The sequence below is a fragment of the Labrus bergylta genome, chromosome 4, assembly GCF_963930695.1.
Source record: "Labrus bergylta chromosome 4, fLabBer1.1, whole genome shotgun sequence".
NCBI lineage: Eukaryota > Metazoa > Chordata > Actinopteri > Labriformes > Labridae > Labrus > Labrus bergylta.
The window spans coordinates 32,628,757-32,691,256 of record NC_089198.1 but is presented as its reverse complement, the minus strand read 5'-3'; the positions used below and the strand labels follow the sequence as shown (position 1 = coordinate 32,691,256).

Below are 62,500 nucleotides of genomic sequence, written 5' to 3'. Positions count from 1 at the left end.
TTAGACTTACATCACTTTCCTCGAGTTATTTACAGTTAGGAGGAAACTCTCTGCCTCTGAGTCTTTCTTTCACATTTCTGCAGACACAAACAGCTGTTCAAGCTGACTGATAACCAGCTGTGATCAGCAAACAGGGTCATCAGTAACTAAATTATTTTTCTGTTAGGCTTCATAAGTAAAAAAGTCTCACAACATGATCGGTCTCACAACACTGATGCCCTCTTCAGGGAGGGACAGACCCAGATTGTTCAGCACAGCCTTCTGAAGAGCTTCAGGCGCTCAGTTCTTCTCCTTTATGTCATCTGACTGTGTTACATTACAGCTGTGGAAGCTACAGTCCGTCATTACACTCATCACACAGCTGTGTTTAATACTTGATTCTGATTGGCCAAATACACCTAGAAGCTGTCTGCTATGCCTCGATAGATCGCCATGGTTAAAAAGAACACTATCACAGACTGTGGAGGACTAAATGTAATCATATCAATCTGAGGAAATAAGTCTGGTTATTATGACATTGGCCTGTTTACTATGGGGAAAGAAGAAGATAAAAGTTTTGAATAGCAGATAAAAGATGCAAAAAACTTAAACGGATACAGCAGTGTTAAAAGATGCTGAACAGAAAAAAACAGACTCCGACATGACGAGGCAGAAAAAACAGCTGCTGCCGCTGATTCATGCAGATCTCTTCACCTCGTCTCAATTTACAAATCAATGTTTCAAATGATTGATGTCTTAGGAAGTGGGCGTGTCACAAGGGGGATGATGTTTAGTAAGCAGGTTGTTTTCATGGAGGAACCCCTCCTGTTCACCCTGTCGGGGGTCCTGGATAACGACCCCCTCACCGCTCCGACCTACATGTTTTTACAACAATGACTGCAGAGGGCTAGAGCATTGAAGAACACTTTTCTATCTCTGCTCTATAACTAATGTTTCTTTGTATTGTACATTCTTTACTGTTCGGGTTCAGCGCTCTGTTACTAGATGGGCAATTCTCATCTGTAAATGCATTTGTCAACCAGCCTTGCATTGTGAGGAGTTAGTACGGTGGTGATGCTTACCTCTCATAAATGAATTCCTCATCTGTGCTGAAATAATGTGTGTTGGCTGTCGTCTTTGGTTTGATGTGCAGCGTGGAAAAGTACAGCCTGTCTGTAGAGACACACACAAAGACACAAATACACAGAGGAGGAGAAGCAGACATATGAGACTGAATCATTCATAGTTTTCAGGTGGATCACAGACAGTTATCATGAATGGTAAATGGACTTCAGCTAGTACAGAGTTTTTCTAGGTTCTGACTACTCAAAGCTCTTTTACACCGCAGGTCACACCTACACATTCACACACTGATGGTAGAGGCTGCTGTGTAGAGTCCATCAGTATTAACTCATCCATTCATACACATTCACACACTGATGGTAGAGGCTGCTGAGTAAAGAGTCCATCAGTATTAACTCATCCATTCATACACATTCACACACTGATGGTAGAGGCTGCTGAGTAAAGAGTCCATCAGTATTAACTCATCCATTCATACACATTCACACACTGATGGCAGAGGCTGCTGAGTAAAGAGTCCATCAGTATTAACTCATCCATTCATACACATTCACACACTGATGGCAGAGGCTGCTGAGTAAAGAGTCCATCAGTATTAACTCATCCATTCATACACATTCACACACTGATGGCAGAGGCTGCTGAGTAAAGAGTCCATCAGTATTAACTCATCCATTCATACACATTCACACACTGATGGTAGAGGCTGCTGTGTAGAGTCCATCAGTATTAACTCATACATTCATACACATTCACACACTGATGGTAGAGGCTGCTGAGTAAAGAGCCCATCGGTATTAACTCATCCATTCATACACATTCACACACTGATGGTAGAGGCTGCTGAGTAAAGAGCCCATCGGTATTGAGCCTCTTAAACTTAAACAAGCACCGCCACGTCTCTGTGAACACAGAGCTGAGAACAAAAGACCAAGAGAGTTTGACTTCTTCACAAAACATTTTATATGCAAGATTTAAATATTGGTTCAGGCTGAGTTATTCCCATCCCAGGCAGAGAGTAAACATCCTTTGCTGTTACAAACCTGTCAAAATAAATTATAATATTAAAACTTTAACATGACGTCTATAAACTGTTTTACAGTTATGGGGAAGTCAGCTAAAAATGACCTTTTTCAAATCCAATGTAACAGTTGGATGAAATTGCTTTCTTTTTCTTCTTCTCTCTTGTATTGGCATAACAATTATTCAAAGTAAAAATTGTTGTAAAGCCATTATTGTTTTATGGTCAAATTAGACACTGTGGTCTTAGCAGGCAGCAACCTCCAGTGTTGAAGCAAAAAACTGCAGTTCCTTGAGCGTCCATACAATGTCAACTTGAGGCTGGCTGCAAAAGCTCCGGGAGTCACATTCCCACCCATATAAAAAATAGATGAAATGACCACCTGGGTTGAAAAACCAATTTGGTCTGTATAGCTAATTTCTTTCTGTGTGGGAGTAAATTGTTTCGTAACTGTTTTTCATAACGAGGGGCGTAGCTGAGCTAACTGACAAGCTGCGCTTTATAGCTGTCAGGAGACTTCAGCTCTTTTTCTGTTTCTACATTAACATAAAGTTACTTTGAGACAGCATTTACAATATGGCGACCTCCGCCAATGGGCTTCAAAAGTCCTCTTGAGAAACCAATGGATGACGTCACTGAGACTATATATTTATATACAGTCTATGGATCTTAAGAATTTAAAATTCCGTCATAAATTCAAAATGAAGATAATGAAAAACCATGTTTATAAAAAAGAATTTCACATTCTCCCTTTTTTAGTTTCTTTGTATTTTGGTGCTGACACAATGGCCTATATGTTCATTTATGATTAAAATTAATTTGAATTGAAGTCTGAATTGTCAAAGCGAATTCTTTCCCAAGTCACACATCACAGCCATGTTAACTCCAGGATAAAAATAAAATGGCCTTTATCTTTAGAAGGACCATGACAATGAGGTTAACAAAGTGAGACTACTACTTGATGATAAATCGTCAAAAAAAATGAATGATCTGATTTGTGAGTGTTTGCCAAGCTTACCTTTAATTATCTCCGACGCACCCCACAGTTCACATTCCTCTGCCATTTGAGTCACAAACAGGGGGTCCCTGTAATAAATCTTCCGTTATAGAGTTCAGTAGTCCTCCAGTGGAGTTCCAGTCTTCTACAAATTAGAAAAAAAGCAGAGTTTTCTGCAAGAGTAAAACACTTTTCACGTCCATGCTGGCGTCTTCACACGGAGTTTAAAGTGCTAATCTCTAAATATAAAGTGACAACAGACACTGTGTGGAGCTTCAGAGACATGGTCACACCGTCAAAAGTCGTAACAGTCAAATAAAAACTCTTACATCATCGAGTGGACTCGTCACGTCTCAGATTCAAACCGAAGCACATTGAATTGAGTTAGTTTTCTGAAAATGATTCAGTCTCTCCATCTCTAAATGAAAACGTTTCCCGGAAGGACGCGCACCAGACTGGAGGAGCGCAGTAATCCTCTGCTGCATGCACTGTCATCGGCACACACACACACACACACACACACACACACACACACACACACACACACACACACACACACGCACGCACACACGCACGCACACACACACACGCACACACACACGCACACACACACAGAGATACGTAAGAAGTTAAACCTAACAGAGGCGGGCCGTTGATGGATGAGCAGCATCCTGATATCTCTGTAATGTTAAATTGAAAAACACATTGTTACGCTTCTAGAGAGTAAATTACTTTCATATTTATAATTACATTTAGGCTACATGATCTCTCATAGAAATACATTCAAAAAACAATACTTAACTCTTAAAAAAAGTAGTACAGAAGAGCATCACAATGTCACCTTTTGTAAAGTCATGACTTATCCGTCACCAAGTAGACAAAGCTCAGTTGCCAAATGTCTGAGCTCTCTGATTGCCCAGCTGAGCTGTCCTCAGGGAGAAACTAAACCTGCACTTACATCTTATCTTATTTAACCAAAACCACTTATTTGTAGAAACGCTAAACCTGCTACAATATTCCTATAGGAGTGTGTTGTATTTGGTCTCCTGATATATGGATTTTTAGAAGCTGTGCTGACTTAAGACTAATGCATACTGCTCTCCAATAATATAGAGACAAGTGATGGATGGATGGATGGATGATGGATAATGGATGGATGATGGACAGATGGATGGATGATGGATAATGGATGGATGATGGACAGATGGATGGATGGATGATGGATGGATGGATGATGGATTAATGGATGGATAATGGATGGATGATGGATGGATGATGGATTAGTGGATGATTGACGAGATGGATGATGTTTGGATGGTTGATATAGGTGGATGGTTGGATAGTTGGTTGGATGATGGATGGATGGATGATGGACGGATGGATGGATTAATGGATTGATGATTGATTGATTGATTGATTGATTGATTGATTGATTGATTGATTGATTGATTAATGGATGGATGGATGGATGAATGGATGGATGGATTATGGATGGATGGATGGTTGTTTTTTAGGATTGTTGGATGGAGATTAGATTGTTTTAACAACATGGTATCAAAAAGTATCAAAGAAACAAACGTTTTAACAACCTTATCGTATTAGGATCTCCTCAAATGGATCTCTAAAAAGACATTATTTATTATCGATATAGAGGGATGCAGATTAGCAGCAGTAATCCTGATAAACTAGCCAGGTCAGAGCATATAGTTTTGGTTCTAGGGAAAATACAGGTGTAGCAAGAGGTCTTGGAAACAATCACAATGTCAATAATAAAATGTATACAGGATCTGTAAGTGTCTTTCAACTAATACATGAGGACCAAGGCCAGAGCTTGTGTTTTTCTCTTCTCACAGATTGTTTACAACATTTTAATAGCAGTCCTGTCATCACTGATTTGTTTGAAAGAAACACCTAAATTGTTCCCTGAGGGAAATTTGTCTTGCACAAAGATCATAAAAACATGAACAATAAACACAACAACAGCCACAGAGGACAACACATAATAAAGATGAAACAGAAATAATGAATGTCAAGTTCATACTGTATAATCAGATCTAATGAAGCAGCTGAACCCCCCTGGTAGAGATGAAGTGAAGAATATTTTAGTCCTCATTCTGGCCAATGATCCATGGCAGAGTTAAGAGAGACACATTTTGAAGGATTCTCATTAGAAACATAAAAACAACTTCATTTATTCAAATAACTAAAAATCGATGTATTTTAATTTATTTCACCACTGATTGTTCAATACGTTTTCATTTGAACTGAAACTTTTCTGTTTATTGGAGCAAAGTGTAAACATTCTTGGACTGTGTCTTCACCTTCATGCTGTCCTGATCTCACATAATGTCTCATTTCGACCTTGGACATTCCCACACAGATCTGTGTTTGTGACGTAATCCTATTCCCGGCCTTCGCTTCATCTGCTCTAGTTATCCAATTAGCGGGCAGATTAGTTGAGGGCAGGAAGTGTGTCGGGTCAAAGCTGAGCACACCTGAATCTGAACATGACCTGAAATACATGAGAAAACAGAATACCTGCTGATGACCCTTACGTCTGTTTATTTTATCAACACATGAACAACAACTTTTCTCCATAATGAAAAAAATATCCAGACGATGTTATTATAATGAGTTTATTAAAATTCATTTTTCTCAATCTTATGATATTTATAGAGATGGAATATAACACTTCTTCTGAAGACATGTTTTAAGACTATGAAGGAAGAGGTTTGTCATTGTTCATTCACAGAATAACATCTGCTCCAGCTGCTGGATGCTGTTTGCAAATCAAATACAAAGTCCAGCACTCTTTACATTGTATACATATACATACAAGTGGTATGGAAGTCCTATGCACCCAATTTTGATGAATTTCTTTGATTCTGTCTCTGTATGTCAGTGCTGTGATTGACTGTACCCCGCCTCTCGTCCAATGACAGCTGGGTTTGGCTCCAGCCCACTGTGACCCAGAACTAATAAGCGTTATCTAATGGGAGGATGGTGTTACAAAGTATTGAAAAAGGACAATTTAGACAACTTTAATTTAAAGTCTTTCTATGTGATTTTTCACACTTAAATGTAATAGAAATCAAGTATATCCTCTGAAAATAACTCTGTGAGTCATGACTGTCTACAATGGGTGTAACACCCGAGTCCCACTGTCTGTGATGTTTTCAGAGTTTTCAGAGTCCTATCTTCACTTTGTTTACATCGCCAGGACGGCCGGCTGACTCCTCCCCTCGTGTATAAAAGTTGTTTAATTGAGGGACTAGAGAAAAGAAGAATAACATACTGTACTCACTGCTTAACTGTGTTTCTAGATCACGCTCATTTCAGGTAAATTTACATGCAGTGTGAAGATACGAGCATAATAAAGATCACTAGCATTAGCATGCTAACACAACAATGCAGCGCAAGTTGTTTTGGTTTCATGCTGGTGTTCAAGGAGCGACATCTGCTGGATCAAAAAATCACATATAAAGCCTTTAAAGCTTTTTAACGGTCATTTGTGAAATGGAGGTGTGGTTATAGTAATAGCTCAGGTTTGGCTGAGGCTTTGGTGGAGGGGCCCAATGTGATCTTTTTTTTATGGGGCCCAGAAACCCTGGCGACACCCATGCTGACTTCAGCCCCGATTAGAATGTCATTTTTGAGTCATTTGACTTGAAAGTCATCATTGATAGTTATTATCATCTAGTAAAAGAAAAAAAACACCTTCTGACAACAATCAATGATGATGATAAAGATCTTTTTTTTAACTCTCTTTGTAGCCTATAGTAGCCTCATTCTTAAATGAAACGGGATGATTCGACGCTGCTGTGTTTGACTCCTGAATGATCAGCTGCTGAGACAGCAAAGTGACAGACCCAAACGGCAGAATCAGCTCTAAAGGAGGCCTATCCCGGTCTCAAGGGCAAAGAGGGGGAGGGGTGGCGGTGGGTGGGGGGTGCGGTGGGTTAGAGCATCTGTCTGCATGGTGACGTCACCGCGCCATAGTCGCTCAGAGCCTTTTCCTGTACGTTATCCCCCGCCCCGCTTGTCCGCACCGTCCGGGAGGTTGAATCCAAACACTGTGATTTTAATTTTTATAAATCCGTCCTGAATATTGAAGCCGTCACGATTTTGGGAGAAGACCCTGGAAAGAGACCTCATCTCGTCAAGCAGAAATATGCATTTTTCTCATTTGAAAGCCTTTTTTTAGTCCCGCATGAAAGGACCGGCAGAGAGGAGAGGAGAGGAGAGGCTTCGGGATGGATCCTGGAGGAGATGATGCGACAAGGAGGAGAGGGGCTCCGTGCTGCAGATATCGATGCTTTTCTGAATTAGGCAATCCGTTTCTTTTATTTCAACGACGTCTTACAATCAGATGCTGCCTTTGTGCGAAACATTGACTGATGCTGATGTAAGCCGAATACGTTGTTATTTTGAACTGAAATGATGAATCCATGTCCTCGCTCCTTTCTCTTTAAATGCATGGTTTGTATGTTTTTTTGTTTGCTTTGCCAGAGCATATATTTAGGCTAGTGCTGCATGGTAATATTACAATGCATACTGTAATAATCTGCTCCTCTTCATGTCGGGAGCTCACTCTTATATAACATTCCTGAAGGGACATTTTGTGTCTCTGTGCTTGTCCACAGCCTCCTGATTGTATTGTGTTATTATCGTGTTATTATTGTTGCTTTGTGATACCTGATCACTGCAGGGATGATGTGTGTACTCTGCAGTACTCTGAAGTACTCAGTGGTGTGTTTACAGTACTGTGGTGCCTGCATGATGCTTAAATAGGCTTTACATACACTTTGTAATATTATTCCTTTATGTAGTCCGAGACCATATTCCTGTTATACTTGATCATACATGTTGTCATTTTCATGACTTAGATTGCACTGTCACCATTTGTGGAGAAAAAAAGGAAAGTTGAAGGTATCCCTCCCCCTCTAAAAAAAATCATATTTCTCATCATGTTGAAGTGATTGAGTTCAGATGCTCTACTTCCCCTCTGTTTACATTCTGATGAGGCTCCATCAAATCTGGTCTTAGCCTCATTTAGATCCTGGTCGCCCGGGCTCTACTCTGTAATGGCTGCCTGCTTGATGTGTCCTTGACATGTCATGAAAAAGGGGAGATGGGGTGTTATTTGTGTTTGTGCAGGATTATTACTCCTCTGAAGTGTTTGTGTGGGAAGCCAGCTGTAAAGAGTTGATGGCTGCTCTAAAGGACAGAGCAAATGGAAGAGGAGCTGTAGATATGCATGTGACCTTTAAACAATGTCGGCGAGGAAGTGTGTGTTTTAACAGGAACACTGTTTCCACTTGATCACAGCTTCATGTCAAAGGTTCATCATCGGGGATTCTCTTTAATGATCAAACACATTGTTGCTGTTTGCTTGAAAGAGGAAACAGACAAAAGACTCTGTTACCTTATTTGCATACGGGCGCACTAGCCGAGACCTGTTTAGATTGAGATTCACAGTTTACAAGAAAGAAGAGATTTAACCTCAGCACTTGTTATATCTTAAGGTTATTCTCTCTTCCTCTGTGTCTTTAGGCTGTCTCTCTCAGTGTTCACAGTGGACCTTGATTTAAAATCAGTCAATTAAGGCACGCGGTGAATGCCAAGAGAGGAGCCGCGCTGCTCCAGAATGGCTGCACTTCATATATGCTCCACATACAGTATGTGTGCAGTGCTCTATCTGTAATGTATGGAACAAATACCTGTACTTCATAGTCAACTTTACCTGAGAAACATCTCCTTCGATATATGCTGATACAAGTCGAGCCAAGTTTAATTTAGAGCATATTTCAGCATCAAGACTGAATCACTGAAACAAACTGTGAACATCACACAGGAGATTAAATATGAAAATATGTCAAAATATTTAGATCCTAAGAAATACAGAAATACAACACTGAGGGAAAATAAGACATTAAAATAGAAAATATATAAATGACCTCAGATTTGTAATATAGTGATGTTATCTGCAGATTATGTTGCTGTGAAGTCCCTGACCACAGAGTCTTACTGTCCCAACAGACACAGATCCACCTGCTCGTCTCGCCTCATTTAGGCTCACAGTTTGCCACAGCCCTAAGGTGCCCTGGAAACCCCACCCAGGGGTGAAATCCACCCATCGTTATAGCTCTACATTTCTGCAATTTGTTATGAAAATCAAATGAAAGATAAAATGAACTGACAAAAATTATTAGAAGAACTCGTATTAAAGATCTCTTATTAATGTTCAGATTTAAAGATCTCTTATTAATGGTCAGGTTTAAAGATCTCTTATTAATGTTCAGATTTAAAGATCTCTTATTAATGGTCAGGTTTAAAGATCTCTTATTAATGGTCAGGTTTAAAGATCTCTTATTAATGGTCATAAACAGACGCAGTAAGATACTAATCTTAAGCCTAGGTGCCTCTTTTAAGCTGACACACCTGACAACAGGTAAGATAATCAAACACACATTATTCTAATGACATGGAGAATAAAGCCGATTGTTTTGGAAGTCTGATGGAAAAAATAGAGTCACCATATCTCGTCCTCTCCTGAATCAATAAATCTATGATCATTTTCATGCATGTTGTTTCTATGTATGGACACAGTATGTATTAAGAAGAATCACATGTCCCTCTGTGTGTGGTGGTTCTGTTAGTGGTGCTGGTGGTGGGGCAGGGGAGAGTATACACAGGGATTTGTGTACATGTATTTTAAGTTATTCAACTGAGTGTAAAGGGACAGCAATAGCCTCAGCAGGACTTGCTGACTTGCTTTCATGGGGTAACTTTTTTAATCATTTTTTCTACGACCCTTTAATGAAAACACATTTTTAGTCATGAACCTACTTACAGGTATCGTCCAGTAAACACATCCGTAATACACCTCAACCCTGCAAGTCAGTCAATCCCTTTTTGTGTATGTATTAATCAAATATGGACAAACATTAGCATGACACTTAACGGACAGAGCAGGCATTGACTATACTCTTTGTTATATTATTTAGAGAGACCCAACATTCAGTGTGAGAAAGCACTCAAGAACAGTTTTTTTTAATGTTGAAAACCTCCAGCAGATCCATCCAGACCATCCAGTTGCAGCCTTGGCTGTGGGCTCATTAGCTACTCAACACTTTAAGGGATCTCTCTACAGTCCTGCACTGACGTACTTCTCATTGCAAAGCTATTGAACTGATTTATCTAATCCAAGAAGCCTCTTAGAGAGCTGTGGGATGCCAGCTTCAGTCACCACCAGTTAATGATGGTAAAGGTTTTTTTTTTTTTTAAATGCATCACAGCTAACTCTCTGTTTATGTTCATGGTGCATCTCAGATTTTCACCCGCTTTGTGTTACCCTGTGGGAGTATATCTCTGTTATGAGCCCCTAATTCTACCTGCTCAATCAGCAGACAGACACAGACAGAGACCAGCTGGTGAACAAGGGGCGGTCATTTGTTCCAGAAATTGGTGTTTCACATTAGTTTGGTGGGAAGAAATACATCTCTATCATTGTCATGGATACATTAGAGTCAGGTGACCTGAGGTATATTACTCTGGTAGCATCATAGTGATGGATTCATCTTAGAGGATTTATGTAAATATAATTTTGCCTTACGATGAAATGAAAGTTAGGTTGTGAAATCTTTTCAACATGGTCAGTAAAGTTTAAACTGTTCATGAGATGGTGTTTAATTTAAAACCGTGTTTAATAAAGATTGATTTATTATACATTTATTTGTCAGCTCTTTTGTGTTTCACATTTACTTCACGTTAATAAATAAAATGAATCTAAAGTTCTTCAGTGAAAATCTGAAGCCTGAGAACTATTAAGGATTCAATGTATCAGGAGCAATAAAGAAAACTGACCTGCAGCTCTTTTTCGAACCGCATGTGACGGCCATGAAGCCACATGGAAACAACAAACTCCCATTAACAACATTAGGCACAAATATGACATTGATACACACACTTCTTTGAGTATCTTCAACTGAGAAGCTTTATTTTAACAAAACTAAATCATGTGCTCACCAAGCCTTTGAAATCAACTTAAAAAAAATAGTGTCTAAAGACAGTTAAGCAAAGGTGCAGGGAGTGGAAAGTGGAAAGCATGGAGGAAGGACCTAGACATGGATATAACATCTGAGGACTGGGGATCAGCCTGTAATAAGGTCCACACTCTTTATACTTGACTAAGACTACTGTAGGACAAATGGACAATGAAAACGTACATCACACCTGTTAAATTAAAGCTATATATTAAGAATATTCCAGATGAACACAATGCACTGAGGAGAAGGGAACAATTTCATTGTGTTTGGCAGTGTATTAAAATTCAACATTTCAGGAAAAAGGTTAAAAAGTTGATAGAATAAATTGTATTAAAACCCCCACCCCCTTGCTCCCTATCCCTCTTCCTGCATCTTATCCCATCTCTCCCCCTATCCCTTTCCAAGCTCAGTGCAGTCTAGGCCTGTGAAGGCTGTTTCGTCATGAGCCGGGGATCCAGCCGAAGATTTCTGCCTTTTCATAAGGCAGTTTTTTCTTACCACTGTAACTTTTGCTGCTTTGCTAAAGTGCTCATGATGGATAGGCCGGGTCTTTGTAACATAACAATAAGTAAGGTCTTTTACCTGCTTTTTGTAACATAACAATGAGTAAGGTCTTTTTACCTGCTCTTTTGTAATGTTAACAGACAAAGAGTAAGGTATTTTACCTGCTTTTTGTAAAGTGTCTTGAGATAACACTTGTTATGAGTTGACGCTATACAAATAAAATTGAAAAATTGAATTTAAAGATAATCCAATGGATCCCAGACTTTTAATTTTAGGACTTTACCCAAACAATAGTCAATTTACAAAAAACTAACAGATAATAACAGATACGTGCCTTTTGCATTCCAAAAAATCCATTGAAATATTTGGGACACAAATTAAATGGTAACTGGACTTGAGCTTGTATAGCACTTTTCTAGTCTTCTGACTACTCAAAACATTTTTACACTGCAGGTCACACCTACACATTCACACACTGATGGTAGAGACTGCTGAGTAAAGAGTCCATCAGTATTAACTCATCCATTCATACACATTCACACACTGATGGTAGAGGCCGCTGTTTAAAGAGTCCGTCAGTATTAACTCATCCATTCATACACATTCACACACTGATGGTAGAGGCTGTTGAGTAAAGAGTCCGTCAGTATTAACTCATCCATTCATACACATTCACACACTGATGGTAGAGGCTGTTGAGTAAAGAGTCCGTCAGTATTAACTCATCCATTCATACACATTCACACACTGATCAGGACACATCGGGATGTTGCTGCAGGAGCTGGGGATCGAACCCACGACCTTCTGGTTAGGAGACTTCCAACTCTTCCAGCTGAGCCCCAAAGTTACAGCACCTGGTATTCCCAGGCGGTATCCCATCCAAGTACTAACCAGGCCCCACCCCGCTTAGCGTCCAAGATCGGAAGAGAGCGGGCCAGGGTGGTATGTCATTGTTGTTTTTCTTCTTTTTCTTTTACGTTTCTTTATTTATTTAAACTAATTGAATCGATAAAAGAAAGAAAATACATTGCAATGAATTCTAATGAACCGGCTGGAATGATGAATCTGTAAACATTGCAGTAAAGTGATGAAGTAATGAAACAGCACTCCATCTCATGACCGAGACTTTAGATCGGCTGGTTTTAAAAGACTGAGATATTTGCCTCTTGTCGATTGAGTTTGAAAAAATTGAAGTTTATACAAACTCAAATCAGTTTGTGTTGTCAGCCTATGACATCTACAACGGTCTGAAGGAGACGTCTCTGTGCAGTTCAGACACCAGCTTGTTTACATCCAAAGTGCCAACTGGTCTTATCTGACCCCGCCTGCCTGTTAATCCTCTGTAATGAATGCTCTACATTTGGTCCTTCTGCTAGGCTCTCTAGGTGTTTTCACATGCACTAAACTGTCAGCAACACTCAAAGTTCAGGTGCTTAGAGAAATATCAGGAAATACTTTTATTTTATAGATTATATAGCATCATTTCTAAACTCTCAAACACATCCACATACCAGATTCAAACACACACAGATGATGTAATCTGATATTGTTATATCCTCGTTATATTAATTCATTTTGGATTGCATGTTATATAACCAAAATGCAGAGGCCACTGCAGCAAACCCAGTTTATTTATCAAGTGTGAAATAGGATTGCAGTTATCTTCTCTGGGAACGAGTCAGTGGTAACAGTCTGTTTGTAGGGACTGCGTCTATAATTACAGCCCTAATTCATAAAAAGGAGACTTTGTAAAATGTAAATAAAACCAGAATGTGATTATTTGCAAAACAGTGAAACCACATATGTCATGTATTCAAGATGCATTTATTGTCACTTCCATAACACACTCTCAGCACACATGGGAGTGAAACCCTGCTCAAAGACAACATAACCCGACTGAAACTGTACATGATCTCTATGGTTATTCAGATCATAGTTTGTGACACAGAGTTAGAAATTATTCACAGAAATCAGACACACATGAAACACGGGCAGAAGAGGAATCCCAGACAACAGCAGGGTGAGCAACAACAAGCAGCCAGAGAAGCTGCAGAGCGGCTGCAGCACCTTCACTCCTTCAGCCGACTGAACGCTGCTGACAAAGTTTAAATGAACATCCAGGCAGCAACTTCTACTTTGGAACCACATGAAGTCAACACCATGAAGAAATTAAATGGATTCATATAAGATGTGTGCCTCTGTAAGAGAACCTGAGTAAACTGAGAGAAAACTCAGGGGAATTGATATAGCATCATAAGAATGACTCTACACACTTGGATAACACTGAAGATATTTAGCAACTTTCAGCCTTTGACAGGAGGACGCAGACCGAAATACCACAGAGCATATCGTTTCCACAGGAGTGTTGAGAGGTACCCAAACTCCCTCTAAGAAAGTTGATCCTGCTGCACAATAAATCAAATGTTTGGTGCCCACACTGGGTCATGACTTTCACCCTCTGCATCTTCAGATTCAAATATTGTACAAACTATAAAATCAACCCAAAATAGTTTTGTCTTAAAAGCTTTTTGTATTTGAAGTGTGTGTGTGTGATGTTTTGCAACAAGTGTGAGGCTGAGAATGTGTGCAATGGTGGTGCAATTCTAGGCTGACATCCCTCCTTGTTGAGTTTGAATAACTATGCATTGCTTTTAATTTGAGTTTGTTTAGTAAAGCGTCTTAATATATAGCAGTTTGTAGCACCTCAAGAAGCCCACAGGATGGCAGCAAAGCATCATCTATTAATCCCTTATTGTTCAATATCTGCAATGTGGGACAAGTTGTTTATGTTGGATAATATGAAGGAGATGCCTTAAATGACCACTTTTAAAAAAATGGCTCTGGTTAAAGGTTAAAGGTTAAGGTACTTGGTGAAATATTAAAACATAATCACAACATCTCTTTAGCCAAGAGCCTGATGAATCAAGTGTAATCTAAGATTTGATTGCAACACAGACCTTAGCGTTATGTAACGTTTAGATGTTAGATGTGTGGATGGAGGCTGGCATCGAGAGAAAGGAGAAGTATTCAGAACTGTCAGCCACATGCACACAGGCCTGGTGGAAAGTATAGACCCTCAATGACCCTCAAAGACCTATCTGTGCTGGAGGCAGGGCAGGGGAGCTTCTGGCTCAGAAGGATGGTTCAAGGTGTGGGAGAAAGGATCCTAAGGCAGGTTGCAGGGAGTGGTAGGGAGACGTCCCTGTACCACTGCTCCCCCACCTCCAGATGTTTCAGGTAGGAGCGAAACATCAGTGATGACCCTTCAACCTGCATGATGGCACCGACGACTTGTCGAGGTGCAACGAGGCAGAGAGCAGGTGGAGCCACCTGTATTAACTTCTATTCATTTGCTCCTTAAAGGCTTTCCTCTGACACAATTTATTCATGAACAGACTTCAACTCAAACAAGATTAGAACAACTACAAAGACAGAAATCATCATGAAATGTATTTTATCTAAAATGTGATATCTTTATTTATTTATCATGTTGTGTGCCTCTTACATGGAGACCACCAGGTGGCGATAAAGATGTTTTGAACTGTCACACAACTGTTGTTTTTTTTACTCATTTAAGTCCAGATAATCACCTACAGAAATCTGAGTCAAAAAACTCACATGACATATCATCAAATGTATAAAAGGGAGTTACTAAAAACATCATGTTGCCCTGAGGTAAAATTCTAATGGATTCACATGAGGCCACACCAGCATACTGGGTTGCAATAGTATATTTTATTAGTAAGCAAGTCAGATTATCTGAATATATTTTCCATGAATTATATTTTGTGATACATTTAAATTCAAATATTATAGCTGCACATATTATGATTTCATGTAGGATATGAATCTGCATCTTCACAGGAGGCACTGGGAGCTGATGAGAGTGAGGGTATTTTTATACACAACGTATTTGATTGCTCAATAAATACACATTTTAGACGAGCCATTTGTATTCTGTGGGGTCGGGGCCTCAAAGTTGAGAAAGTCTGCCACAGGGGGTTAAGAATAGAAAGCTGTTAAATGAACCAAATATTCATGAAGATTCACACAGACTTAAGATAATAATGGAGTATTTATTTACTATTTGATAGGTCTATATAATCTTGGACATTATCTTTTTGTGTATCTTTTGTTGTAAATCTGTTTATTATGAAGTTTCTTCAGAAAAAAAAGAAAAGTATTCAGAATCTTGTTGGGAAAAATGTATCAGTGATGTAAAAGTGTTTGTTGTTAGAGAAATCCACATGACACAAAACTTTCAGGATCAGCTGTAATACCGGCAAGGAAGGGTGAAATTCCAGTTTTTCTCAGACATTTAAAATGACACTCGTTGACCTCAGGGTGGCACTGTAAGATCAAGTTGATGTTTTTGTTAAATTCTTCAAAAGTAGTTTGGCTTGAAGTCTCAATTTTTCCTGCATTTTTATATCTTAATTTGTTCTGGTCTATTTATGTGATACATTCTGCAGCATTTTCTCCAAATCCCTTTCTGACAGCTCGCCCTGGATCAGTCAGGACAGTCGACATGCTTTGCTGAGATAAAGTCAAATCAAAACTTCCAAACTTGAGAGAGTCTCAATAAATAACCAATGCGTCCTACAGATCAGATCTTCTAAGCATATCGTGTGACTTGAGTCTAAGTTGACCTCTCTGCACCAATCCTTTCAGAAAGCCTTCATCTTAGAAGAGACATTTTTAAACACCTCATGACACTTCCATTCATTCAAACACTGATTGTGGAGGCTGCTGAGTGAATGACCTAACTATCAGTACCACTGGATCACATGCATTCACACGCCGCTGGTGTAGCAGCAGGAGCCATTTGGGGTCGTTCAGTGTTTTTGCCCAAGGACACTTTGACATGTGAGACATCTGAGCCACAGCTGCCCCCCAAACATGAGGCCTGGACCTGTGTTAGGTCCAGTTATTGTCCTAAGCCTGTAGGACTTAAAGATTGTTTTACCTCGATTAAAGGTGTTTAGTTTTTGTAATCATATGTAAAGGCAGCTCTAAATCTCAAAAACTGTGGACTTTGATATTGAACATAGCGTAATTAAGTTTGACAGAACTGAAGATAGAATCTTATTGCATACTGACGAGCAGGAAAAAACTTAATGTGAAATTAAAACAAAGTGTGGGTTGAATTGTGCTCACACTGACTTAAATCATTTGTAAGATACAGCGTATCAATATACGTACCAATCACCCAAAAGTTGCCAGGAAATAAAAGGTTTCTGATCCGAACACACAAGGGTATTCCATGGGATGTGACAAAATCTTCTTTCCTCCTCAAATGACAGAAATGCGCCATGTCTTTGGTTGTTTTTATTCTTTATGGCAAGAATGTTATGGGAGGTTTTGGTCCTTCAACACTTCCAAGGGTAGACACAACCAGCAACATCATTACTACAGTGTTGAGGAATTAAATAAATGTCCAGGTCCATAGTTGTAACCAGAATTATTTGTATTTTTACAAATGAAATTTAAATCTCCTTTTCCCTCACACTGAGTAAACAACTCAAGAGGACCAGAGACAATTACTGAAAGACATGAAGACTTTAACTATGAAGCAGCTTTTTCTGATTCAAGTTTATTCCTATATATCACATTTAAAACAACCTCAGCTGACCAAAGTGCTTCACAGGTTAAAAAACAAACAAACACATTTAATAGGAGTGTAATGAACTTTAAAAAATGCCAAACTCAACTTGTATTAAAAGCCAACATGAAGAGGTGTGTCTTCAGCAGTGATTAACAATTTTTAATGTTTGATTCATTTCTGATGTTCACAGGTGTAGTGCAGGTTATAGGTATACAGGTATAGAATGCACACCAACAGAATTTTGAGTTTCCATAGGGAACCCACTTGTAATTCCCCTCTGACTCACAGTATTCAGTACCAGCTGCATTTTTTCTCCTTGGACTCTTGAAAGATGACCCGCCCTACTCTGTCTCAGTAAGCATTGTTCCCTTTTTTTTCTGGCAACAAAAGGAACATTGAATACATATTATAATACGATTATTTATTTGAAAATGTAAATGACTGATAACTTGAATTGCAAAATTTAAGTATACTAGTGCATTGCTTTGTAACGCATAACCCCCAAATATGGTTAGGATGCATAACTAATCTCAGTCTGCTCCTCTTCTGTGGATTATGTACATTTCACAACAATCCCAACTCCCTCAAATCAAGCAGCGGAATTTGAGTTTCAATGTGCAGATACAAAAGGCCCATTTAATAAGTGAAGTGTATTTCCAAGGTTGGTCTTACATGTCACTGATTATAACAGAGGCCAGTATTCTCTGGACGGGCAACTTAAAAAAACAAATTGTGTGAAAAGAGTATACCTAGTTCTTCAGGAATACACCCCTGTACAGGACAACATAGAGGACGAGGGCTGGGCAATTAATGGAAAATGAATGGAAATCGACATTCAGAACCTCTAACCAACGTAATCTTGTTGATTATTTGGATTATTTTCAGGGCAGAGTCACAAGGCGACACGTCCAATCCGCGACATGGAAGCAATTCCATCAGTTTTCTTTAGGGAAGACAACACCGAACAAAAAGAAGTCAAATGTAAACACTAAGGAAAAACTGTTTACAAGAAATGAAAGTTATTTATTTTCTTCTGATTCAGAGAAGTTAATTTCTACTTTAAAACTAAAATGTGTCGTTTTCATTTCAAGCGATACTTTGATTTCATTTTGAAATATTCAGTAAATAACCACAAAACAGTTCATCAGATATACACTCTGTCCTTAGAAAACAGCTTTAAAGGCTTTATATGTGATTTTTTGATCCAGCAGATGTCGCCCTTGAGCACCAGCATGAAACCAAAACAACTCGCGCTGCATTGTTGTGTTAGCATGCTAATGCTAGCGACCTTTATTATGCTCGTATCTTCACACTGCATGTAAATTTACCTGAAATGAGCGTGATCTAGAAACACAGTTAAGCAGTGAGTACAGTATGTTATTCTTCTTTTCTCTAGTCCCTCAATTAAACAACTTTTATACAAGAGGGGAGGAGTCAGCCGGCCGTCCTGGCGATGTAAACAAAGTGAAGATAGGACTCTGAAAACTCTGAAAACATCACAGACAGTGGGACTCGGGTGTTACACCCATTGTAGACAGTCATGACTCACAGAGTTATTTTCAGAGGATATACTTGATTTATATTACATTTAAGTGTGAAAAATCACATATAATAGACAAGCATATTTACAGTAGAGACCTCGTCAGTAAACTATGAGGGCAGAAACCAAAAAAACAAATAATTGTTCATTAATCGTAATCGAGGTAAAATGTTCCATTAATCGTGATATTGATTTGAGGTCATATCGCCCAGTCCTCTATAGGACAGACCTATACTAAAGCACATACACTTTAAAGCAAAGCTGACTGCATCAGAAAAAACAGCTTCATTTGATTAACATCAAAAACAATGTTGGAGTAAAACATTTTTCAAATTACTTTAGCTCCTGTCCTAAACCCTGACTTTCCCTCTCCGTGTATGACGAGCAGCTCCGTGACAGGCCATTATAAAAAATAAAAAAACCCTTTAAACCTCCTGGTTGGATGTAGTTTCTTGGCCCACCCTGTTACACCCACCAACAACATGTTAATGTGCGCCCAAGATTGGTTGGTTTTCATATTTCCAACTTCACCTGAACGCAGCGGGAGACAGGAGGTGGAGGCTGAACAACACGGAGAGAGGAGGGAGGAGGACAGATAGCTAGAGAGCTGTGAGCCTGTTTACCCGCAACTCCCCGATTTTATTTTAGGACATTTGCGCCACATATGACCCACACTTTAATCATCTTACTTCTCTTAACATGTGACTTCTTTAGCATTTCGTCGTATGATTCAAAAGATGACAGAAATGCGTGCCCGTGGTTAGCTCGGGTACCGTGAAGACAAAAGGGCATCTCCATAATCTCCGGATGAGACTTTCTGTGTTTGTGAACCAGCACCAGTCAGAACCGACCAACCGGTCCTGGTTACCGTGAAATCAGCGGGACAGCAACCGAGCAGCCTGAAAACATGAAGTTCACAGAGCATCTCTCGGCTCACATCACCCCGGAGTGGAGGAAACAGTACATCCAGTATGAGGTGAGTTAGCTTAAACCTTACCTCTGCTAGCCGCACAGCTAGCTCACTCACTGACTGACTAACCGGGGAGATAGTTTCCAGTTTTAAACCGGTTATTGTTTTTATCAGAACTGTTTTGATAGAGTAAGAGATGGCGTCCCTTTCTCTCCCCCCCCCCCCCCCCTGTCGTTATATAACAGGAAGAGAGGAAGTACTTCATCGCAAGGCCTGTAAATCAAGCAGCACACTTAACTGTCACCAGCTAGCAAACTAGACTAGCTGAACAGGTTTGTTTAGTAGCTGTCGGTCACCAGCTCCATTCATCCTACTGTGAAGACCCGGCCTGCACACCTCAGGGTCTCTCCTCTATAAGCTGCTTGGACTGTGTGTTAGGAGACAGACACAAGGCATTTGTCTGAGTCATCATTTATTTCTCTTGTTAACCATTCTGTCGCTCCCCAAATGCTGACTCAGCTTCAGGATCAGGATCAGGGTGGACGGGGTCACACGATGAAGGAGCTGCTGATGTTTCTATCTGCAATCTTTGAACTCGTAGACAGCTGTTCAAACATGATAATGTAACTGTTATCTTTGTGGGGGCTTGTATGACACACACACGGCTGACGATGTAAACAAATAGTTCAGAGGCAGCCTTCGCTTTTTTTTTACCTGTAAGTGTTGCATGGTTGTGCCTCTCACCAGTGGTGTAGTGGTGCCTAAAGAAGTGGGTATACTCTCTTTTTATGTGACCTATCCAGCAGATGATAATCAGCCTCTGTTATAAACAGTGACATGTAAGACTGCTTTTGAATATTTAGTTCGAGACAGCGTCGGGAAAGTCATCCCTTTGCCATCCTAGGAAAGAAAATTGCAGCATATCACGGATATTGTCAAATCAATCATTGGTGTGAATCAGAGGGGATTTAGAAGTGGGTATACCCTATGGAGACAGAAAAACAAGTGGGTATACTCCGTATAGCTGCGGATACCCTGCACTAAACTCCTGCCTATCACATTTGTCAAGGTTATATAGCTAATTTGATTGTAGTGATACAGTGATTTATATATTTATTTATTTTTAGCAGAGAATGGTGCAATCTGAGAGAGCAGAAGCTTTTATAAAGTTCTTCAAGAAAATATTTCAACACTACTAAGTGCCATACCAAACAAAGCTGGTCTATATGCTGGACAGATCCATCACCAGTAACACTAATCACTTTGTGTTTTGTTTCAATGTGAAAGACAACTCTCTAACGCCTTATCAATTGGCTAATTTTGTTTATTTGGTCACCTGTCACACCTACTGTACGTCAGTACGAGCTGTGAAGGACAGCAGTTAACTGTACATTGGTATGCCTGAAAAAGTTTTTGAACGAAGCAAAACAAACCACAACATTAGAGATGGGAATATCGGTTTTGGGTCCGATGAATTGACTTATTTTTACAAATCGGATATAGGAATGACGGTGCCATTCCACGTCACCGATCAAGAGAGACGGTTTAGCACTCACACAGTCTCACTTTGAAGACATTCAGACTGAACTGTAAGAAGTGCCCACAAATCGTCTCCATGACAACGTTAAGACAAGATGGAACAGCTCCTTCTATATGATCAAAAGTATAATTCTTACACTTCAGTTTAAACCATATAATTTGAAAACCTGACAGCTTTTGCTGCTTCCTGTTTATATGCAACCAGCAAAAAAGTCAAATACATTCCCTTGGACTACTTTAAATTTTTAAGCATTTGTATTTTGTTTTTTTGCTCTTTTAATAAGAATTGCATGGCTGGGTTTACTACAGCTGTGTAGACACATGATACCCACATGATACCAACAACAACAATTACACTATTTCATTATGGTTAAAATATCGGTTTCAGTATCGGACTCTGATTGGAACTGCAAAAATGTAGATCTTTTCATCTCTACACAACATAAGGCTGCAAATAAGATAAGATAAGATCATTCTTTATTGATCCCCAGTCGGGAAAATTCAAGTGTTGTAGCAGTAAAAGACAAGAAGAAGAGCATGCGTATGAGTACAAATAAATAATAATATATAGGAATGTATTTACAGCTATTATAAGCAAGTATTAAGTAAACTATACACCAATTAAGAAGTTAAATATACACTAAACACTATGCGTTGAGACATATGTGATGAAGGCAGACCGTAGGACCCACTGCTGCTTTACAGTCTTATGGCAGTGGGCACAAAGGAGCGCCTGAAGCGCTCTGTTTTGCACCTGGGGGGGATTAGACAAAGGCTGAAGGAACTGCCCATCTGCCACAGCTCTTCATGTAGAGGGTGAGAGGAGTTATCCAGGATGGATATGATTTTGTCCTTCATCCTCCTCTCACCCACTGTCTCCAAACTGTCCAGTTCCCGTCCCACTACAGAGCGGGCCTTCCTCACCAGCTTGTTCAGCCTGTTTGCCTCACCAGTCTTGATACCACCCCACCAGCACGCCACAGCAAAGAAGAGGGCACTGGCCACCACAGACTGGTAGAAGGTCTTCAGGAGTCTGTTGCAGACACTGAACGATCTGAGTCTCCTCAGGAAGAACATCCTGCTCTGTCCCTTCCTGAAGAGGGCGTCAGAGTTGTGAGACCAGTCCAGTTTATTGTTGATGTGGACCCCAAGGTACTTCCACTCTCTCTACTTCATCCCCCTGGATGATGACTAGGGCAGGGGGCCTCCTCTTCCTCCGGTAGTCCACTACCACCTTCTTGGTCTTGCTGATGTTGAACTTCAGGTGGTTGCTTTCGCATGTCCTATAGTCAATAATCAGGACAATTCATGATCAAAGACAGTTAAGACAGTTTATGTACAAACTTAGGTGCCAAGTTTGGTGCATGTGTGCCTGGTTAGCAGAACTTTATGCATTTACTTTGTTAAAATACCTTTTGATGCGCTGAAAGGGGTCAGCAGGAAGTAGAAAATAAATCATAAATAAATCAGCTTATCCTCTTCGAACTTCATCTGGTTATTGTGGAGCTGATAGCCTGATCTAAAGCATGATGTCATGGCAACAAGAAGTTAGTCACATATAGTATGGAATTGGATTTGTGTAGTCTGCATGATTTATAACAGCATAAGTTATAATATGTGAATGTTCCATGTTTGTGCCATGTTTGACACAAGGCGGTGTCCAGCAGAGATGAGGATTCGGCCGGTTTACATTTTCTCCACTTTTCTGTCAACTATTTCCACAACACTTTAATGTGGACTGGTTTCTTTCAGCTCTTGCAGTGTTTGGATAAACACAAGATGAGGCTTGTTGTTCCACACAGCTGTGAATCTGACCCTTGGCCCTGTTAGTTTTAGTCCTGGGAAGATCTGGAACAAAGGCCTGTGAGGTTTGCAGAGCAGTGCTGACTAGGGTTGTAACATGCATGTCATGTTTTCACATGGCAGCTGTGTTTAGTTCAGAAAGTAAGCTAGGCAGTAGAAAAAACAGAAGTGTATGCTGAGCTGTCATAATGTGATGTTTGCTGAGACAAAATGTCAGCTCTTTTATTGTCATGTCTGGGTAAAGCCTGACTTATACTTCTGTGTCGAATCTACACCATAGCATATGCTGTATTGGCGCAGCCCTGTACTCAAGCAGAAGACTACTTACGAAGCCTGATGTGCATCCCACAAAAACTAAAGTAAGCATTGAAACAACGCAGACCACAAGCCCTGAGATTGGTCCGCTGGAAAGCATTTTATTTCCAGCATTTGCAACATTCGCCCTTCCTCTGTCTCAACTAATTCAGCACTTCCTTCCATTTTTTTCTTTTTCGCAATAGTTGTAGAATAACCAACTGCTGCTCAATATTTATTATCTCAACTCCAACATAACACTTATTTTCAGTCGCTATGGTTTCCTGTACATGAAGAAGCAGAGAATGTGGCGTAACTGGAAACTGGCGATTTAACTAGTCTGGCGCGATGGGGGGCGTAGCTACTGCATAGATTTCAAGCAGAAGTATAAATCAGGCTTAAGGTTGTCAAAACATCTGATACTCTCTGATACTTTTCGGTGCTGTTTAATACCACCTTCTGAAAAAAATGCAATCTCCACGTCCACACCTAAACGTGCAGAAGTAGGTAGATTTCAGTCTTAATGCAGCAGAAGTCCCATTGGATCCTGCCCGCTGTGTGTGTCTGCTCGCTGTCACACCTGTAACCCTCAAACAGCCATGACCCAGACTGACTCTTCAAACTCACAAGTCATCAAAAGCCAATGTTTGAAGTCCTTTTTACATCTAGTAATGATGCACAAGCGATGTGTATTTTGCATATTAAGATGGACAGAGCAACAGGAAGCAAAGCCAAAATATGTAGAGCTCCTGCCAACCCCGCCTCCTCTATGTTAACAGATAGGACTACAAAATCAATAGTACCAGTTTTGGGTGCTCAGGAGTTAATTTTTCACTGCTGTGGTATCGCTGTTATCGTGACAACCCTAAGTCTGAGCTGTTATAAGCCTGACATTTTTAATTACTGCTACTATTTTCAGCAATGAGTATCGACCATTGTGCTTGTGCTGCTTTTTTCCTGATATTTTTCTGCTTAATGTGAGAGATATCATGATTCAGTCTGGAAAGCAGAACCCACTCAGACTTTGTTTGCTCAGAAACAGACTGGCTGCATTTCCTTATAATAACTTATGAGGAAACTGCTTTATTTAGAAAGATTCCTAGTGTGACTTCCAGACTGGAAGTGTGAGATATAAATGGCAAAAAATAATATCATTGTTTCTCTTTATTACTCATCGACTAGCTAGAAACACTTTGTGTCTGCATGTGTGTAGCACTAAGTCAGGGGCTTGGATATTTTTCTCAGCCAAACACTGGTAGCAGATTTTCCTCCACTGGTCAATGGCATGCTGTGATATTTTCTCTAACTATTTACTTTTTTCTATTTTTCTAAAATCAAGTCCTATATGTTACTCACACAAGCCCCCCTGATTCGTACCTCTTTGTCTCACTGCTGTCTTGTGCTGTTTCATTCTGTAAGCCAGTACTGATCTCAGAGGTCTAACTCCAAGCTTAATGAAACTGATAGAGGCATCCTCTGCATCTGACCCATGTGACTTTAAGGTGTAGTGTGAAAAAGGCCAGAGGAAAACGTCACTAGTATTCCTAATAACTAGCATGCATTTGCTGGCTGGCTGCACAATGGTTCACACATTGTCGTCATACTGTGGACGCCAATATTTGCTTTGCACATGTTGCAAAAGGTTGTCTGGATGTTATGAATGAGAACAGTTATATGTACAGGCACATTTACACTCAGCATGTGAACATTTCAATTTGAAGCCCTGGATTTATGGGGCATGCATTCTGGAAGGAGCAGAGAGTGAGACATTTTTATTTACATAAACTCGCGGTGATAAAGAAACAGCCTTTTTGCCATTTAGAATTAAATTAAGTCAGGGAGGGGATGTGTCACAAACACAGCTACTGTGTAAAACCAGCTGATGAGCATGGAGGATATTAGCATATTTAACATTCTACATTTATTATTATGAACCATTTTGAGTATTCCTTAATTGTTCTTCAGTGGTTTAAATATACTGTCAAGAACTTTTGGTTTGCGTCAACTTTGGTAAGAGATGAGAAACAACGTGCAACTTAACTTGTTTTTGATCTTGTCTTGTTATTTTTCAGAACATTTCATCCTGTTGTCACTCAATCAATGATTCTTTATTTGTTTAGCACCAATTCATAACAAATGTTATCTCGACACTTCTGGGATGTGAAGTATTAGCAGTTGCTCTTTTACTGGATTATTCATGAAGAAAGCCATCTTCAGGCATCATCTCACACTATCACTGATATTTGAATCAATGGAGAATAAAACTTGCAGATGATAAAAATAATTGTTCGTCGCAGACCAAACAATTTTTGTCATTAAATCTGCAAGTTTTATTCTCCATTGATTCAAATATTAAATTATCTCATTTTGATTATACTGAAAGTTGAACCCTCTGTTGATTTCTTATTTGAAGTAGTTCTAATATCTCATCTCTATAATTATCTTTAATAAATTCATTTATGGCAAAATGAGATAATTAAACAAATTAAGGAAAGCATTTGGCATCAAATCCAAACGCAGGATTACAGTCTGTTACATTTTGACTTGCAGGTCCTTTGAAACAACTTTTACAGCAAACAAAATCTTAAAGGTGAAGTCAGTTGCAGTTTTTGCCCCCAGAATCTCCACCCCCTCAGGACATGTGTACAAATACTGCTTGTACACGCTAGCACAAGCTAACCCCTGTTGTTCGGCTCCTGCCCGTCCAACAGAAAGCAGAACAACTCCACGTCCCCGGCTGAAAGCCAACAAAAGGTTCACCCTCGTTTTGGAATGAGCTTTATCTGCTTACTATGATTATGTTCTCTTCTTTGCCATTATTTCCACGGCTGTTATATTCGCTGGTTTGAATTGTGTCCAATCACTGAATTGAAGCACCTCCTAAATTCACCTGCTTCTTTCCCAGAAACGTCCTGAGTCAACCAAAACAAACCATAACATGAACATCCAGTCAGAGGACAGGATCTCTGCAGACACAGTCACCACCACACATGTACAGAAGTGATGATTGTGCAGCTTTACTTTGCCTTCCGACACTATCTCTAAAACTGGCTTTTCCTGCTTTCATACTGTTCTTTTCATAAACATTCAATTAAAACCAGTTCATACGTCAATTAAATGTTTTGACTTTCAGAGTAATGGTGGCCTGTTAAATCTCAACATAGAAACTGCTCAGTTCGATGGTTAAAGTTGTTGAAGCTCAGCTTGCAGTTTGCCTCAGTGTGCGTCACAACACATGACATCACATATTATAAAGCTGAGTTTCACTGGCATTAGAAACGCTTCCCTTGTATCTGCTTTGCAACACCCTCATGAAGTACTTAAAAACCTTGAGATCCAAGGTTTGTATATGACACAAACCGGAGCGAAATCCTGTTCTGACTTCAATAATCCTTCTGACAGTTTGGAGCTAAGAGAGAGAGTGGAAGGAATGTATGACAGAGATTAGACTGAAGAGGAGGGCTGGGAAAGCCGAGGAGTTAGTGAAGCGGATGAGAAATATGGAAAAATATATTATTAGAACGATCGTTTGTATCTGTATGTGTGATTTATTAATGCAGCCACTTCTATGCAGGAAGGTTTTATTGGTGCACTTTAACAATATGACATTTTTTTGGTGTTAGCGTCATAAACATGTCCATGCTTTACAAACTCAGAGCAAACTGTGAGATTATCAAAGTAAATTCAATTCATAATCCAGACTAAATCAACACAGATGGAGCAACAAAATCAGGAAGGAAAACTGACAGAAACAAGATCCCAAACTGTGTGAAAGTTCATCATTAATGCACCATGGACCTGCATATAATAACTCCTGTTTCTTCCCCTTGATTCTTTATTTTAAATATCTGGCTTGTCTGACAATATAAGACGTTATATTTCAGCTCTAGTCACAGACGTATCAAAGCTGTATGCTGTTTATAAACATGAATATGAAAACAAGAGTGAAAGCAATAAGTAGGCCGACGCTTCATTTATATCTTAAAGGAACAAAAAGTCATGTTGTAGAACTGTACAACTTTATAATATTTTTCATCATCATATATTTAATATGATGATGAATCAAACAGGACAGCCGAAGTGTTTGTCGTTCTCTCTACCTCCTCCTGAGGATCTACCTCGGTAAGAACAGTGAACCATCTTCACAAATCCTGCTTCATAGTTTCCCCCTCAGGTCCCCTCCCCCTCCAAAACATACAAACCTTTACATTGAACAGACCAAACGCTTACTAAAGTGTTAAAAACAATATTGCTCCTCAGCTGCTGCGTGTAGGGAAGCTTTTCCTTACATTAACTCGACCCCTTCCTCAGATAACTTGATACCCGCCCATGTCAATAAGAGCCTCACAATTCAGTTCCATTTAGATCAGTATGCTTCAGTAATAGACCGAGAGGACAGAAGTAAGATCATTCATTACAGTACCTCCTGATAGTTGTTTAATAACTACATGTGCATTATTTGTAGAGGTGTAGAACAAACTGTGGAAGGTCGTAAAACTGTTTACGCACTGTAAACAGTTTTAAGAATATCAACACAAAGTATTTATTCGAACACTTGTAAATAAATAGATCTTGCTTTAGAAATTAGATTTGTCTAGCTCTTGGTGGACAAGTTAATAAATCTTATCAATGAAGGCAACACACAGTCACATAAAAATACAGTCAACCATAAAAAGAGCACAGATCTGCTTATCTAGATGAATCCATTCAAATCAGTTCTATCTTTTGATTTTCTTGTGCTGAGAGCAGGTTGTGACGTCCATCTCAGACATTGCACACACACACACACACACACACACACACACACACACACACACACACACACACACACACACACACACACACACACACACACTCTCAGCCCCACAAATTTCTGGTCAAACATTGTGGTGAAACTGTTTGCCCAAGATGATAGCCACATTTCGTATATCTGATCAAGTGACGGGGTAACAAAACTGCAGTGTGTGTGTTGCAGAAGTGGGAAAGACACAGAAGTAGGGTAATCTGTGAGGATAAGCAAAGCGCTCTTCCTTCCTCCCTCTCTCGATCTGTGTGTGTGTTTTGTTTTGGAAACTTGCACCTTAGCACATGCTGAGCCAGCATACTGACAACACAAGCATAGACACACTTTACACAAGTACACACACATACACACACACTGCATGGGCCTCAGGAGAAGTGTGGGAAAGCATGAAGTTTTGCAGTTAAGTGTCTATCTGTGTTTGTGTGTTTTTTGCTGATGATGGCGAGACTAAGCACTATGCCACTGTGAATGATCATCATGTCTAAAGGGAGCTCTGTCTGTCTCTGTTTTTATTCCTCTTGGAGCAACAAAACAAGTTAAACAACCTCGCAGATCATTGAAATCCAGTCTGCAGCTTAATCCAAAGCATTGATCCTCATTGAAGATATCAAGCTTATTAGATGACAAAATGTTTCTGATGCCACTGAACAGCTTAACTGAGAGGTTTTATATCAACAGTCTCCTGTCCACCATACTTACTAATGAGTAGAAAAAAAGCTTATGAAGTTTAAGTTGGGCAGCCATTGTTCTTAAAGCTAGCATGTATACCTTGAGTTGCAATCATCAGAACCTCTGATGATGTAGACACTGATCTGTTCGAGAAAAATATTGGTGTCTGTCTATTCTAAAGGAAAGAAAAAACTCAGAAAACAGGCAAAATTGGGCACAATGTCTTTAAGTTGAGGGGAAGCATATGTTGTGCTTTGTCGTCTTTGAGCTGTGTCATGTTTCAGACTGAGCGGGATCACAGCGTCTGTGGGTAAACAATGTCATATCACTTTACAGAGTGTGGCTGAAGTTAGCAGTGCTTGTCACACCAGCCTTCGGTCCTCCCTGCAGGTTAACATTCACATTTCTGTGCTGAATGTGGCTACACGTTTTTGTCCGCCTACATACTTTATCTCTGTTTTGTAGATCAAAAATCTGCGCTGCTATTTGTCCCCTCTCCTTGTTTACATCCGGGCGATAGAGCGAGGAGAGAGGGCCTAATAACTGGGGCTACAGCCGGTCTATGGCTACGCCCCGGGCTGCTTTGAGCACAACATTTGACTGACATTGTCAGCCAATATATACAAATATTTATACTTCATGTAACAGACTTGTACATTTGGGGTGGACTAGCTTGGGTGAGAACATTTAATTATTTATTCGGCTAGTCACGCACATCTGTGTGTCAGAGCAGCGGACAGACTGGAGTCAGTCAATCAATCAATCAAAATGTATGTCATCTAACTATTCATCTGTCCATCAAAATTATTTTTGGCCATGTCAAATTTCCAAAAATTGTCAGGTGGAGTTTCATGTGTGAACCTAAACAGAAGTATTTTGTCCTGGGTTTACCTGGACTTTCTCTCTGAAGTAAATTCTCTGTGTGACGTTGGGATGATCTGATGTGTGGATGCATTCACATCAGTTCACTGCAGGCGAGTGGGAGGTGTTAATGACTTTTATCACATGACCAGTGAGCAACTGGTGTGATCATGGCGCACGTGATAAAACAGCTTCATACCCTTTGGCATTCCAGTAAGTTATTTTCCCTGCACCGATTGGTTGATACATTGAAAATGTACAATTAAAAATAGTATTGATATAAAGGCAATAGATCTGTTGTTGTAGTGTGGAAATCTGTCATCCACCTCGCCTGACAGTTTCTTGAGTGCATGTGTGAAAACAGTTTTAGAGAAACAGAAGGTCTGAAAGTGGATCTAGTTTCTGCTTTGCACATGCATATCTGCACTTGAGTGAAAGAAGCTGTGATACTGGGAGTTAAAAGGAAATACGGTTAGGACAGAGGAGGTAAAAGCATTGGTAACTGACATGAAAGACACCCTCAGAGGAAGACTGAATTCCTTGAATGTTTTTAAAACGTCCACCTCCTCTACCTGCTGTGTGATCAACTCTAAGTGATCAATGACAGTTAGATTGATCCATTGCTCTTTACAGCTCAATGGATTGTATGTGACCATCCTGTATATTATGTGTTCTATATATGTTATCTCTTTGTGTTTTCAGCCTCGGCCTTTCACAGCAGTATGTGAGAAACAGCTATTCAATCATTTACTCTTTGATATTTGAGCAGATTTTTTCTTCTAGAGACTAAAACAAACTTCACCAGTGGGCCCATTGAAACAAAATGTGAATCTTTATTACCACACTTAAGAATAGGAGGCATCTTACCGTCCTCCTACTGATTTCTTTTGTAAATCTTTCCTTTGTTGGGCTGTGGATAGCTGTTTGTTTGTTGTTTGTGTTGTTTATTATCATAGTGTTGTAGTGGCAGTTTCAGCGGTCAGTATTGGCTGGCTGTTAGGGCTGCAACATGACCTTGACTTGTTCTGCTGTTTTCCCGCAGCAGACTGCTCTGCTGCTCTTTGCCTGGCTGGCTGGCAGGCAGGCTGACATACAGTGAGGCCATTGTGGTCTTGTGCTTGTCTGGCATTTTCAAACACTGACCGCTCTACTATCTCATCCTTGAGCATGAGCGGATAAAGACGGAGTCTGTCCTGCTACTACTCACTGAGACTGAATGACTGTCTTCTACTCGCCCTCTCCAGAGCAGGGACACACTGCAGAATAATCTGCAGATTTACTTACACAGAGGATGAGAGAGTGACTAGCTGCAGTACTGCATAATCAAAGGACAGATGGGCAGCTGGGAAGGCAAAATAATCAAAACAAATGGACATTTAGAGATGCATTTCCAGGTCATTGGAACACATAAAAATCAATAATAGAGATCGATCAAATGTCCTCACTACAGGCTATTTTGTCCTGGACTGTGGGCAAGCTAAGTTGTGGGCAAGAGATGTCATCGGAGGGAAAATGTTCCCCAATGGTAAACAAGCTCATGTTACACAGGTTTTACCTATCAATATATATAGAAAAAAACACAAGCTATCATTTGTCAATGCAGTGCCTATTCACATTCAATCAGTTTGACTGAAGACATTAGATATAATTTAAGTGTTTAAGTGCAGCAGACTGTTTCAAAAGATGGATGACAGGGCGACGGAAGCACAGTGGTTAGTGCGCACGGCCCGTATATAGAGGCTATAATCCTCCAAGCAGCCGGGTTAGAAAACCCCATTCTCTCTCTCTCCCGATTTTTAACTCTATCCACTGTCCTATCTCTAATATAAAGGTACAAATAGACCCAAATAAATATCAAAAAGATAGATGGAAATGACAATACCTCAAAATTAAAGGCAAAACATCTCAATTGCCCCCTGGTGACTGGCTGCAGAATAAGTCATAAGGCCTGCATCCTTTATGTAAACATGCAACATAGGTCACACTACAAATCAAAACATTGGGATAGACATCTCATTTAGCAAGCCATGTGTTTTTTTCTCTCAGTCAGACTCGGCTTTTCAGCAATTGTTGGCCACCCATGTCAAGTATTTTAAGGGGCAGGTTAAATCATTTTGAAACAGGAGCTACTAGTTAAACAAGTATAGGCTCTGCATTGACAGTTTTCCACACATGAACAACACTGTTGTTGCTTTCTCTGATTTCTTTATTAGATGTCCAAAACCAAATTTTTCCTTTCAATTGCGATGCTTACATCGAGATATCAGTAAACATCAACTTCAGATCCACTACCAGTGTGACATTTAAAAAAGAATATCAATAATAGCTGTAAACTGCTCACCCTTTAGAGAGGTTATGTGGTTGATATTATTGTTGAATTAAACAAATACAGAATAAATTCCATAAAAGTATTTGCTCTAAATTTCACTGCCAGTTAAATTTTCTGAAAAACAATAAATAAAATAGGAATTAAAAAAATCTGCAAAACAGCACAGATGTGAAAACAAAAGTACAATTACACACAACTTAGCCTCAGCCTTTCTTCTTACTCTTCCAGACTTGCTTAGTTTGCAGATTGTCAGGAAAAATACAGATTTTCAAAGTGAAACTGCTTCAAGCAGCTCTGACTCACTTTGCATGCTCTCCTTGCACTGTCAGTGTTTCTTATTGTAACAAGACTAATAACTAGAGGTGGGCGGCATGCCCTGAAATTTACATTACCAGTGTTTCCCCTAGGTTTACAGTGTTGGGGGGGTGGGGACAAGCCGACATGCCGACACTACGACACGGCGACAAGACGACACGACGACACAAACACTTGAAGGAATCTTGGTGTTCATGTGTTACTTTTAATGACAGATGTCCTTTTCTATCAGAAAGGTATGACTTCTTTCCCTGACAAAAATAAATCTTAAAAAAAAAAAATATATATATATAATTTTCTTTCTTTTTTTTTTTTTACTTGACCTTCAGGGGGGCGGGCTGCCCCCCAATATAATGGTAGGGGAAACACTGCATTACGGTTCTTTTTATAGTAACATTATTATATCGCAGTATTACAGAATTGAAAAAGATCTTTCATGTGATTGTATGTTCAACCAACACGACCCCCTTTCTCCCCCTCAAACAAGCCTGTGATGCATGAGACCAGACAAAGGTGTCACTTTGAGTCCACTTCTGTTGTAGCTTGTGACTGAATCTGTTGTAAGTCTCTCCTGTGATGTTGTGTTAAGCTGCTGCTGAAAGCACCACATTCCTGATATGGCTGTTTCATAAAAAAGCATTTCAACAATATAATAAGTGGGAACTTTATTGTGACCAGTTTGTCAGAAATGAAATGTGTAAATTGTCAAATTAACCGAGCTTTAGCGGAGCTACAATTAGCAGCAAGTAGGGAGTAACGGTACTTACAGCTGATGACCACGAGTCATAGCCTCAGCCCAATTCTTTAAGTCATCTTGGAGTTGAGTTGAAACGCACCTTCAGCAGGTAGACCCGTTGTCATGGAGACGCAGTGAACACAGCTCTGCTCTTCAGTGTCAGAGGGAAACCTGCAAAAGACTGAACTCAATTTGAGCCATTGTCTTCACAAATTGCTTTATCACACTTCATTTACTTAAACGCCACCGATGCTGGTAGGTTGAGCAAACGCTGGCATCGATGTTGACTTGAGTCCTCTACAACACAACCGGCAATGGCGGTATTCAGAAAACCATGTTGTGGCACAACACAATACCAGAGACGGTATTGAAACAGTTAGACTGCCCACCCCTACTAATAACCTGAAATGTGTTTTTTTCCCTCTCTAAATGAATAATTGAGGACAGAAGCTGTGGCTGGCCTGATCATAGACAACATTGGAAAGGCCTCCCTGCAGAATGTAGAGGGTTGGCAGTAACTTGGTGTCCAAATTGGCGGGAAAGGCAAGGTTGACTTACACTTAAGACACTTGGTGAATTTCCAGGTGTCTCTTTAAAAAGTGAGGATATTCTACTTCTGGTCTAGTAATAGCATCCTGAAGGGAGAAACATTTTCTAGTACAGAAACAACAGAACAAGCTGTTCAGCTGAACATGAAGGGGCTGCTCTTTATCTTTCCCAATATTGATTGCAGGTGCTACAAGAAGAATCATTAAGGTTGTTCATGGTAATCATGGTTTCCAGGATTTGGCCACGATGATTTGGATGATTTAGATTTAGAGGAATAAAAAGTCAAGAGGAATATATTTCAGATATTTAAATTATTCATTTTTCTCTCTCGTCATGTCGTAGGCTTTCAAAGAGATGCTGTACGCTGCTCAGGACCAGGCCCCGTCCATTGAAGGTATTTCATGTACACACACGCGCACACACACACACACACACACAAGCAGACTCGCATACAAGGAGTACGCTCCAACATTGGTTGGTCGTTAAGGATGTTACTATGTGTTAATGTGAACCAAATATAGTTAGGTGCTCTGAGACCATTAGAATTCTAATTAGGGGGCTTGAAATTATTTATTAGGAATAACCCCTTGAGATGGGTCATCTCTTTTTACAGGGGGTCCTAGAATACAGAAATGTACAAAGCACAGAAAAAGTAGACAGGACGTTTGACAGCACAAGACGAGAAAGAAGAAAAAAAAAAACAGCAACAAAACAAACGACTTAATGTTGAATGAAGATACATAATCCGGGGAACCTACTCAAGGCAGAACATAAAATGGAGTGGATTGTCCACTCACAGGTCATAAACAAAGACAGTGAAATATAAAATAAAACTTGATAATAATATTTTAGAGATGAAAAGACGAGACATTTTTGAACAATTGGAGAGATGAAATCCACCGAAAATGAACAGATAAACTATTCCAATCTGAGGGAGCTTTAAACATGAAGGCTTTCTTGGCTGTTGCTTTTGAGACTGTTAATTTAATTTAATTTAATTTAATTTTATATATAGTGCCAGATCACAACAGATTCAAATATCATTTCTTAACTCAAGCAAGCAGCACTTTCCTTCTAAAAGCCAAATCAAAACACACTTTCAGAGCCTTAAAATTATCATGTATCAGCACACTTGTCTTTGATATAACTCAAGTTTTTGAGTTTAAATAGTTTAAGAGTGGATTCATCTTTGAGTCCTTCCTGGTGGTGCGTTCAAGTGCTGTCCTGAAAGTAGAGTATATTTTGATGTTTTGACACACAAGAGATGCTGTCATAAGTTTAAATATAAGTTTCTATAACTTATCATTTTTCTGATCCATAGAGGAGAAGGACCTGTATACTGGTTTATAAGGATGTAACATATCAAAACCTCATGCTGCGATAAAGAGTCCCTTTAATAAAGAAAAAAAAGATGCACCAGCTTGACTTTGTAAACAAATCAGTCAAACTTACAGTTTAACACCTCTCATTATTTCTAACCTTCGCTGTAGTACTTCCTGCTGACCTCGTAGGTTAGGTTGACGTTTCCTTTAGAGTATTCGGCATGGCTGGACTTTATCCCTCGCTTTCTAAAATTAATCGTGGTGATGAATTGCATGTGGCTTCTTAAATTTCATGTATTTCCTGAGGTTTAGGTCACCGCAGTCTGGCAGTATCTGCATATTGTTTTTTGTTTGTCTCATATCTTGACACGGGGAAACTAAAATGCTTCCACAGGTCAGGTTTAAAAGCAGCTGGAGAATCTACAATTTCAAAATGGTCTCTCTTTTCTCCCTCTCCACTAACATCGGCGTGTGCCATTTTTGCAGAGTGCAGAGGATGATGAGGGCACAAGGCATGATGGTCTTGTAGTTCCCACTTTCCTCTGCTCTGCTCCACTGCAGATGAAACAAAACTACACTTTTTTTGCCTTGAAGACCTATTGTTGCATACCGTCACAGATCCACAATCACCGTTTTTCATAAATAATATGAAGTTCAAACATGGGTTGCTAGTCTACAGCTACAGCAGGTCAAAACAAAATGAAACAATTCAAAAACTGCTGTAATGGCACCTTCTTCTTGAAATGCTTGTTTTGCAACACCCAGTAAGGCAGCAAGATTGGCACATGCAATCTTTAAACGTTTCCAATGACTTTTTTTATGTGGTGCTGCCTCATGCTGCATTATTGCTTAATTATGTGTCTTGTAAGATTCACTTACAACAGCCACAGAATGACCAAAATGTGAGGCTCCAAAGAGTCTTTAAATGTCTTTGAACCAGTTGTTAGAGGCCTTATTTTTAATCGTGTAATAACAGGCCTCGGCATGCTCGTGCATTGCACTCTTTAAGCAATACAGCAACTGGGACTGGCCCTCTTTGTCTTGTTCTGGTCTTTTTCCTTTCATATTAAGCCTGATTTACAGAGGTGGGTAAAAAAATCGATTCAGTACAGTATCGCAATATTTTGTGTGGCAATATTATATCGCCTCATGGCAGCCGAGTATAGATATTTTGATGATGTTGTATGATGTTTTGGTTATACTTTTTCATTTTTAACTGCTGAAGGGGTTTAACAATTCATTTTGAACAAGTCACATTGTTAAGAATTCATGTTAAAGTTCAGACTGAAATACAAATAAACAGACTGAAGTGAGATGAACAGACTGAAAATGTCATCTGATTTAGTGTAGTGGACATAATATGCAGTTAAAAAAGTTAAATCGCAATATATTGTATCTCAATTCTCAGCATATCGCAAAATGTTATAAATTGCAATAGAATCGTATCGTGTCTTGCGATAATATCGTCGTGGGATTTGGTGTTTTCCACCCCTACTGATTTACTGTATACGTCTGCGTCGAATGTACGCCATAGCTAAGGTCACAGGTTTGTTTAGCCCTGTACTGACGAAGAAGCCTTCAAACATAGCCTGACGTGCACCTCCTTCAAAATATAACTACCCATCTAAATGACACAACCACAAGCACCTGTGATTGGTTGGTTGGGTAGCATTGTATTTTCTGCATACAACACTTCCAGTATCACCGCCATTTTAAAATTATGCAGAAGGAAAACCCTAAAAGCCAGTATAATCAACTACTGCTAGATATTTATCATAATGCGCTCAGTTACGAAACTAGCCATATAACTAGCAAATCTGACTGGGAACATGGGTTTGGAGGCGAAGTATTGCAGAGCTACACTGACACACCAAGGCACATTGAGGACGGCGTAGGCCACTATGGCGTTCATTTGATGCAGAGGTATAAGCCAGGCTTTGTTCTTACAAAATGTGGTTTGAGTGATCTCTATTTTTTAGAGATATCATGCAGTGGAACATAATATCGTCTGGTGAATCTCTGCCAGCCACAAAACAACATACAGGGATGTGGTTCTCTTTATCTGGAGGTCCAGATTTATGAACTGAAATGTTGAATTTGTTAATTTTTTAAAAATTCTTAGAAGATTTTCATCTTAGACTGAAGAATCGTTCTCTACTGCTCGAGTTTGTGTAGCATCTCTGAGCTAGGCGTGTGATCAGAAAGAGAGAGAGAGATTTTTTATGAACTCTAATTTTTACTGCGTCATTACAAGTCTGCCCACACAGAACTCATCTGTTGTGATAACAGAATTGTGAAGTGAAACTCTGTAAACAGTAGTTGTGTTGTTTGGGCAGCTTTAGCGTACAGAGTGACAGCCAATCGTTGTTTTAAAGAACATACTGAGCTAGATGGATTTATGTGGTCATCTTCCGGAGAGAAAGATTCAATTCAAGATCCATTAGTGGACATTCTCCTCTCACTTCACCTGTTCTGTATCTGTTTAAATCTGTTTAAACCTGTTTAAACTGGATGTTGTGGGTCAGGTTTTTTACCCTATGACTCAGGCTCAGTGAGCTACATGCAGCCTTGTGTCTGTGTCTCCCTACGTAGTGTCTGTGTTATATACAGTCGTCTCTGATGGGGTGCTGTTTGTTCCATAACCATCCTCTGACTAATGAATAAACAGACATTTTTTTCAGTCATTTTTTTCTAATTTCCTCTTTGGTTTCTTTTTAAAGTTTCTCGGAGGAACAACGGAAAGCAATAATGTTTGGGAAATGATTCATGATGTATACAGGAGTCAAGAAGTCTTCATATTCTCAGGAAATCAGCTGTTTTGTAAACTTCCTTTTAGTACAGATGTATAGTTGCATCTTTCTTCATGTAGATGTTAGCTTTTCATGTAGATGTTAGCTCTTCAGTTAGATGTTAGCTCTTCAGGTAGATGTTAGCTCTTCAGTTAGATGTAGATGTTAGCTCTTCATGTAGATGTTAGCTCTTCATGTAGATGTTAGCTCTTCATGTAGATGTTAGCTCTTCATGTAGATGTTAGCTCTTCATGTAGATGTTAGCTCTTCATGTAGATGTTAGCTCTTCATGTAGATGTTAGCTCTTCATGTAGATGTTAGCTCTTCAGTTAGATGTTAGCTCTTCAGGTAGATGTTAGCTCTTCAGTTAGATGTTAGCTCTTCAGGTAGATGTTAGCTCTTCAGTTAGATGTAGATGTTAGCTCTTCAGGTAGATGTTAGCTCTTCATGTAGATGTTAGCTCTTCAGGTAGATGTTAGCTCTTCAGTTAGATGTTAGCTCTTCAGGTAGATGTTAGCTCTTCAGGTAGATGTTAGCTCTTCAGTTAGATGTAGATGTTAGCTCTTCAGGTAGATGTTAGCTCTTCAGGTAGATGTTAGCTCTTCAGGTAGATGGTAGCTCTTCAGGTAGATGTTAGCTCTTCAGGTAGATGTTAGCTCTTCAGGTAGATGTTAGCTCTTCATGTAGATGTTAGCTTTTCATGTAGATGTTAGCTCTTCAGGTAGATGTTAGCTTTTCATGTAGATGTTAGCTCTTCAGGTAGATGTTAGCTCTTCATGTAGATGTTAGCTCTTCATGTAGATGTTAGCTCTTCAGTTAGATGTTAGCTCTTCAGGTAGATGTTAGCTCTTCATGTAGATGTTAGCTCTTCATGTAGATGTTAGCTCTTCATGTAGATGTTAGCTCTTCATGTAGATGTTAGCTCTTCAGGTAGATGTTAGCTCTTCAGGTAGATGTTAGCTCTTCAGTTAGATGGTAGCTCTTCAGGTAGATGTTAGCTTTTCATGTAGATGTTAGCTCTTCAGGTAGATGTTAGCTCTTGATGTAGATGTTAGCTTTTCATGTAGATGTTAGCTCTTCAGTTAGATGTTAGCTCTTCAGGTAGATGGTAGCTCTTCATGTAGATGTTAGCTCTTCATGTAGATGTTAGCTCTTCAGGTAGATGTTAGCTCTTCAGGTAGATGTTAGATGTTAGCTCTTCAGGTAGATGTTAGCTCTTCATGTAGATGTTAGCTCTTCATGTAGATGTTAGCTCTTCAGGTAGATGTTAGCTCTTCATGTAGATCTTAGCTCTTCAGGTAGATGTTAGCTCTTCAGGTAGATGTTAGCTCTTCATGTAGATCTTAGCTCTTCAGGTAGATGTTAGCTCTTCAGGTAGATGTTAGCTCTTCAGGTAGATGTTAGCTCTTCAGGTAGATGTTAGCTCTTCATGTAGATCTTAGCTCTTCAGGTAGATGTTAGCTCTTCAGGTAGATGTTAGCTCTTCAGGTAGATGTTAGCTCTTCATGTAGATGTTAGCTCTTCATGTAGATCTTAGCTCTTCAGGTAGATGTTAGCTCTTCAGGTAGATGTTAGCTCTTCAGGTAGATGTTAGCTCTTCATGTAGATGTTAGCTCTTCAGGTAGATGTTAGCTCTTCAGGTAGATGTTAGCTCTTCATGTAGATCTTAGCTCTTCAGGTAGATGTTAGCTCTTCAGGTAGATGTTAGCTCTTCATGTAGATCTTAGCTCTTCATGTAGATCTTAGCTCTTCAGGTAGATGTTAGCTCTTCATGTAGATCTTAGCTCTTCATGTAGATCTTAGCTCTTCAGGTAGTTGTTAGCTCTTCATGTAGATGTTAGCTCTTCATGTAGATCTTAGCTCTTCAGTTAGATGTTAGCTCTTCAGGTAGATGTTAGCTCTTCAGGTAGATGTTAGCTCTTCAGTTAGATGTTAGCTCTTCAGGTAGATGTTAGCAAAGTTAACAAAGTTAGGTTAAGTCCTTTATACCTTCCAGATCAACCCATTTTTTCTGCAATTTAAATTTCTAAAACCCTTTTCACACACACGGAAATCCTCTAAAAAGCTCAGGAGATTACCCGGAGGGGGCTTTATATGTGAACAGCTGAATTTATTTGTTTGGACTTCACCCGAAGTTTCTCCTGCCAGACCCCTAGTATTTTTTCCGCAGCACTTCCAAGTGAGCTGATGTTAGAGCGCCGCAGGTTATTCTCCGGTGAATTCAGATTGAGCTAATAGGAGGGAGGGTGACGTTTATATTCTGTTACTGCTGCATGGTGCATAAAGTGTCTGCATGCGACCACTACGATCTCCGTGCACATAATTAGGCTTGTGTCATTCCACTCATTCCTCCACATTGCACCATGGACTCCATCTTTGTATAGTCCTCTCTGTGTGAGTGACTTATCAGCTCCTCTGTTTAACAAAGTATTGTCTCTTAAACTGATGCACACCTCTGCACTGTTTGTCCAATGTGTGAGAGTAACGCATGATGTTGCTGAAAAATGGACCTAAAAAACATCAATTGTGAACAGAAAAGTATAGCCTATCACAGAGACAGACATGTCATAATGGTCATAATGATAATAATCATGATGTAGTGAGCCGAGACACGATGAGAAAAGAGTAGAATAAGTCCAAAAAGGGATAAGGAGATTACTGTAGTCTGCCTGTGGCGACTGTTTGTGTGTTTGTGCACTGGTGTGGGAGAGAGAGGGAGAGGGAGTGGTCCCGGCCCTCCAATTTAGTTAATTTGGTGTCTTGTTTAAAAGCAGCCCGTCTGAAACACAGTGAATCACTGAGTGTGCCGAGTCCGGCTCCAAACCACCTGCCCTGCCTGTTGTTTGGTTGTTATTGACGTGACAACAAGTTTGTGGTTGGACACACAGGTTCTCCATATCCACTGTTTAATTAAAGTTTACACAAATCTGCCCAAGCTTCTGATCTCAAGCATCAAAGACGATTAAAATGACAGGATCGTGTTCTTGTGAGACACACATAAATGATGTCATGTGACTTTTTATGGATGTTTTTGAAAACAATGATTAGGCCCTATAAAAAAATATTGTTATATATATATATATATAGATTCAGTTGTTTTTCCTCCCAACATTCATGTTACTTTTCTAAATGTTCTCCTGTTCTCATCAAAAGAGCCTCAAATCTTGTTGTTGTGTATGAACACACTTCACTTTAATTGACCCTGTGCACACATATACACCTTCACCTCTGATCTCTTATGACACACACACACACACACACACACACACACACCCTGCCTCTTTGTGTTTCTCTCCCTGGAACATTATTTGTTTGCTCTGTTGACTTTCTTCATCAGTGTACGTTTTTGTAAGTTTTAAGGAAACAGCTAAACATGCATGATTCTGTTTTCATAAAAGTCAGTGAGCCACTTGAGGAGGAATGACATAGCATATAGAAACCAATGTGTTACCAAGTGACGTCAGCACCAACCCGTTGCACTTACAAGCTTTTATAAACTCAAGGACTCAAGTAAGCCTACATGAAACAGGAGACGCCATGATAGGTGCATTCACTTGTGTGTCTGTCTGCAGAGTGTTTGGTTGTCAGGACAGACAGGTAGAGGAACAGAGATGTTCTCCACTTAATCAATGGCTGATGGCCTCATACGTTTGGAAATACAAAATAATTAACAATTAAATACACCAAATTTGGAGCTTCTGTGAACTATCTCAGGTAGTTGATGAATCTTGAATCTTTTTTTTCTTTCTAAAAAATATGTTTCAATAATAAAAGCTGCTCAAAGAATATTATATTTTATGTGTAACACTTCCACTGCACCGTGTATTCGTGAAGCTGTAGTCAAGAAGAAACCTTTACAGCAGAAGTGTCACTAAAATAACAGAAGTGCATTAATCATTTCAGACACAGATACACAAACTAAAACATCTTTACTTCCAATCAAAAGACAAAGTTTAAATGATCAACCTTTCTAGATGGTGACATTGGTTGAATCTCGATGCCCTGCTATTGTCTCACTGCTCCATCTGCTGGTCAAAGCAGGACAGTGCAAGGCTTTTCTCCCTAAACGGTGTTGCATATTATACTTACAATCACAACCTTCTGTTCATTATTGCTTTACTTGCTGTCCTCTTGTCCTTCCCTTTCTTCTTCTCCTCCTGTAAAGTGTTTTAATGAATGCTGTGAGGTAATTAGTCTTCACTTTCTTTTGAGTGTGCACTAAGGTAACAACTTCTCTCTTCTTGCAGTCACAGATGAGGATACAGTTAAGAGGTACTATGCCAAGTTTGAGGAGAAATTCTTCCAGGCATGTGAAAAAGAACTTGCCAAGATCAACACCTTCTACTCAGGTAACGGCTATGACTGATAACAATGCTGTTTTACACACAGTAAGAACTCAGTCATGAAGCTATAGCTCACATCATGTTGTGCTCTTTGTCTCTTGCATGGCTTTTTTTAAAACTGCCTTTCTATCGTGTCTATGCTTATTCTTCCAGAAAAGCTCGCTGAGGCTCAGCGCCGATTCGCCACACTGCAGAACGAGCTGCAGTCATCGCTTGACGCCCAAAGGGAGACCTGGGCTAACGAGCGGGGCCTTAGGAAGAGGAAGACGGTGTTCGCCCTGTCACAGCAGGAGCGATGCAAACACAGAAACATAAAGGACCTCCAGCTGGCCTTCTCTGAGTTCTACCTCAGCCTTATTCTGTTGCAGAACTATCAGGTTACACATTCACACACATCCCAACAGGAGAACTATTTCTACACATATATTCTCATATAACCTTCTACTGACAGTATTTGTACTCTGCTCTCGACGCCTGTAAAATATACAGATAGGTCTGGAAATATCAGCAAGGCTCTTGAGTAGATCTAATGGTTTAAAAGTTCATCACTCATGTACCTCCGTTTTTAGGTCTACAGATCAGAATGTGTTCAGTTTAAGGAACAGCAGAAATGTAGACAGTCATATTTTAGTCATTCATTGTGAAAGTTGTCGACAGGTATCAGGATCTTTTTCTATCTAAGACTTTCTGTTAACAGTCCCTCGAAAGTAGAGAACTTACAATCCACTATGGGACGGGTTGCACATGTAGCCACTCTGTAGCCCAACTTTATTAGTCAACGCAGAATGAATGTGACCTGTATTGCCCTGAGGGTACTCCATGCACAGAGAGCATGAAATCATAAAAAGATAACAACCATACAACACAAATAACATCTAGTTAAAGGACAAAACGCTCTGCATGTGTAAAATCTGTCTTTTCTCCTTCTGTGTCTCTGCAGAATCTGAACTTCACAGGCTTCAGGAAGATCTTGAAGAAGCATGATAAGATTTTGGAGACGTCGAGGGGGGCTGACTGGAGGGTTGCTCATGTTGAAGTTGCCCCATTTTACACGTGCAAGAAGATCACACAGCTCATCTCTGAGACGGAGGTGCACACTCTTTTAGATTTTCATGAAAACATGGTTCATTTCATCAAAGCTTGTGAGCTTTATTGTAGTTAAGGGGTAATCCCTACATTTTTAGTTTTACCTGGCTGTATTTCTACATAGTTTGTGGTCTACACCATGCAGCTGTTAAATAAGCTGCAATGTTTCATATTTAACTTTCTGGGATAATTATGAAAAGTATGTCTAAAACAAAAACAGCTGAATCTTTCACTCGGACTTCACCCGGAGTTTCTCCTGCCAGCCCCCTAGTACTTTTTCCGCAGCAAGTCAGAGTGGACTGATGTGAGAATGCAGCAGGATATACTCCGGATAATTCAGCTCGGGCCAATAGGAGGGGGAGTGACGTTTGTAACCTGTGACTGGAGGCATTGCAGTGACTGTATGCCCACTACCACTATGATCTCTGTGCACGTCATTTAACTGCTGCATTATGTTTCCTGTTCTCCAGTATGTTCTTCTCCACTCTTTAGTTCAGATTCTGATTCCATTGAACTACATGTAACATTGATATGAAGGCAAATATTATCATTATAGCGTCATATAAAGGACACTGTCCTCTTTTTTAAGTCACGTCTTACGTCGGGAGACCCCCCCTCCTGTCTGACAGCGATAGTCTCCCGTTGTGAGAACAGCCAGGTCGGGAGAATGTCCTGAGCAATCCTGAAATGATCTAGATGTTTTGTGCGTTTTATCCTGCGGTCTGTAGAATTGGACCCGTGCAGGACTCTGGATCAAATCAAATCTTCCTGCTCATTTAAACCCAAAAAGTATTGAATAGAACAGCCCATGTGTCATTACCAGAATTCTCCTATGTTCAAGATCATTTTAGAAGGTTGAAAATGTAGAGTCAGGAAGTCACATTAAGAAACCCCCCCTACCCTCCCCCTGTCTCTTAGGCACTGGTCACAACAGAGTTGGAAGGTGGAGACCGGCAGAGGGCCATGAAGAGGCTGAGGGTACCTCCCCTGGGAGCGGCACAGGTCAGACACACACATGCACACACACACACACACACACAGTTAGGAGCTGCACAACACTGAAATGTTTTATATGTAACATTATCTGAAGAACTCACAAGCCTTTTTCAGATTGCAGTTCCGCAACAGCGCCATAATGGAGCTCCTCTGTCGTTTGATTTCACATTGCGTTACTTTGTTGGGGAAGCTCAATGTGCATATACGCATTGGGAGCTTCAGAAACACTCAGACAAGCACACACACAGCTCTGTTCCCCCCCGGATGGCTCAGCCAATCCCGTCTCTCCCCTGTAACGCCTCTGTTGCTACCCAGCGTGGCACAGAGGTGGGCTTACTTCGTCCCCCCGTTGTGCCTCCATGACACTGAAGGTGAGACATCAGAGGGGGGTGAAATGTTGTCTGGATAGAGCTACAGGACATATTCCTACCCCCTCTGTTGTCTTTTTTTTCAAAGATTAATAAGCACAACACTTTTGTTGCTTTGTTTTTTTAAGTTTTTCTTCCAATCGAGCCTGTGGAGTCTGTGATTTTAAAAAGCACAGAGGCTCATCAGGGGGAAAGTTGTTGTGCCCTGAGCTAGCATTGTAATAACAGAAGCTAGACAGCAGAGTGTGTGGGTGTGTGTGCATATCTGAGTGTGTGTAATACACAGACAGTCTTACACATTGTTTGTCTCATGCTTCCCTGATGCCATAACGCTGTGTTCAATCATACACTAGACACCACCTGTATAAGGCTGCTGAGGATTCAGTGTAAAAATACTAAGGTGTAGTGATGACTGAACTTGGTTGTGGCGCTGTGCGGACTTGAATTCTCAAACAGGTTTGAGGTAGTGTATATTATTTGTACTAAAGTTCAGGGATTCATCTTAAAGCCAAAAGGCTTCTGGTTTTTTGATTTTTTTAATGACATCAATGAAGTTGGCATTGTTTATATCTAAATATCACTTTACTTCTTTTGAAATGTGTTCACTGAATCGTACTTTTTGGTGTTGACTGATTGACTGTCTGTCCCCCCTCAGCCTGCGCCTGCCTGGACCACCTTTAGAGTCGGGCTTTACTGCGGAGTGTTTCTCGTCCTTGTAGTCACTGTGGTTATTACAGGTAACACGCACAAGACACACACTTAAACACACACACGTGTCTCAAATAGACTTGTTCAATGCGAACAACCTGCTGAATTCTAAAAATGATTGTAACATGAAGAGGTCTGAAACTTTGAATCATCTCGTGACTCCGTTTTTTTACTTACTAAAATACGACAGAACAATCTTTCCAGGCTGAAAATATACTGATAATATTCTTACCAGCATTAGTCACAGCCAAGCAGTAACATTCAGGACTTAAAAACAAAAACACCAAGTCAAGAAACTGCAGTTTGCACAATGTTAACTTTAGGGCTGGTTTCAAGACCAAGTCAGTCCACAAAGAGCAACAGTTTGAATCCAAACCTGAGTACTGCATGACTCCATTCTGTGGGCAATACAGCCGTCATCTATCTGATTAACCCACTATGTCATGACAGCTTCACCCTCTTTCTAAATATGCTCTCTCCTGAAAAACAAAGACGGCCATGACCATACAAGTCAGACGTCACTTTAAGGAAACATTCAGATTTCCTATGGTGTTGTAGTGATCAAGAGTGAGGATACTTCACACTATGAATGGTGCCCCTGTTTGAAATTGTGGCCAGAGTACTGACAAGAAAGAAGTCTATTTACTGCTGTAGACTGTAGAGAGACAAGTTTGAACCACTTACAAGTCCTATTTAAAAAAACAAAAACAAAAAACATGGGATTAAGTGTGAGTGCTATTTTTGATTATTTCCAACACTTCATCTTGACGTCGCAGCACATTTGAAAAAGCGTCCACTTCTTAAAAAGGCGTCATTCTTTTTCCTGTTTCCTTTTTCCATAGGGTTGTTTGTAAAAAAAGGCGCTGGCAGTGTGAACACGGCCTTAATCACTACATTTCTTTGAGATTGGTTTGATTACAATTAAAATGAAGGAATTGGCATTTTAGATTTCTTTCTTCTTTTAAATGTCAAAATAAAAACGTAATCCAGAGGCTTGAATCTGTTCCACTCATTCAGTGGGTTTAAAATGCAGTCATGGACTAATTTGATTAAAATCTCAATGTACCAATCATGTTGTGACTGATATTTAATGTTACAAAAATGAGAAAATTCAGTGTGAACTTTTGATCATCTTAACAGCTTCATTGAACATGATTTTCATGCAGCATTAGAGGCATGAACGCTGTACAGCAGGCAAACAGGAAGGACATTTCTGATAACAGCAAAAAACAAACAAACATTGGCTGCCCTGTTAAGTATAAATACATTATGAAGAGGAGTCTGCTGTTGATGCCCCATGGTTCTGCACATGTGTGATTTTCTTTTGTCTATTGTTCATCAAACATCTCTCTCTCTCTCTCTTTTTCTCCCTCCATCTTCTCTGTCACCAGGAGCTGTGGTAATCAAGCAGGATAATGTGTGGCCCATGGTCAGGATCTACAGAGGAGGCTTCCTTTTAATAGAGTTTCTCTTCCTTTTAGGTAAATACACGTGCGCACACACACACACACACACACACACACACACACACACACACACACACACACACACACACACACACACACACACACACACACACACACACACACACACACACACACACACACCGTGTCCCTACCTCCAATATGTGGATGTCATAATAAAGAAACACTTCTGCATCCCTCTTGTTAAGCTACATGACCAAAAGGCATCCACATTTGAAACCAAAGAGCCAGATCCAGCCAGATACAAGAGGCGGCTGTGGCTCAGGGGTTGAGTCGGTAGTAGCAGCCTCTACCATCAGTGTGTGAATGTGTATGAATGGATGAGTTAATACTGATGGACTCTTTACTCAGCAGCCTCTACCATCAGTGTGTGAATGTGTATGAATGGATGAGTTAATACTGATGGACTCTTTACTCAGCAGCCTCTACCATCAGTGTGTGAATGTGTGTGAATGGATGAGTTAATACTGATGGACTCTTTACTCAGCAGCCTCTACCATCAGTGTGTGAATGTGTGTGAATGGATGAGTTAATACTGATGGACTCTTTACTCAGCAGCCTCTACCATCAGTGTGTGAATGTGTAGGTGTGACCTGCAGTGTGAAAGTGCTGAGTAGTCAGAAGACTAGAAAAGAGTCTGTTTACCATTTACTTAATGTATCATATTTGTTATTGTCAGTAACCTGTTATACAGTAAACATTAGGAAGCCACTGACCTGAACTTCTTTTCTAAATATAACTGATGTCATTTCTCCTCAAATTTTTATGTTCATAGATTTGTAAATGCCTTTCTGTGTAATGTTTATAGATAAATGACGCTTTAACATTATGTTTTATACATGTTTATGTTTATTTAGAGTGTTCTTTCAAACAATCCTTGTTGACAAATATGTAAGAAGGCTCAAAATGTTGTGGTGATTTAACTCTCAGGCATCAACACTTATGGCTGGAGACAGGCTGGAGTTAACCACGTTCTCATATTCGAGCTCAACCCGAGAAACAACCTGTCCCACCAGCATCTGTTTGAGGTGAGTGTACACGAGCAAACATGCTGCCTAACAAAGACAACAAACTGCACGTGACTAAAGTTCAAAATGAAAAGTGGGAAAACGTGAACGTTAAAAACATTCATGTGACTATTTAAAAAGGAGCTGATCGAGTTAACATGATGTTTATCTGTTTGTATTTGAAGAGACTCTCTTCACTCAAAGATTCTCTGATGACTCCTGAAGCAGAACTTGCTAACATGTTGTGTGTGCGTGTGCATGCGTGCGTGCGTGTGTGTGTGCAGATTGCAGGTTTGTTGGGAGTGCTTTGGTGCGTCAGCCTGCTGTGCTGTCTGTTCAGTCACAACATCCTGGTACCGATGCAGGCCAACCCGCTGGCTCTCTACGGCCTCTTCTTCCTCTTCTTCATCAACCCCTTCAAGACCTGCTACTACAAGTCGCGCTTCTGGCTGCTCAAACTCCTGGTATTATCACAAATTAAATCTACGTTCTGTTTTTCTGTCGGTGATGTGAGGAAGCAGCCCCTGATGTCTGCAGAGCGTCCTTATATTCATATTTATTTGGGCTTGCACGTTAACAGATCAGAGCCCTCACTCTACTGGTGATAAAAACAGAAAGTGCCTTTGAGTTTTCAGGGTGTGTTATGATTTCATGTACAGAGTGTTTTGTGTGGAGCAGCATTATTTGTTATATTTGAACCCACTCTTGAATTGAGTCAACGATGTGTTCCTCATTGACCGAGCATGCTTATCATAGCTGACCTTTGACATGTTGAAGACACATTGCTACAGACTCTTTGACACTGTCTTCTCTGTGACTATCTCTTGTAGTTTCGAGTGGTGACGGCTCCGTTTCATCGGGTTGGCTTTGCAGACTTCTGGCTCGCTGACCAGCTCAACTCTCTGGTGGTGGTTCTGATGGATCTGGAGTACATGATCTGTTTCTACAGTTTTGAACTGGACTGGAAAAAACACGACGGCCTCATTAACAGTGCAGGTGAAACAGAATCAAAGAAACACTCTGCGGGGGGGTTTTGTGTTGGATAAGGCAGACTTATGATGACACACCATGCTGTCTTTATGTCATTTTCAGCAGGTAAAGATGTGTGTAATTCATACTCCTATGGCGTCCGTGCGGTGATCCAGTGTCTTCCTGCTTGGTTCCGATTCGTCCAGTGTCTGCGGCGTTACCGTGATACCAAGCGGGCCTTCCCTCACCTGGTTAACGCTGGGAAATACTCCACTTCCTTCTTCGCTGTCACTTTCGCTGCCCTGTACAGCACACACAAAGGTAGAATGGATGCTCAGACTAAGCACATGTTGTTTTTTTTTGTATTCACTGACAGAGGGCACTACGCCCTGTCATTTCAATGACTTGAATCTTCAGCCTAGAAGACGACTCGGGTGTCTACATGTTGTCTTTTGCTTTTGCATTTGTTATTTAGCAGCATAATTGTACAAAGAGCAGTGCAGGAGGAACTGAATGTCAGGCTGTTAAACACTAAAAGAGTCTCAAGTTGACCCTTCAGGGTTCAGGCGAAGCATCCACCAAGTCCCTTTAAAAAATATTCAAACCACTAAATAAAGCTTCCTCATGTTCATTAAATCAGTGTTTGACAGCTGCAGGTTATCATGAGTGGCTGTGAGCTGAGGTGCCTTACCTCTTATCTAAACTGTCGGCTCATTTAAAGGTGGGGATTCAAATGATTAAAACATCCATATCTGTTCAACTGACCTACAGAGGCAAGTACAGCTCAATTATGAAATACACCTTCACTTAAAAACAGACCCGTGTCTCTAATTATCCCTGCTGTGTAAAGTTATTCTGATTCAGTGTTTCCCACACATAGACAATACCAGGGCAGGCCACACAGGTTTATTTATGGCCACCCAGTAAGTAGGTAAGTCTTGGACCTTTTTATGAATAAACCATGAAGTCACCGCACACACGGGAGAGAGAACGAGGGAGAAGCACGTGAGAAAAAGAGAGAGAGAAGTCCGGTGACTGTACGTCCCTCCCATAAAAGAACCGATGGAGGGGGATGCGTCTCATATTAAAACTGCAGCTTCCTTATGCTGCTGGTTTGATATTGGTTTTGCGTGCATGTGTGTAATGGCGCGGTGGTGGAGTTAGTCTCCAGATGTGCGTTTACACAGGAATATGTGTGTGTGTATGTTCGTAGAAGGGGGAGAAAAGACGAGAAAAGAGAAATGCGTGCCTGAAGAGGCCGGATCACAGTCTGAATCCCGCGCCACAACTCGGAGTAATTCCCTTCATTCACAGAAACAAACCAATAGCCGAATTCAACTTAATACGGCTTACACTGGCCTTTCTGATCAGAAGAGTAATACCCGGTTATAACGCTGTTACGCTAAACACATATAGGACGCAGCGGTCCGAAACAACAACAAGAGTTTTAAACAGATAAACTCAGGACGCAGCGGTCCAACAAAGATAAAAATGACAGTTTCTGCATCAATCAAACAATTGTTAAAAACACTCTCTAAAGCTAATTCTGCCCAGACCTAATTAAGCCTCACTTGTGAATCGCTTTGCCTGCGATTGGTGAAAGGGAAAGATTCCGGCGATGGAACAGATCTTCTGTCCGTCCTGGTGCAGAGGCGTCTGATGGCGGCGAGAGTCCCTTACGGCGAGAGCGGCTTCGTTGGTTCTCCGTCGAGTGGAAAGATGTCCGTTGATGTCCTTTTGTTGCAGGACGGAATAAGACCGTTATCTTTCTGATAATCTGTTATAGTCTGACGCTCTCCGGGAAACTGAGATGCGTTCACTGGACAATCGGAATTCAGAACACTGCCGGCCGCGGATTACCTGCGTGCCAAAACTTAAAACAAAGGAAGATTGTTACAGAGAACAGGAGGTGAGCTTGTGTCTTCGAACACTTGAAGTCAGCGTGTGGAAAGAGAGAGAGAGCAATGGAAGTGTCAGAGTTTTGTCACCTGGCCTCCTTCCTGTTGGGTCTCCCTCAGGTTCCGGTCCCCCCTTTACGTCACACGTAGGTGTGAAGTACTGCAGGGGATTCTGGGATAAAGAGTCCTTTTAGGCCTCTTTGTGATCTCAGTGACTCACTCAAATGAGGCTTCCCACAGGGGTGCAGGCCCAAGTCCATTGTTTGACTGTCCTAAGCCTGCGTGGCCCAACACCACGTTTTCTAAAATGTAGTGATAATTATTTTCTGTTCAGTCTTCATGCATTAGAAGAGCTTCTCCTATCGTCAGAAATCAAAGTAAAACCAGGATGACAGATTTGATTAAAGTCTGAGTGTTTGACTCCTTCAGCTTTAATCTCGTCAACAAAATAAATGACTAAAATATTTGTTGAAGAAGGTCTTTTTAAATTAGTCAACTATGACAATGACGAGATGAAACTCCGCTATTTGACGATTTGATAAATAATATTACTTCATCGTCTAATTGACGAAAATGTGACGAAACAAAAACTACATTACAAGTGAGGATTATCACGTACCCCCCTCAGCTGTTCTAAAATCATTGTAAACCATAGCAGACTTCATCAAAGGTGTGTGTGTGTTGCCTGCAGGTCCGTGAAGCCCCGCCCCCTGGAGCTTCTGCTAATCAAAATAAAAGCTTGAGTCTGATTTTGTTGACGAACATATCTTCTATTTTCTTCAACTAAAATGATGTGTAATTTTAGTCAGTGAATAATTGACTAAATTAAATCAATAACAAATGACTAATATCTGACTAAATATAAAGGACATTTTCATCAGGAGACTATGACTAAATTAGAAAATGGTGTGAAGATTAACACTGCTTCTTCATGTAAGTGATTCATCAATGGGAGCTTTAAATGAATATTTTCCATCTTATTTATGCCTTACTATGCCAACATCTTCAGCTGATCTCATTTCACACTTTGCTCTTTCTCTCCCCCTCTTAGCTGAAAACCATGCGGACACCCAGATCTTCTTATACCTGTATGTCAGCTGTTTATTGGTCAGCTCGTGTTACACACTGGTCTGGGATTTAAAGATGGACTGGGGCCTTTTTGACCGCAACGCAGGAGAGAACACCTTCTTGAGGGAGGAGATCGTGTACCCACATAAGGTATTTGAAACACCTGTTGTTTTCAACATGAGCTTCTAATGTGTTGTGTAATCTTCTCACTCTGTCTCTCTCTCTCTCCAGGCCTATTACTACAGTGCCATAGTAGAGGATGTGCTTTTACGTTTCTCATGGACTCTGACCGTCTCCCTCAGCACAGTCACTGGTCTGCACGGCATCTCTGACATACTGGCGACTGTCCTGGCCCCAATGGAGGTCTTTCGGTAAACACATTGAGTTTTCTCTCCTTTTTCTCTTTTGATCTTCCCTTTCTACGTCTTTTGATTTTGTCTAAAGCTGAATTATTTTCCAGCACAAAACTGGAAACTTTTTTTTATTTTTAATGTTAAGGCCAATTCAGATGAAACATTTACAACAAGAGCACTATGTTTTAGACCTGCAGCAGTGTGATCTGAGCTGTGACTCTATGAGCTTAAGGTGTGTCCCATGTTTCAGCAGCCTATTAGCTCATAGTTAGGCAGCTGATTGACAAGTGTGAGACACACAGTAGAATCAAATATCAACAGCAGACGACTGCATAAAGGAAATCACACTGTTCTTAGTAGAGATGCTAATCACCAGTCCATGAAATCATGAATCATTCTGTTCCCTTACACAAGCGAGCAACATTTAGTGATGTTGTTTGATGACACGAAACTACAAATGTCAAGATAAAAACAACAACTTTTCAGCTCTGAATCCTCTCATGATTGGACTTCTCATGGAGGACAGCGTTCTGTTTCTCATCGTCTAAGGGCTCGGCGTACACTGTGGTTGTATAAATGTTGTGGTGAAGGTAATCTATCACACCTGTAGTGGATAAGATGAACAAACCAAAGCTCATGAATGATGTGCTCACACTGTATAGTCCAATTGTTGAGCACAACCTGAGAGCCCAGACTGTGCGCGTTAAATCAGGACGTAGAGTTCGAGTCAGGTCGATGTTTATTTCATCTGCCTAAATATAATATAATAATAATAATACATTTTATTTATAAGCGCTTTTCAAAACCTCAAAGACACTGTACAATAGTTAAAAACAGAAAGATCAGCACAGTAAGGACAGACTAACAGACATTGCAACATTACACACAAATCATAAAGATAACAACAATAAAGGTAAAACTACAGAAAACAGGAACTACATCTAAATCATACATTAAAAGCTTGTTTGAAGAGGTGAGTTTTGATCAGTGATTTGAAAGTAGGAGGGTCGGTGCAGTGTTGAATGTGTGTAGGGAGTGAGTTCCAGAGGGAGGGGGCAGCTATGGAGAAGGCTCTGTCCCCCCAGGTTCAGTGCTTGGTTTTAAGAGGGGGAGATAGGAGGTTGGCTTTTGAAGAACGGAGGTTGAAAATGTGTATGAAATACACATCGAAATACCAAAATCTAAAATTCTCCTGAACTTTAGCAGATTGTAGGACACAATGGTGAGGCTACATTATGCTTTGCTGCCCTGTCACGGTTCTGAATCTCAGTGGAGATAGTTAGTATGCAAGATGCCTCCATCCTTAGTAACTCGGCTCCGGACGGGAAACATCTGAAAAGGATGAAGGTGTGTGTGAGAACGTAGAGAAATGTTATCCACTAGCATGTCTTTTTCCTCCGCAGACGTTTTGTGTGGAACTTCTTTCGATTGGAGAATGAACACTTGAATAACTGTGGTGAGTTCCGGGCCGTCCGAGACATCAGCGTGGCTCCACTCAACGCTGATGACCAGACCCTGCTGGAACAGATGATGGACCAGGAGGACGGAGTCCGGAACCGCCAGGGCAAGAAGAGCTGGAAGCGGAGCTACAGCATGAGCCTACGCAGGCCGAGACTGGCCTCACAGTGAGTGTTCACAGTACCTGATGCAAACAACATACTTTACAATAGAACTGCTTCACACTGGCACTCCTTGTGACAGGACGGTACTGAAGGTAACAGTCTAGTTGAGTGGAAGTGGAGTGCTCATTACCTCACTAAACATTTTGATGGTCTTGATAACTTTTTGTTTTATTTTGATTTCCCTCCATTTCACTCTGAATGGATTGTATTTGAAATCAAACTGAAGGTGTGGTGTACTTAAAGGTGTGCCTCCAAGTGATTGATCAGTCGGCATGTATATCCATCCACAGTCACTTCTAGCCCCCCAAAAAAGAAGAAATTGTTTATACACAGATCTCTTCCACCCTGTGATTTAAACTGGTTGAAGCACTAAATGAAGGCCCTGCTCAAATGTCTCTCAGGTGGCCTTTGTCAGAGCCTCCATGGCTCACAAGCTGATGAAAATCCTGCTAAAGACAAAATCAAAAAGAAAGTTGTGGTCTGAAATGTTGAAACAATCGATACCACATCAAACACATCCAACCATATTCAATTGGTCTGACAAAGTTCAAAGTCTGTTACAGCCTAACCGACCACTTGACTCATGGGAGGGGCTCAAACTCTAGATATCCTGTACTGAACACAAAGTATGTTGTTTTGATAAGTGTATTTAAGATATAAGATGTACTTTATTCATCCCAGCTGGGAAATTTAGTGACATCTTGACCCACTCTCACAGCCTGTTCTTTTCATGTAACCAGGTTGAGCCGGATGATGTGATTGGTTTTAAGATAACTAATGCATTCTTTTTATTTGACCCATAGATGTAACATCAGCGTTATTTTAAAGGATTCTTTGTTTTTGTTGAGCCCGGTTGAATGAGATCCTGATGAAGAAATGTGTACAACCCCAAAAATATAGACGGAAACAAATCTGTGTTGTACAGCTCATAGAACAATTTACACTTTAAGGTCACAGCGAAGGTTCCCACAGAAGAGTCCTATGAGCAGTGAGAGTGACGAGAAGCTGACACATGTTGGAGCTGTTTGAACAGCGTCTGCTCACAGAGGCTGCAGGCTGCACTGTTCACACTCTTCACTGCTAAACTAACTTACATTCAAACTGATGATCAATTGAACATTTGTTTTTCTTCTGAGTAACGGCACACTCCCTCACGCTCGCTCGTCCAAGACTGCTCTCTCTCTCTCTCTGTTTCTCTCTCTCTATCTCCCTCTCTCTCTCTCTCTGTCTCCCTCTCTCCTCTCTCTCTCTTTCTCCTTTCTCTCTCTCCCTCTCTCTCCCTCTCTCTCCCTCTCTCTCCCTCCCTCTCTCTCTCTCTCTCTCTCTCTCTCTCTCTCTCTCTCTCTCTCTCTCTCTCTCACTCACTCAAGGTGCAGACCCAGCGTTTTCTTTAACAGACTGTTTTTTAAATAATGAGAGTATAAAGTTTAAAAACTCAGAATTGTATGCTTGAATTATGATCACTTTTTAGCACGGCAAGTTTGAAAACGAAAAGCCAAAGACCTTTTAGTTTTCATTTGAATGATGTCATACAATATGCATACATAGAGAGTAAAAGTATAATGCAAACTGGATGACTGAATATTCATTTTAAAGGTCAAATAATGCACCTATATTCTGAAAATTAAAACATGTTTCTGTTACTGTATTTTCATTTTAAAATGATCTTTTTCAAATGAAAAAGTAATTTTCTTCTTCATTTTAATTTAGTCAAAGAATGTGCATTTTTGAAGTTGAAAACTAAAATGCAAATTAGAGTCAAATACATTTTTGAGTCAAATAATACACCCATATTCTGAAACTTGAAAAACATTTCTGTTAATGGATTTTCATTTTCAAATTAGCTTTATTATTTGAATTCTGATCACTAGTTGCTTCCATATAAGGGCTCAACATAAGTTTAAATGTTTTTATAGCTGTTGGTTTGAAGTCCCTGTTCTATCAGAAAAGGATATTTGATGTTGAGACATTGCTGTAAACACTCCTTGTTTTTCTTCCCTCAGGTCCAAGACCCGTGACACCAAGGTGTTGATAGAGGACACGGACGATGACTCCTGACATCAGGCCACGCCCATCGCCTGGGTCCAGAATTTGTTCAAAGGAGGAAACTCTACCTCCTAACTGAGAAATGACCCTGCGCGTTGGGCGTTGAACTTCAAATCAAAGACGAGTTTTGAGCTCTCATGCCTAATGTAATCACTCTTCCAATGCTTGAGCCTCCCATGGGGTTCAGAACTTTTACAAATGAAGAGCGATGATCTTTTGAACAAATAACACAGCAAACATTACCACCAAACTCCTGCTCCTACCTTCAGTTCTACTTATGGCTGGGCTCATCACTTGAACTCTACGTTACACAAAGTGTGGACTCCTCCTACAGCCACTCCTCAGACATGTTCATGGCTCTCCTCAAAGCCTCTGCCTAGCATGAAACTCCCAGCTCCAATGGAACGCATGCAGATGAGTCTGACAGGAAGCTGCTCCCTCTCTGTGCCCTACATCCACAGCACAGGAAGTGACCAAGTTTAAACTACTGACATTGAGGACCAAAAACTTTGATTCCTTGTCTATAACTCTACGCCTCCACTCCCTGCTACCCCGGTAACGTTTGAGAAACATCTTGAATAAACTCAAGTTCTCAGAATGAACCTCATGTCCCCTTTCCTCCAGTTAGAAAATCAAAGTGTTTAGTAGTGTCGTCCTCATGTGGCAAACGATATGCTGCAAACACACGGTAGCAGCAATCAGTCGCCTGACTCCTCTGCTCTTAAGCTCTCCCCTTCAAATCATCACAAAGCTGCCTACCTGCACCTCACATGCTTTACAAACACGCACTTTGTAATAGATTCAGTCGGAGGGAAATGCCTATTGTGTGTTGAAATGCACGCAGACAGTGATTTGATCTTTTGTTCCTGGACGTCCACTTTTCAAGACCCTGGAGGGAAGACGCACATCCTGAGTACGTATGCTAGCCATTCTTTGTTACAGCAGATGTAAATATGAGACGGACCAAAGTGAAAATATTCCTAAAGTATCAAATAGTCAGTAAAAAGAAGTTCAAAGTGAACAGCAGCTGGAATGCTGAGAAGGATCTGAAGAGGAGGAAAATATTGACTTTGTTCCACAACTAGATGAAGATCATCTTAACTCAATCACTCCATGTGGTAAAAAACGATCCTCCATATGGACGTGTTCTGCTGAATGTATGACACTTTATTTATGTGTGTATGTAAGAAAAGGCCTAACGAGCACCTTTCAACCCGTTTAACAGGATCACTTTTTGGTAACTTTAAGAGTTTCATGTGTCCCGAAGGAAATTTTCATTTTTGTTCCCTGACGTCTTGATTGAAAAAAAAAACTAACCAAGTGTTGAGATGTTTGTTATAAATGATTCATTGTTGTTCTTTAAAAGAGACAAAGAGAAGGAGAAGGAGAAGGAGGGGGAGGGGGGGGGTCACCTGTCTGTCACGGATTGGTCCAACTTCAATCTGAACCGAGAAGGGCCAATGTTTTTTTATTTTCTGAGCAAAATGATTTGAAAAGATGTGTGTGTAGTTTTTTAGTTTCATTTTATTCTTCAGCACATTTAGTCCGTCTACTGTGTTTTCTAAAAACAGCAGCTTTAGCCAGAGAGAAGAAGAAGTGTCCTGTTGCTCCAGCTCTGTAAAGTGTTCTGTCTAACCCACAGGAAGCTTGTAACGTCAGCAGAAAGGTTAATCTTAACTCGTAGAGCGTAACATACAAACTAACCTAAATATTGATGCAGAAATGACCTTTAATCTCATGTGACCAATCAGTGAAGAGCATTTTTTTCTGAATGCTTTTGTTTGACACAGCGCTGCCTCTCGTGCTCATACTGTCTCTGTAAAGACTGACGGCTGAAAATCACTACTGTTCACTGACGTTGATCGAGAAACAGCAGCGACAGTGTTTGTAAATTATGACATCATGATCATCTTAAATCTGCAGACTTCATCTACAGCCTGTGGAAAATAAAAACACTGACACCCAGTGGTGAGATCTTCAACTACAACATTACTCTATTATTGAACACTCTGCTCCTCCTCATCCTCCAAGTCATACCACTACTCAAAACCATCACCATGACAACCGTATTCCACAGAGGGCTTGACTCCTGCTATGAGCTATAGGTGTAAGATTTGAGATCAAACTTCTTCCTGCACTGGAACCATCTCAGCTGGTTTGTATTTAAGCAGAGCTTTTAGTGGAGCAGGTGAAGACACTGTCATGACTTACTCTGTGTCTCCCTTCTATCCTGATTGTTTAGTAAAATGTGTATTTTCATCTTTTCTTACATCATGGCAGCTAGAGAGTCATCTGACTGTTTTCTGTTAACATCAACTGTTTTTCTTTTCACTCGTTCATTCCAGTCCTTCCAGCATTTCTGTTTTAATTTGCTGGAAATAACATAAAACTTTCTGCAGCGTAACACATCACTAATAAATAATGACAGAAAGTGTTGCTTTACGACATGCCGACAAAGAGACAGGTCCGAACAGTTTGTTCTGTGAAGAGACATGTAGCTCCTCTGAGCTTCATGATGGAGGTACATCCATTCCCCTCGTACTTTAGTTTGGCCCAATCGCTCTCCATAGTTTGTTCCAGTTGATACCAAGTTACTAAATATACACAGGAATACTAAATCTGGACTGACTGGAGGTTTGATCAGTGCGTTGTGTTCAGTGTTAGCTACGCTTTGTTCCCACACTTAGGGGTCCGGATGAAGATGATCCTGGGGGGGACACTTAGCTTGTGAACCAAAAAGATGGGAAAGACGATAAAATGTTAAATTTATACCAGGAAGAATATTAACTTTACAAAATGAGGATATAGTTTAATGGATTAAATTACAAATCACTCATTTGATGTTGCTTTAAGAGAGGTCAACTACCTGTTGCACTGAGAGAGAGACCTTTGGACACGTGGAAACTCATCAGGATGCTTTAAGGTTTCTGAAGCAGATGTTATACCGATACAAACTTCATATGCAGAGATGGAAAAACGTCATCTCTAAAGTCCTCCCCGTCCTGTTTCGCTCACTTAGGTTTACTTCAGTGTTTATCCAGATCATCATGCAGGAGACTGAGAGGCAGCGCTCACGTTCTGTGGACGCAAACGCACCAAATCTCCAGCTGACCTTTAACCATCTTTCTCTCACTGATACACAAACAAGCTTTATGCTTCATGCTTCAAACCTGAAGAGTTCAGGTTTCACACCGATGTTGGACACTGACGTTGTCTAAGCAAATCGGTCATGATGCATGATTTAAAAAAAACATAAAGAAAGTCCATTGGAAGTTTAGAGCTGCTCAAAGCAGCTTTTAATCACAGCTGTGTCTCTGTGCTTTCAGTGGATTTGAAAAGTGAATTTATGTAAGGGATCGATTAAAATCTGCAAATCCATCTCATCCAAACTTAACTGTAGGGAACCTTTATCCATAAATATTCTCTGATGACCAATAGAATCTCACATAGCTTACATTTGAAAAGAGGAACAAGGGGATTTTAATTTGTGTATTTAACCCTCCTGTCAGAATATTTACTGATCCAAAGATTTCAGATTGGAGTCAACATAGACTGCTCCTGTACCGAGACTTCAAACAGATATGAGAGGTTCAATTTGACTGTTCAGCTTTATGTTGTGACCAAATGAGGAGCGAGCTGACAAACAAGTCTTGAGCTGTGCAGGAAGAAGCTCAAAGTGTCTGACTTCAGTTAGTCCTGCTTTAGACAGGAAAGAAGAAACCAAAGTGTTCTTTCCCTTTAGGACGCCTTCAGTTTTGTTGCATACAGAATGAAAGCAGCATCACCCAGGACATATAATATATAATAATATATATTTTTTAAACTCTAGTTAACAGATTCATCTTTAAAGTCACTTGTTTATTGCATTCCTCTATAAAAACTACAGTAATTGAGTTGTTTGATGTCATGTGGATAGATCCTGAGGTCTTACTCTGTATCTCTTCTCAGAGCTGGCTCCCACTGGGACATGGAAACCAGTGTTGTGTTTTAGCTCAGCTTACACATCTGGTTTTGCAGATGTTCTCGGGAGTGTAATGGTGAGTTGTTGATGATGTGCTGAGCTCTTTTCTCTGCACACAGCAGGAAGCCAGCCGATTCATCTTTCATTGGACTTCAGGTTTTTGTCGTTGTGACTCTTTACTTTAGGAGAGATTTGATTTTTGTAAAGCCTCATGTTGCCACATGTTTGGTGTGGTATGGTTATCTGAACTAAATAACATTCAGGTTATTTGGACTTCTTTAAACTTTTACATTTTGTCTGATTGTTTTTCTTTCCAATATTCCAGGATAATCACCGTATTCACTCTCAAACAAAATAATCTGAACGATACCGTTTTATAAATGTAGCTGATCTGACTGCTGGTTCTCATTGCTTCCTCGATTATCAGCAACCGGAAAGAGCAGGGATAGTAAACACCTGAAGGGACCACGGCCTGTACTTCAAGGTGAAACTAACTCATCGAATGATTCGTTAGTTTAGCTGATACAACACAACGTATAGTCAGAGAGGTGTGAACATTAACAGGCAGGTATGTGAATGTTAACTCTCTATGTTGTTTCTTAAAGTTATAATGTGGTTCTCACTATTTGTGGTCTTTTTTTGTTACTCATTGTTTCCACTTATAACGCACCAAGATGACACTTTAAGTTTCCTGAGTGTGTCAGAGGAACATGGCCACCATCGACAGAAGTTGTGTTTTTTGATGATGTTTGGGACTGTGACAGACGGGTGAATCCTCCTTTTCCAAAGTCCTTTAATGAATTGTGTCTGGTATTTATCCTCCTTTTGTATCACTGTCAATGTAACTGTCAACAACAACAAAATCACAAGTTAGCATAAAGTAGATTTTTTTAGTCAGATTTGTGATCTTGTCCTTTTATTGATAGATAATTACAGATTTTGACCAAAGTTTAGCAAATCTGAGATTTTTTTAGACACTGATGGACAAATCTGAACCTGCAGTTTTCATAATTCAATCTATGAAAGCTCCTGCGTTTTATTGCTATGAAACTCTCATTCCTCTTCCCAAAGTGTAATACAGTAAACTGATGATTGGTTACCCTCTTAGGTATCTTACAGATGCACAAAGAAACCTTTAATGTCTTCATGGGATGCCCCATGCTTTCAACTAATCCTGATGTTAACCCGTCTGCAGCTTCATTAGACCATCAGGGCTTCTGCTCGGGCTATCCACCAGTTGGGAAGTTTGGGGACTAAGTGCTTGGTTTAAGATTTAGGGGCTTCAAAATGTGTCAAAGTCAGCAAAAATTTCACTTATTAGACCAAAGTTTAAGTCCTGTTCTAAATAAAAAATGAAACTTGTGTATTTATTGTTACAAACACTATTCTGTTTTTCCTCAACTTAACCTTTTTATTGTCCAAACATATCCATCAAACCAGTCACAAGCGTTAGCAGGAAGCTAAACTATGCTAAGGGTAACACTTGTTTCAAAGGGAGACAACATCCATCTTTTGTGTTTCTGTGAGAAGCCACAGGCCGACACTATCAAATATGAAACAAAGCTCCCAGTACATAACAACTGTGTATCGCCACACTACTCGTTCCAGATGCATTATGGGGGTATGGAAAGCAGCTTGATGTATTCTAAAGATTTCAGGGAAAAGATCTCAATGGACAAATATGTCTTGTTAAGTAATTCTCCCAGAACAGAATCACCCTGAAGACCTTCAACATGTTTTGATTCTCTATATTAAAGCCAAATATCCTGTAACAAATGATGCTCCCAGGGCTGCAGACGTTAAATGTAATAATGAGCTTAAATGATATTTATTACCTGCTCTGCTTTGCTGTCAGAAATCAGAAAGTCCTAAGGTGTCCAAGGTTCCCTCAAAAATAAGACGATTTGAAGAATATCTGATTTGACTTTAAGTTAGACATTAGAACATATTTCTAGAGCATGGTTTTACAAGACCTGTGAGGGGCAGTGAAGGAGATTTGGCGGTCAGTACACAGCAGCTGAGTTCATTATGGAGTCCAGGGTGGATGATGTAAGAGTTAAACAGAGGATGGTCCTAAACAGTCAGCAACAGATTTCAGCTAGCTGCTGTCCTGAAATATGCAAAAGAAATAGCTCTGTAGATTTTACAGTATGTTGCCGTTATCCATGGGCGGTTCTAGGCAGGGGCCAACAGGGGCCAGTGCCCCTGTAACTCTGAGCTCAGTCCCCCCTTTGGCCACCCCTCCTAAAGGAAGAGCCCCCCTCATAACACATACACAGTGACTCAACAACCGGACTCACAATCTAGTATTAAATACTGTTACTGAAACAATTATAAATCTTGTTATTTAAAGTTGTGTTATTTAACGATGTGTGCTATTATTTGGCATGAGTGATCATCTTTGTGTATTTTTCACCAGGGTTTAATGTTCCCCTCTGACAAAACAACTGGCCCCAGTTTGGCCTGCTCGTTAAAAATGGTCTAGAACCGCCACTGCCGTTATCCTGTGTTACTTAAAGCTGCCACACACTAGACGATTTTATAATCTTAACCGATTTTTTAAATGTAGGAGAGCACAGACGCCAATTTTTCATTTTAGAATCCTCCAAACGCACACACCAGACAACTCGGCCCGACCGGGAGACCACACACACATTTTACAGCAACAAAAAACAAACATTTTGCAGGAGATGTTATAAAGACACTCATTTTGTTGCAATAATTCAACGAGCTGGTCTTCTTTTTTTAATATTCCAGTCGGCTCAGGGCTCAGTTGTGTTTATGTTCATGTCTGTGATCTGTGAACATCCGGTGGCTTCCCTGTCCGCTCCGCTCTCATTGGCTGTTGCAGTTATTTCCATTTGAATCAGCCCGACTAGGAATCGTAAATATCA

The 62,500-nt window shown here is 40.2% G+C and overlaps 2 protein-coding genes across 4 annotated transcripts in view; one reads left to right on the top strand and one right to left on the bottom strand.

Moving 5' to 3' along the window:
• LOC110002263 (dual specificity protein phosphatase CDC14AB-like) overlaps window positions 1-3,536 on the bottom strand; it is a 16,902-nt gene extending 13,366 nt beyond the window's left edge. For both annotated transcript variants that reach the window (XM_065954399.1, XM_065954400.1), the window contains exons 1-2: window positions 3,102-3,536; window positions 1,062-1,152 (exon numbers count right to left, since the gene is read on the bottom strand). In XM_065954399.1, the coding sequence (XP_065810471.1) occupies window positions 1,062-1,152; window positions 3,102-3,147 (137 nt within the window). In that variant the 5' untranslated portion in view covers window positions 3,148-3,536. The remainder of the gene's footprint in view (window positions 1-1,061; window positions 1,153-3,101) is intronic.
• A 15,786-nt stretch (window positions 3,537-19,322) lies between these two features.
• On the top strand, window positions 19,323-60,972 carry LOC110002260 (xenotropic and polytropic retrovirus receptor 1 homolog). 2 transcript variants are annotated; one of them, XM_020657842.3, is made up of 16 exons: window positions 19,323-19,753; window positions 33,929-33,980; window positions 41,945-42,046; window positions 42,194-42,417; window positions 42,981-43,130; window positions 44,045-44,128; window positions 45,146-45,227; window positions 46,590-46,679; window positions 47,613-47,710; window positions 47,974-48,153; window positions 48,520-48,685; window positions 48,785-48,979; window positions 51,608-51,774; window positions 51,856-51,995; window positions 53,381-53,602; window positions 55,603-60,972. In XM_020657842.3, exons 1-16 carry the CDS (start codon window positions 19,685-19,687, stop codon window positions 55,655-55,657), a joined length of 2,076 nt encoding a protein of 691 aa, XP_020513498.1. In that variant the 5' UTR covers window positions 19,323-19,684; the 3' UTR covers window positions 55,658-60,972. The 2 variants fall into 2 exon arrangements, with proteins under 2 accessions (XP_020513498.1, XP_020513497.1); XM_020657841.3 differs by having other exon boundaries at window positions 19,324-19,753; window positions 48,782-48,979.
• Window positions 60,973-62,500: the final 1,528 nt, after the last annotated feature.

Bases quoted from the DNA above. Each gene is read 5' to 3' on its own strand.
- LOC110002260 (XM_020657841.3), top strand. From the start codon at position 19,685: ATGAAGTTCACAGAGCATCTCTCGGCTCACATCACCCCGGAGTGGAGG. The intron at 46,680-47,612 runs GTAAATACACGT...TTTAACTCTCAG, and splicing joins AGAGTTTCTCTTCCTTTTAG to GCATCAACACTTATGGCTGG. The intron at 53,603-55,602 runs GTGAGTGTTCAC...TTCTTCCCTCAG, and splicing joins AGGCCGAGACTGGCCTCACA to GTCCAAGACCCGTGACACCA.